This window comes from Perca fluviatilis, chromosome 10, assembly GCF_010015445.1.
Source record: "Perca fluviatilis chromosome 10, GENO_Pfluv_1.0, whole genome shotgun sequence".
NCBI classification, from domain to species: domain Eukaryota; kingdom Metazoa; phylum Chordata; class Actinopteri; order Perciformes; family Percidae; genus Perca; species Perca fluviatilis.
Window position 1 is genome coordinate 5,781,272 of NC_053121.1, and position 72,089 is coordinate 5,853,360.

Consider the following 72,089-nt stretch of genomic DNA (forward strand, 5'->3'; position numbering starts at 1 on the left):
TAAAACCTGGAGGACATTATACAACATCTGAAAACCTCACTCCTGTTGCCTTGATATTCTACACGGGGGTGTTTTCAAAAATGTTTTTGAATTGTTTGGCTTCTGATCTTCTACAGATTGTAAAACACATCTCTGCTCTCAGGTATCTTCCCACAGGCCCTGAAAACTGCAGTCATCCAAGCCACTCCTAAAAGAACAATCTAGACCACGACACTATGAGCAACTATAGGCCAATATCAAACCTTCCATTTTAAGTAAAATTTATAGAAAAGTGGTTTTCAACAACTCAACCTTTTCTCATCTCTAAACAACAGTTTGATGCCTTCCAGTCAGGTTTTCGACACACCACAGCACAGAGGCGGCTCTTGTTAAAGTCTTTAATGACATCCACTTTAAACACAGATAGTGGCAAAATTTCAGTCATAAGTCCTATTCGCCACGGGATAAGTATTACCTGGTGACCTCCAGTCATTTGTAATATCAGCGGAGGTTGTCTGTGATCTTAATCCCCGTGCTTGAATCGGTCATGTCTGTAATTTGTAAAGTAATAATTCCCCGCAAATGACCACTACCATATTTAGCCCGAAAGCGGAGGTCCTGTGATAATATTAGTCCCGTTGCGAATCGGCATCTCTGTGATTTGGGGTCTAACTGGCTGCGTTGTCAATTATAAATGAAAAGTTTTGACATCATATCCGGGGGATAATGTCATCGGTAATTTGAGTAAAATACAGACTTCAGTTATCCCGTGTTAGAGATACGCCGAGGCGAAATACAGGCGATGTGGGGGTAATTTATAAACTACAAAGAGGTCCCCAGGTAATACTTATCCCGTCGCGAATGGGGCTTTAGTATTACTTGATCTCAAGTGCTGCATTTGATCTGGTAGACCATGACATATTGCTTGACCGATTGGAAAACGGGTTGGTCTTTCTGGCTCAGTACTAAAGTGGTTTTGAATCCTATTTAAAGAATAGGGACTACTTTGTGTCTATAGTTAATTATACATCTGAGCATACAAATATGACGTACAGAGTTTCCCCAAGGCTCAGTTCTGGGGCCTCTTCTGTTCAACATCTACATGCTTCCACTAGCTCAGATTATGGGAAAACAACAAAAATAAGTTACCATAGTTATGCCTTATCGCAGCGAGGGAACTATGAGCCCAATACAACAATTAAATATGTGCATTGAACAGATTAATGATTGGATGTGCCAGAACTTTCTTAAATTAAATGAAGAAAAAACGGAGGTGGTTGTTTTGGAGCAAAAGAGGAGCGATTGAAAGTCAGCTCCAGCTTCCAAGCGACAATGTTAAAAACAACAGACAAAGCCAGAAATCTTGGTGTAGTCATGGACTCAGACCTAAATTTTAACAGCCACATTAACATAATTAAAAAATCAGCATATTATCACCTTAAAAATATATCAAGGGTTAAAAGGACTTATGTCTCAGCAGAATCTGGAAAAACTTGTCCATGCTTTTATCTTCAGTAGACTTGACTACTGGCGGCAGTGTCTTTACAGGTCTCCCCTAAAAATCAATCAGACAGCTGCAGCTGATTCAGAACGCTGCTGCTTTCGAGTCCTCCACTAAAACCAAGAAAGTGGATCACATCACTCCAGTACTGAAGTCTCTACACTGGCTTCCAGTGCCTCAAAAAATTGATTTCAAAATACTTTTACTGGTTTATAAATCACTAAACGGTTTAGGGCCAAAATACATTTCTGATCTGCTACTACACTGTGACCCACCCAGACCTCTCAGGTTACGTCTGGGACAGGTCTACTTGTTGTCCCCAGAGTCAGAACTAAACAGGGGAAGCAGCGTTCAGTTTTTATGCTCCACATATTTGGAACAAACTCCCAGAAACTGTAGGTCCGCTGCAACTCTCAGTTCTTTTAAATCTAAGCTAAAGACCTATCTTTTTGATGTTGCTTTTCTTTAAATAATCTATTAACTTTAATTTCTTATACTGCACTGTAACTTTTATTCTTATACTGCACTATCAATTTTATTCTTGTCTTTTAATGTTTTTAATTTGTTTATTAATGTTTTTTAATTGTTTTTAACTGCTCTTTAATGTTTTATGTAAAGCACTTTGAATTGCCCTGTTGCTGAAATGTGCTATACAAATAAAGCTGCCTTGCCTTGCCTTGCCTAATATTAGAGGAACGTATGTTGGTGGAGAATCATAGACGTGTGTATGTCAAAGTTTAGTCAGGTTTTTATTAGATTATTTTTGAGGGGCATTTTCAGCCTTTATTTTGATAGGACAGCAGAAGACATGAAAGGGGAGAGAGAGGGGGAATGACATGCAGCAAAGGGCTGCAGGGCAGAGTTGAACCTGCGGCCGCTGCGTTGAGGAGTAAACCTCTATATATGGGTGCCCTCTCTACCAACTGAGCTATCCGGGCACCCAGGTTTTGAAACCATTTCAATTTTTTTCAAATGCTATAAAATTGAATACCCACAATTCAATGAAAGTAGTAACCGAGTACTTGCAATTGTACTTATTTTTTTTCTGAGTAATTTGGTTAAAAAAGAAACCCATATTTCTGATATAGAAGTTTTGAGAATGGGTCAAATTTGACCCGAGCAACCATGAGGGTTAAGAGACAGCCATACATAAAGATATGAATGAATGATAAGAACACATAAGCACACACAAAAATAAAGCCAAGGAAAGATCTGAGGCTTAGAATTAAAATATTTCTGAAGTGTAAAAGCAACAAAGCAGCCTGACTGATTCTTTGCAGAGTACTTACACAGAGAAAGTGAGAGCAAGCTGCGATGACCATCAGTCCTGTAAGCAGCAGCAGTGAGCGCCCATCCTCCTCTAGTTTCAATAGCACAAAAGATAAATAAGTCGAAGAGAAGACTTCTAATCCTCAGAGTTTAGTTGTATCGAGAGTGTTCTAGATTTTCTAAAATATTCTCCACACACCTGGAGCCGAACAAAAGCTGTAATGCGAGGAGAAGGAGAAACTGGGCGAAATGCCTGATTCTCTACAGTCATAAACTACACAAAATATGCAGGGAGTGTCTAAAACAGATGCACACTTGCCAAAATGTAGACACACTTTCGGAAAAAATCTATTTTTTTCTCTTATGTAATAGAATAGAATGTGAAGGAATAGAGGTTTGGTATTTTAATATTAACAGAAGGTTTTGTCTGGAAAAAACACTATAACCATATTCCTCTACAAACATATGCATTTGATCCAGAGGAAACAAAGCCAAAAATCAGCTCAGCTCAACATCCACAAATCTCTCTGTACTTGTTGTGTAATCTGCCACGTGTTAGTCTTTTCCCACACTCCCTTCTGTTCCCCTCCTGGCCGGCTCTTTGATTTCCCCGCTCCCTCATGGCCACTGATCCAGCTCTCTGAGGTGGGGGGGGGGGGGGGGGGGGGGGGGGGGGGGGGGGGGGTTTAAATAGCCCGAGATGTTCGGGCTGTTTTACCATTTACAATCTTTGTGCGCTAAACAGCTAGATGGCGGGGCGTAAGTGAGTTACACTAATTACAGTGCCCGTTTGGAACGGGCTGTTTGTTTTATTGTGTTTCCTCTTAGCGTAACAAGAACGCACACACACACACACACACACACACACACATATACATAGATTCCCAGATTAATTGAGAGATTATACACAAGAGGGGCGTTGTTCTTATTAGGCTCAGCAAGAATCCAAATAAGCCTAATTCAAACAATGTTTAACACGCTCCTTTTGCAGGTGTCAATATCAAAACTATCCTTGGCTTTAAACTTAAATCCAGATGTGTAATTTTTAATTATGACACGATAACATCCAAATCCAGCACAATTAATATAGATTATTAATATAGATTAATAGAGACACTGGAAACCTGGAAGAAGATTGGCTGCAGGACTCTGGATTCCTGGTAAGCAGGCGCTGCTTTTTATGTTAAGATGGAGTCAATGTTTCTGGTTGTGGTCATTTAGCAGCGCCAGCGCAACCCGGCTCGGCACCTTTGAAAGTGTGGTAACACCTCTAGTCTGAATTAGAAAGAATAGCTTCATATCAATTACCAGGCTCTGAGCATTCCAGTTGAAAAGACTCACAGGGAAATGTTGCTTTTAAACAGATTTTTGCACAATTCTCTGCAACACACTATAGTTTATTTAGCTAATGCATTCACATATGTTCAGGCGTTCAGGCCTTTTTACAAGGCTAGTTTTCACTTGAGTGTCTTTTGACAAGAAAAAGTTGACTAGAGTGCCAGCACTATTGTAGTAAAATTAAAATAAAAAAATAAAAGCTGGCAGCATTTTAGTTGCAAAAAGCAGGCAAGAGCATCTTTTGTTGCTATAACAACAGCTACTGCTACAGTATCCTAGAGTGCAATGTGGAGCGGTGCTAACCTAAGTTAATACAAAGCGGTGGAGCGAGCTAGAGAAAGAACAGAGAGAGAGAGAGAGGGGAGAGGGCAGAGTGAGTGCTGATAACGTTACATAAAACAAAGCAGAGTTCCTGTACAGGAGCACCGCAGTCATACCGTATATAACTTCGCTGTGCTCCAACTCCATTTTTTCTTTCGTCATTTTTTTTTTACCAACATTCTTTTATTCTTTTCACAACATAATAGAGAAATACAAAGAAATACAGTTAAATGTCTTGAACAAACATGTCTACCCTCCCACCCCCACCCTCTCAAGTGATTCCAAATCTTGGTTGGGAATCAGGTCAATGAATTTGTCCATTTTGGTCCATTATATAGAAAATAAAATAAAACAAATAAAACATATTTCCGTAATCTTATGTACTGTAAAGTGCCCCTGTTTACTGTTTAGTCCCCAGGCTCTTCCATCACATTTGACAAATCTGTTCTCAATACATAGCAAATGAAGGGGTCCCAGATCTGGTGAAAATTATGTTGTTGATGTTTTATTGTATACAGTATGTAATTTTCTCCAAGGGGAGAGTTGTAGATAGCTCAGACAACCACCTACTTACACTCGGGCTTCTTGTGTTTCTCCATGAGAGGGCTACTACTCTCTTTGCCATTAACACACTTAAGTCTGCAAATGTCCGTTGATATTTCTTAATCTTCAAATTATCTGGGTATAGACCCAATATAAACAACTGTGGGCCTAAGGATATTTGAATCTTTAAAATATTTTGAATACATAGTTTTATTTCTTGCCAGAATTTTTCTATTTCTGTACATTGCCAAATAAAATGGAAAAAATGTGCCTTTTTCCTTCTCATACTTAATACAAACATCAGTTATAGCACTGTTATATCTGTTAAGTGTTTCTGGAGTGATATACGTTCGCATCAACCAGTTGTATTGTAGTAATTTCAGGCGAGTGTTAGTAGTTCTCGATTGTGCTTAGAGCCTGCCTCCCCCACTTTTCTATTGGGATTGCCTCCTGTAGATCCTCTCTCCATGCCTCCAGCTGTCCTGCAGATGTTTCTGTACTTCCATCTACTAGGAATCTGTAGATTTTGGATCTTAAACCCCTCCCTAAACAATTCCACGTTAATTCATTTTTCTATGGTAAACTATTTGGGGATGCATAATGTTTGATTTTAGTGTGTTCTGATGAAACTTTTCAACTGTAGGTATTTAAAAAAAAATGCGTGATCGTATTTTTTGAGATGGCGTAGTTCTCATAGGACAGCGACACTACAAACATATGATGATTCTTTAGATTATGATGCATTGCTGTAGATGTAAAACTTTTCACTGTAAATGTACCGTAATATATCGGCAGCAGCTACGCCTGTAAACTACTGTTCATTTACAGTAACCATACCGTTTTTAAATTTTAAGGTATTTTACTGTAAATAGACAGTTTCTTAATGTGGTATTTGAATTTACCGTATTACACCGACAACAGTGTAATTCCCAGCTTTTCCTTTATTTTCCCAAGATGCATTGGTATTAACAGTAAATTCCTGTAATCTGCAACATACGCAATAGTGCATAGATGTATTAAGAGAAAAAGGGTTATTGACTGTTGTAGAAAGAAGTGGCTGATCTTTAATGCAATATCTACATTATCAGAAACCATTCATCCAATGTTCCAAAGGCACATTCTGTTTACTAATCTGATATTATTTTAAAAGGCTAACTGAGAAAACAATTATTATGTAAGCCACGTAATGTAATCTGAAAACTGCTGCCCTGGTTAAAAAAAATGCAACTGATCTCAGCTGGAATTCTGTCTGAGTGGAATGGAAATTTCTAAGTGACCCCAAACTTTTGACCGTTAGTGTATAGGGTTGCTGGTTCAAGTCCCCCCATACGGACCAAAGTATGGTGGTGGACTGGTAGCTGGAGAGGTGCCAGTTCACCTCCTGTACACGGCCAAGGTGCTCTTGAGCAAGGCACCGAACCCCCAGTTGCTCGGGGTGCCTTTCCATGGGCAGCTCCCTCACTCCTGACATCTCTCTAGTGCATGTAGAGGTACTGTGCTTGTGTGTGTAATTCAGTCCTGTATGAAATGTGTGTAATAACAACAGAGTGAAAACAAACAAACAAAACTTCCCCTTGTGGGATTAATAAAAAGTATATATACAATACAGGCCAAAATTTTGGACACACCTTCTCATTTGCGTTTCCTTTTTATTTTCATGACTATTTACATTTGTAGATTCTCACTGAAGGCATCAAAGCTATGAATGAACACATATGGAATTATGTACTTAACAAAAAGTGTGAAATAACTGAAAACATGTCTTATATTTTTAGATTCTTCAAAGTAGCCACCCTTTGCTTTTTATTAATAAGGCAAAAATTCCACTAATTAACCCTGACAAAGCACACCTGTGAAGTGAAAACCATTTCAGGTGACTACCTCATGAAGCTCATTGAGAGAACACCAAGGGTTTGCAGAGTTATCAAAAAAAGCAAAGGGTGGCTACTTTGAAGAATCTAAAATATAAGACATGTTTTCAGTTATTTCACACTTTTTAGTTAAGTACATAATTCCATATGTGTTCATTCATAGTTTTGATGCCTTCAGTGAGAATCTACAATGTCAATAGTCATGAAAATAAAGAAACACATTGAATGAGAAGGTGTGACCAAACTTTTGGCCTGTACTGTATATATATATAAACTGTGTAAAACACTGACAGGGAAAACTTTACTGCATCATGAGTATAATACATAACTTTTACTTCAAGTAGATTTTGCTGAAAATTACTGAACATACTTTTACTTACTTTCAGGTTTCAATGCAGGACTTTTTACTTGTAGTGGAGTTTTTTTTACCTGCCTGAATATGCAACATGGAGTTAACATTTGAAAGACTCATAGTCACTGGGGAAGAAGTATTTAGATCCTTTTCTGTCTTTTTTTCCTTCTTCTTCTTCTTCTTCTCTTTTGAAAGATGGATGTCATTCCTCGACCAGAACTGTTTGATTTCCACGGAGTCTGCATGACTCACTATTTCACAGACAACTGGGAGAAGGTTCAAAACTTCCAGGCCAGGCCAGATGATATACTCATTGATTCCTACCCTAAAGCAGGTCAGAGTGCACACAGGAACAGGACGTGCTGTGCTTTAAACTGTAGCTCTGAATGAGATGTGTGTGTATGGAAGTTAGGGATTTGGATGATCTTATTTTATCTATATAAGCTTATCTTATTTTTAATCATTGTTTATATTATTGTATTATCTTTCTTTTAGGAAGCACCTGGGTCTCCTACATCCTTGACCTGCTGTGTTATGATCAGACATCCATCCCTTTGTTTAAAAGGGTGCCACACTTGGAGATCGCCATCCCTTTTCTGCAGCTAGGTTGAATTAACAATTAAAGACAGCACTTAGCATAGCATGTTTCATATGTCACCAACATGCAAACACTTCTATGCCGTGGTGGTAATTCTCAGTCATTTGCTTAAATTGGTAAACTAAACATTGAACACTGAATTACATAGTCATTGTGTTGTATTGTAAAGCTTGTGTGAGTGTATGATCATTGGTGCATTTATCGTTATAATCAGGATGTTAGTTGTAGATAGCTCAGACAACCACCTGCTTACACTCGGGCTTCTGGTGTTTCTCCATGAGAGGGCTACTACTCTCTTTGCCATTAACACACTTAAGTCTACAAATGTCCGTTGATATTTCTTAATCTTCAAATCATCTGGGTATAGACCCAATATAAACAACTGTGGGGCTAAGGGTATTTGAATCTGTAAAATATTTTGAATACATATTTCTTGCCAGAATTTTTTCTATTTCTGTACATTGCCAAATAAAATGGAAGAAATGTGCCTTTTCCTTCTCATACTTAATACAAACATCAGTTATAGCACTGTTATATCTGTTAAGTGTTTCTGGAGTGATATAACGTTCGCATCAACCAGTTGTATTGTAGTAATTTCAGGCAGTGTTAGTAGTTCTCGATTGTGCTTAGAGCCTGCCTCCCCCACTTTTCTATTGGGATTGCCTCCTGTAGATCCTCTCTCCATGCCTCCAGCTGTCCTGCAGATGTTTCTGTACTTCCATCTACTAGGAATCTGTAGATTTTGGATCTTAAACCCCTCCCTAAACAATTCACGTTAATTCATTTTTCTATGGTAAACATTTCGGGGATGCATAATGTTTGATTTTAGTGGGTTCTGATGAAACTTCTCAACTGTAGGTATTTAAAAAAAAAAATCGTGATCGTATTTTTGAGATAATTGGTTCTCACAGGACAGCGACACTACAAACATATGATGATTCTTTAGAGTATGATGCATTGCTGTAGATGTAAAACTTTTCACTGTAAATGTACCGTAATATGCGGCAGCAGCTTCGCCTGTAAACTACTGTTCATTTACAGTAACCATACCGTTTTAAATTTTTAAGGTATTTTACTGTAAATAGACAGTTTCTTAATGTGGTATTTGAATTTACCGTATACCGCCGACAACAGTGTAATTCCCAGCTTTTCCTTTATTTTCCCAAGATGCATTGGTATTAACAGTAAATTCCTGTAATCTGCAACATACGCCAATAGTGCATAGATGTATTAAGAGAAAAAGGGTTATTGACTGTTGTAGAAAGAAGTGGCTGATCTTTAATGCAATATCTACATTATCAGAAACCATTCATCCAATGTTCCAAAGGCACATTCTGTTTACTAATCTGATATCATTTTAAAAGGCTAACTGAGAAAACAATTATTATGTAAGCACGTAATGTAATCTGAAAACTGCTGCCCTGGTTAAAAAAAAATGCAACTGATCTCAGCTGGAATTCTGTCTGAGTGGAACGGAAATTTCTAAGTGACCCCAAACTTTTGACCGTTAGTGTATAGGGTTGCTGGTTCAAGTCCCCATACGGACCAAAGTATGGTGGTGGACTGGTAGCTGGAGAGGTGCCAGTTCACCTCCTGGACACTGCCAAGGTGCTCTTGAGCAAGGCACCGAACCCCCAGTTGCTCGGGGTGCCTTTCCATGGGCAGCTCCCTCACTCTGACATCTCTCTAGTGCATGTAGAGGTACTGTGCTTGTGTGTGTAATTCAGTCCTGTATGAAATGTGTGTAATAACAACAGAGTGAAAACAAACAAACAAAACTTCCCCTTGTGGGATTAATAAAGTATACATACAGTACAGGCCAAAATTTTGGACACACCTTCTCATTTTGCGTTTCCTTTTTATTTTCATGACTATTTACATTGTAGATTCTCACTGAAGGCATCAAAGCTATGAATGAACACATATGGAATTATGTACTTAACAAAAAAGTGTGAAATAACTGAAAACATGTCTTATATTTTAGATTCTTCAAAGTAGCCACCCTTTGCTTTTTTATTAATAAGGCAAAAAATTCCACTAATTAACCCTGACAAAGCACACCTGTGAAGTGAAAACCATTTCAGGTGACTACCTCATGAAGCTCATTGAGAGAACACCAAGGGTTTGCAGAGTTATCAAAAAAGCAAAGGGTGGCTACTTTGAAGAATCTAAAATATAAGACATGTTTTCAGTTATTCCACACTTTTAGTTAAGTACATAATTCCATATGTGTTCATTCATCAGATTTGATGCCTTCAGGAGAATACAATGTCAATAGTCATGAAAATAAAGAAACACATTGAATGAGAAGGTGTGTCCAAACTTTTGGCCTGTACGGCATATATTATATATCTAAACTGTAAAAACACTGACAGGGAAAACTTTACTGCATCATGAGTATAATACATAACTTTTACTTCAAGTAGATTTTGCTGAAAATTACTGAACATACTTTTACTTACTTTCAGGTTTCAATGCAGGACTTTTACTTGTAGTGGAGTTTTTTCACACTGTGAATATGCAACATGGAGTTAACATTTGAAAGACTCATAGTCACTGGGGGAAGAAGTATTTAGATCCTTTTCTGTCTTTTATTCCTTCTTCTTCTTCTTCTTCTCTTTTGAAAGATGGATGTCATTCCCCGACCAGAACTGTTTGATTTCCACGGAGTCTGCATGACTCACTATTTCACAGACAACTGGGAGAAGGTTCAAAACTTCCGGCCAGGCCAGATGATATACTCATTGATTCCTACCCTAAAGCAGGTCAGAGTGCACACAGGAACAGGACGTGCTGTGCTTTAAACTGTAGCTCTGAATGAGATGTGTGTGTATGGAAGTGAGGGATTTGGATGATCTTATTTTATCTATATAAGCTTATCTTATTTTTTAATCATTGTTTATATTATTGTATTATCTTTCTTTTAGGAAGCACCTGGGTCTCCTACATCCTTGACCTGCTGTGTTATGATCAGACATCCATCCCTTTGTTTAAAAGGGTGCCACACGCGGAGATCGCCATCCCTTCTCTGCAGCTAGGTTGAATTAACAATTAAAGACAGCACTTAGCATAGCATGTTTCATATGTCACCAACATGCAAACACTTCTATGCCGTGGTGGTAATTCTCAGTCATTTGCTTAAATTGGTAAACTAAACATTGAACACTGAATTACATAGTCATTGTGTTGTATTGTAAAGCTTGTGTGAGTGTATGATCATTGGTGCATTTATCGTTATAATCAGGATGTTAGTTGTAGATAGCTCAGACAACCACCTGCTTACACTCGGGCTTCTGGTGTTTCTCCATGAGAGGGCTACTACTCTCTTTGCCCATTAACACACTTAAGTCTACAAATGTCCGTTGATATTTCTTAATCTTCAAATCATCTGGGTATAGACCCAATATAAACAACTGTGGGGCTAAGGGTATTTGAATCTGTAAAATATTTTGAATACATATTTCTTGCCGAATTTTTCTATTTCTGTACATTGCCAAATAAAATGGAAGAAATGTGCCTTTTTCCTTCTCATACTTAATACAAACATCAGTTATAGCACTGTTATATCTGTTAAGTGTTTCGGAGTGATATACGTTCGCATCAACCAGTTGTATTGTAGTAATTTGCGCGCGTGTTAGTAGTTCTCGATTGTGCTTAGAGCCTGCCTCCCCCACTTTTCTATTGGGATTGCCTCCTGTAGATCCTCTCTCCATGCCTCCAGCTGTCCTGCAGATGTTTCTGTACTTCCATCTACTAGGAATCTGTAGATTTTGGATCTTAAACCCCTCCCCTAAACAATTCACACGTTAATTCATTTTCTACGGTAAACATTTCGGGGGATGCATAATGTTTGATTTTAGTGTGTTCTGATGAAACTTCTCAACTGTAGGTATTTAAAAAAAATCGTGATGTATTTTTTGAGATACGTGGTTCTCACAGGACAGCGACACTACAAACATATGATGATTCTTTAGAGTATGATGCATTGCTGTAGATGTAAAACTTTTCACTGTAAATGTACCGTAATATATCGGCAGCAGCTTCGCCTGTAAACTACTGTTCATTTACAGTAACCATACCGTTTTAAAATTTTAAGGTATTTTACCGTAAATAGACAGTGTGGTGTTGAATGTGGTATTTGAATTTACCGTAATACACCGGCAACAGTGTAATTCCCAGCTTTTCCTTTATTTTCCCAAGATGCATTGGTATTAACCAATTTAACCAAATTATTCCTGTAATCTGCAACATACCGATAGTGCATGGATGTATTAAGAGAAAAAGGGTTATTGACTGTTGTAGAAAGAAGTGGCGATCTTTAATGCAATATCTACATTATCAGCAACCATTCATCCAATGTTCCAAAGGCACATTCTGTTTACTAATCTGATATCATTTTAAAAGGCTGATTGAGAAAACATTGGAGAACCCTTTTGCAATTATGTAAGCACATAATGTAATCTGAAAACTGCTACCCTGGTTAAAAAAAATGCAACTGATCTCAGCTGGAATTCTGTCTGAGTGGAATGGAAATTTCTAAGTGACCCCAAACTTTTGACTGTTAGTGTATAGGGTTGCTGGTTCAAGTCCTCACACGGACCAAAGTATGGTGGTGGACTGGGTAGCTGGAGAGGTGCCAGTTCACCTCCTGGGCACTGCCAAGGTGCTCTTGAGCAAGGCACCGAACCCCCAGTTGCTCGGGGTGCCTTTCCATGGGCAGCTCCCTCACTCTGACATCTCTCTAGTGCATGTAGAGGTACTGTGCTTGTGTGTGTAATTCAGTCCTGTATGAAATGTGTGTAATAACAACAGAGTGAAAACAAACAAACAAAACTTCCCCTTGTGGGATTAATAAAGTATATATACAGTACAGGCCAAAATTTTGGCACACCTTCTCATTTCGTTTCCTTTTTATTTTCATGACTATTTACATTGTAGATTCTCACTGAAAGCATCAAAGCTATGAATGAACACATATGGAATTATGTACTTAACAAAAAGTGTGAAATAACTGAAAACATGTCTTATATTTTAGATTCTTCAAAGTAGCCACCCTTTGCCTTTTTATTAATAAGGCAAAAATTCCACTAATTAACCCTGACAAAGCACACCTGTGAAGGTAAAACCATTTCAGGTGACTACCTCATGAAGCTCATTGAGAGAACACCAAGGGTTTGCAGAGTTATCAAAAAAGCAAAAGGGTGGCTACTTTGAAGAATCTAAAATATAAGACATGTTTTCAGTTATTTCACTTTTTAGTTAAGTACATAATTCCATATGTGTTCATTCATAGTTTTGATGCCTTCAGTGATAATCTACAATGTCAATAGTCATGAAAATAAAGAAACACATTGAATGAGAAGGTGTGTCCAAACTTTTGGCCTGTACCATATATATATATATATAAACTGTGTAAAAACACTGACAGGGAAAACTTTACTGCATCATGAGTATAATACATAACTTTTACTTCAAGTAAATTTTGCTGAAAATTACTGAACATACTTTTACTTACTTTCAGGTTTCAATGCAGGACTTTTACTTGTAGTGGAGTTTTTTCACACTGTGAATATGCAACATGGAGTTAACATTTGAAAGACTCATAGTCACTGGGGAAGAAGTATTTAGATCCTTTTCTGTCTTTTATTCCTTCTTCTTCTTCTTCTTCTCTTTTGAAAGATGGATGTCATTCCTCGACCAGAACTGTTTGATTTCCACGGAGTCTGCATGACTCACTATTTCACAGACAACTGGGAGAAGGTTCAAAACTTCCAGGCCAGGCCAGATGATATACTCATTGATTCCTACCCTAAAGCAGGTCAGAGTGCACACAGGAACAGGACGTGCTGTGCTTTAAACTGTAGCTCTGAATGAGATGTGTGTGTATGGAAGTGAGGGATTTGGATGATCTTATTTTATCTATATAAGCATACTTTTTTTTAATCATTGTTTATATTATTGTATTATCTTTCTTTTAGGAAGCACCTGGGTCTCCTACATCCTTGACCTGCTGTGTTATGATCAGACATCCATCCCTTTGTTTAAAAGGGGTGCCAAACTTGGAGATCGCCATCCCTTCTCTGCAGCTAGGTTGAATTAACAATTAAAGACAGCACTTAGCATAGCATGTTTCATATGTCACCAACATGCAAACACTTCTATGCCGTGGTGGTAATTCTCAGTCGTTTGCTTAAATTGGTAAACTAAACATTGAACACTGAATTACATAGTCATTGTGTTGTATTGTAAAGCTTGTGTGAGTGTATGATCATTGGTGCATTTATCGTTATAATCAGGATGTTAGTTGTAGATAGCTCAGACAACCACCTGCTTACACTCAGGCTTCTGGTGTTTCTCCATGAGAGGGCTACTACTCTCTTTGCCATTAACACACTTAAGTCTACAAATGTCCGTTGATATTTCTTAATCTTCAAATTATCTGGGTATAGACCCAATATAAACAACTGTGGGGCTAAGGATATTTGAATCTGTAAAATATTTTGAACACATATTTCTTGCCAGAATTTTTCTATTTCTGTACATTGCCAAATAAAATGGAAAAAATGTGCCTTTTTCCTTCTCATACTTAATACAAACATCAGTTATAGCACTGTTATATCTGTTAAGTGTTTCTGGAGTGATATACGTTCGCATCAACCAGTTGTATTGTAGTAATTTCGCAAGTGTTAGTAGTTCTCCGATTGTGCTTAGAGCCTGCCTCCCCCACTTTTCATTGGGATTGCCTCCTGTAGATCCTCTCTCCATGCCTCCAGCTGTCCTGCAGATGTTTCTGTACTTCCATCTACTAGGAATCTGTAGATTTTGGATCTTAAACCCTCTCCCTAAACAATTCACGTTAATTCATTTTTCTATGGTAAACATTTCGGGGATGCATAATGTTTGATTTTAGTGTGTTCTGATGAAACTTTTCAACTGTAGGTATTTAAAAAAAAAATCATGATCGTATTTTTGAGATACGTGGTTCTCACAGGACAGCGACACTACAAACATATGATGATTCTTTAGAGTATGATGCATTGCTGTAGATGTAAAACTTTTCACTGTAAATGTACCGTAATATATCGGCAGCAGCTTCGCCTGTAAACTACTGTTCATTTACAGTAAGCATACCGTTTTTAAATTTTAAGGTATTTTACTGTAAATAGACAGTGTGGTGTTGAATGTGGTATTTGAATTTACCGTAATACACCGGCAACAGTGTAATTCCCAGCTTTTCCTTTATTTTCCCAAGATGCATTGGTATTAACCAATTTAACCAAATTATTCCTGTAATCTGCAACATACGCCGATAGTGCATGGATGTATTAAGAGAAAAAGGGTTATTGACTGTTGTAGAAAGAAGTGGCTGATCTTTAATGCAATATCTACATTATCAGCAACCATTCATCCAATGTTCCAAAGGCACATTCTGTTTACTAATCTGATATCATTTTAAAAGGCTGATTGAGAAAACATTGGAGAACCCTTTTGCAATTATGTAAGCACATAATGTAATCTGAAAACTGCTGCCCTGGTTAAAAAAAAATGCAACTGATCTCAGCTGGAATTCTGTCTGAGTGGAATGGAAATTTCTAAGTGACCCCAAACTTTTGACCGTTAGTGTATAGGGTTGCTGGTTCAAGTCCCCATACGGACCAAAATATGGTGGTGGACTGGTAGCTGGAGAGGTGCCAGTTCACCTCCTGGGCACTGCCAAGGTGCTCTTGAGCAAGGCACCGAACCCCCAGTTGCTCGGGGTGCCTTTCCATGGGCAGCTCCCTCACTCTGACATCTCTCTAGTGCATGTAGAGGTACTGTGCTTGTGTGTGTAATTCAGTCCTGTATGAAATGTGTGTAATAACAACAGAGTGAAAACAAACAAACAAAACTTCCCCTTGTGGGATTAATAAAGTATATATACAGTACAGGCCAAAATTTTGGACACACCTTCTCATTCAATGCGTTTCCTTTTTATTTTCATGACTATTTACATTGTAGATTCTCACTGAAGGCATCAAAACTATGAATGAACACATATGGAATTATGTACTTAACAAAAAAGTGTGAAATAACTGAAAACATGTCTTATATTTTAGATTCTTCAAAGTAGCCACCCTTTGCTTTTTTATTAATAAGGGAAAAAATTCCACTAATTAACCCTGACAAAGCACACCTGTGAAGTGAAAACCATTTCAGGTGACTACCTCATGAAGCTCATTGAGAGAACACCAAGGGTTTGCAGAGTTATCAAAAAAAGCAAAGGGTGGCTACTTTGAGGAATCTAAAATATAAGACATGTTTTCAGTTATTTCACACTTTTTTGTTAAGTACATAATTCCATATGTGTTCATTCATAGTTTTGATGCCTTCAGTGAGAATCTACAATGTAAATAGTCATGAAAATAAAGAAACACATTGAATGAGAAGGTGTGTCCAAACTTTTGGCCTGTACTGTATATATATATAAACTGTGTAAAACACTGACAGGGAAAACTTTACTGCATCATAAGTATAATACATAACTTTTACTTCAAGTAGATTTTGCTGATAATTACTGAACATACTTTTACTTACTTTCAGGTTTGAATGCAGGACTTTTACTTGTAGTGGAGTTTTTTCACACTGTGGTATTGTGTTAGGAGGATACACTTGTAGGCTAACTGCTGTTTACTTTGGGCCCGCTCACAGAAATCAAAAACCTGCCCACAAATGAATGTCTGCCGCCGGGTCTGGTCTTGTGGATTTGTTGGCCATGAGCCAGGTCCAAGGTTTTCTGGGTAATATTAAATATTGACTTTTAACACACTGGTAGAAACACACTATAATAGTAATCTTGAATCCTGAACTGGAAGAAAAGGAAAAGACAACCAGGAAAGAGCAGTCGGAGGACATCTTCAGTAATACGGACAAGGTATGTCTCCAGTTAATTGTATTTCTGTTTTTCAAAATATGCTTATACTTTCTAGTGGGGCGCAATACTTCACTGTAAGAAAGAAATCTGTAAAAACAACAAACAGATAATGTCCTGGCAGAAAATGACCAGTACCTTTTCCGTTAAGTTTACAGACACTACTGTTAACCCTCCTGTTGTCCTTTAAGTTGTTTTTATTTCAGAAATATGGGTTTCTTTCAACCAAATTGCCCAAAAATAACATGGATGGTTCCACACAATGTTCTTTAGGTGTTTTCTTCAATTTTTAAAGCATTTGAAAATAAATGTTTAAATGGTTTCAAAACAGCATCCTGACTAAACTTTAACATGCAGTCTGTGATCCACTCAACATCCTCTGAGCTTAACTATTAGTCACAATCATTCATCACTTCTGCTTCTTCTTTTATTAAAGTCAAAAATGAGATACAGAGAGCCGAAGTCATGCCCTTCTACTTCCAGCCAATGGGACCTATCTTTCGAAAAAATATGAACGAGAGTCAATGGAGAGATAATAATTATCATGGATTACAAACATTTTTGTCAATTTAAAAGATGATTTTTCAACCAAAGAAAGTTTCAGTTTATTGTTAAACTGTTGAAGTATAAGACTGTAAAAATACGTAATTAGAAAGACTACACACTTAAATGTCTCATGGATGACGTGTCGCTGAAGCTACGATGTCTGTGTGTATCGTAGCGGAGATGCAATGTTACTCTAATGAGCAGAGGATCTCGCTTGTTCTTTTGCTTCTCTGCTGAAAACACTTCACTGGATAAAACCCATCAGGCAAGATAACGTTACATGTGTTGTGGAACAGAGCTAAGCTAGCTAGCTAGCGAGCAAGTTAGATGATGTAAATTGTGTGAGACGAGCGATGTAGTTCACTGAGCAGTTTCACACAGAACTAAGTGGTACTACAACAAACCTATGGCTAACTGAGACTTTCTTCGGTTGAAAAGTTATCTTTTAAATTAAATTTTGAATTGTAATCCATGGCTCAATTCAACGTGATAAAAAAATTATTTGCCTCTCCCCATTCACTACCGTTCATATTTTTTCTGAGTTAAGGTCCCATGAGGTCTACCGGAAGGGACCTGACTTCGGTTCTCTATAGTTGAATTGCAAATGATGTGTGAAACTAGTGTTAACAAATTAGTGTTACTGGTGTATTTAGCCTAATGGTGGTACTGAAGAGAAAGCAACGGGGAAAAAGAGTGAGAAAAACATTTTATAAAAAGCAACGAAAGCACAGAAAAAGCCCAAGAAAAAGCGTTCACTTTCACCCGGGAGATAAGTTCACGGTCGAAGGGAAGACAACACAAGGGTCAATCCAAATACGGATAATTCTCTAAATTGAAAGTACATCCTCTGTACCTTTAACGGACATTTCTGTTAATCCCAAAACAATTTCAAAATAACGGAAAAACACCTGTGAAAAATCATTACAAAAAATGTCTTCATATTAACACAGTATAGGCTATACGTACACTACCGGTCAAAAGTTTGGGGTCACTTAGAAATTTCCATTCCACTCCATTATAGACAGAATGCCAGCTGAGATCAGTTGCATTCAGGACAGCAGTTTTCAGATGACATTATGTGCTTACATAATGGGAAAAGGGTTCTTGACTGTTGTAGAAAGAAGTGGCTGATCTTTAATGCAATATCTATATTGCCCATTATCAGCAACCATTCATCCAATGTTCCTAAGGCACATTCTGTTTACTAATCTGATATCATTTTAAAAGGCTAACTGAGAAAACATTGGAGAACCCTTTTGCAATTATGTAAGCACATAATGTAATCTGAAAACTGCTGCCCCTGGTTAAGAAAACAATACAACTGATCTCAGCTGGAATTCTATCTGAGGGAAGAGCGAAAATTTCTAAATGACCCCAAACTTTTGACCGGTGTAGTGTAATCCTACAGACTTTTTTTTTAAACAGTGTTAATTGCTCAATATGCAACATGGAGTTAACATTTGAAAGACTCATAGTCACTGGGGAAGAAGTATTTAGATCCTTTTCTGTCTTTTTCTTCTTCTTCTTCTTCTTCTTCTTCTTCTTCTTCTTCTCTTTTGAAAGATGGATGTCATTCCTCGACCAGAACTGTTTGATTTCCACGGAGTCTGCATGACTCACTATTTCTGAGACAACTGGGAGAAGGTTCAAAACTTCCAGGCCAGGCCAGATGATATACTCATTGATTCCTACCCTAAAGCAGGTCAGAGTGCACACAGGAACAGGACGTGCTGTGCTTTAAACTGTAGCTCTGAATGAGATGTGTGTGTATGGAAGTGAGGGATTTGGATGATCTTATTTTATCTATATAGGCTTATCTTATTTTTAATCATTGTTTATATTATTGTATTATCTTTCTTTTAGGAAGCACCTGGGTCTCCTACATCCTTGACCTGCTGTGTTATGATCAGACATCCATCCCTTTGTTTAAAAGGGTGCCAAACTTGGAGATCGCCATCCCTTCTCTGCAGCTAGGTTGAATTAACAATTAAAGACAGCACTTAGCATAGCATGTTTCATATGTCACCAACATGCAAACACTTCTATGCCGTGGTGGTAATTCTCAGTCGTTTGCTTAAATTGGTAAACTAAACATTGAACACTGAATTACATAGTCATTGTGTTGTATTGTAAAGCTTGTGTGAGTGTATGATCATTGGTGCATTTATCGTTACAATCAGGATGTGATTTTTGTCCTTTTAGGGGCCATGGTAGTGCAGTTTAGCCAGAAAAAGTGAGCGTCAAGTGGCGATGACAGTTAAGTTTAGGCACCAAAACAACTAGTTAAGTTTAGGAAAAATATCGTGGTTTGGATTAAGACATTATTATTAATGTCTCCCGTTTCCTGGGTGAAAGTATTTAGTCCATGGTATTGCAAGGGGGATTTTATTCTTGCATGTTTTCTTTTGTGTGCATGATCAAAAAACATCCATCCCCCAACCCCCTGACCCTTTTTCACAAATGGTCATAATTGTACTAAATGTTTGATGTGTTGTATTGTTTTTGCTAATGATGTCCAAATGAAGATTCATGAACCATTAGGCAGTGTTGGGAAAGTTCACTTTCTACATGAACTAGTTCAAAGTTCAGTTCACAAATTTTAAAATGAACTAGTTCAGTTCATAGTTCATACTTCAAAATTTTTAACTAAGTTGACAGCTCAAAAATGAACTAGTTCATAGTTCTTTTTTCCATATGTTGCTGCGCGAGCTATTATTTTTCAAAAGTATTGCTACAGCCCATATAGAACCACAGACAGCAATTATTTTATCAGTTTTAACACTGAAACTATGTGTCAGATTTCATCTTCATATCCAATCAGTTCAATGTGCCGTTTCAGGTTTGCTGTGGATGGGACTGAAGTGCAGATTTTCTTTTGAAAGTCGGCAGGCTAAGTTTGCACAGAAATGTAAGATTTGAAGATTTTTCGCATCCTCACCGACCTTGTCATAAAACTCGTTTAAATGATTATATGAACATAGACAGTATATGCTAGAAGCCTCCTTGCTGCGTTATCGCCTTCATGCTGCTTTTGTTTTTGATGACGCGCTGCGGTGCGGCACTGGTGGCTGGTGTTGCCAGATTGGGTGTTTTTTCCGCTACATATTAAGGCCTGTTTACGGTGTGTTTTAGCCAGGTTTTGGCCTGGAAGGCTCTATAGAAATCTGGCACCCTAGTGAACAAAGTTAAACTGAGGGGGCATGCCGTTCACAGACACCAGAATGAAGTTCATCAGGCAGTAATACGATGCGTTCAGTTCCCGTTACGCCCCAAATACGAATGAGTTGATGAACTATCGTTCAATGAACGCATTCAGGCAAGACACTGCCATTAGGTGTTTTTTTTGACCAAACTAGATGGCACTCTCAGTTTAAAGAAAAGCCTTGATGTTAGAAGACACACATATCAGGGGAGGGTGGGGTGTGTGGATGGGTTGGTCCGTCGGTTGGATAACAGCTATGGTCTGGGATGGGGAGAGCAGGAGTGGGGTGGTTCTGGCATCATGCGCCCTTGAATCAATTCCCATAGAAAAATACCCCTCCTACCAAGCTCCACCCCCATCCCACTCCTTTTTTCTTATTATTTCTCTCCCTCCCTTCTGGTGAGCCTCACCTAATCCAACATACTCAAAACTTCATACCCACCCACTTCTCATATCTATTAACACAGTACCACGACTCACAACATTTAATACTATAATCCACAAAACACAAATAGTCTTTGTATACTGTATGTTACATGTCTCTTACACTCATTTTGGGTTATGTAAGGTTTGTGGGTCTTTGTAATTATATTTATAACACCTATGGCAAAACAAAAATAAAACATAAATAAAGAAAAATCCTTTAAGGAATAGCAATCCAGTGTGCTTTTAACCCCTTTGTGGAACAGAGAGCGCCATCTAGTGGGCTCAAACAAAAAAGAAGAAAATGCTTCATGAAACTTCATTTGGACATCACAAGTTTTTACCGTACTGTAGGATTGACTGACATATAAACTGTTTTAATAATGTACAGGATTGGATTCTTCTCAAGTCATCAAAGGAACAGAAATGGTGGACAACTTCTCCATCTTTCCTCGACTCATTAGGACTCATCTTCCAGTCCAGTTTCTGCCAAAGTCCTTTTGGGAGCAAAACTGCAAGGTCACAAATGCCTTTAAAGTACAGTATCAATAGTAGGACAATTGCTAGGGAGATTCAAACTGCCCACACAACAGTTTTTTTCACACATCCCACCGCTTCACAAGTTAACAAGTTGGATTAACAAACCATGCTTTATGATCAGTTTTTACGTTACAGGAATTATAGGACTGACTACAGATCTTTACCAGGTTTATGTTTTTCCAGTCTTGCATGGTCTGGCCCCACACATAATTTTTGGATAGCAGAAGAAAAAAACCCCGCTCTGGATTGTTTCAATTTCTTTAAACCAATCACAATGGTCTTGAACGGTTGCTAAGCTCTAGCGGCGCGCGGTGGCTCTGCAAAATAGTCTCGGGAAGGAACTTGATTTGGTGGATCATTTGCACCCCACAAAAGAAAACAGCACATACAATAGTAAATTAAGTTAACTGTTCACACAACACAGTAACGTGGGCTATTTAAATTAGCTGGATACATGGTTAAACGTCATTTGCTCTTACCAGTGTATCGCCATGTGTACTTTGTCCATAGAAACCTCTCCAATCGGTCCCGAGTTAGATAGTAAATGTGGTAAACGTATTCTTTGTGAATCGTTACAACCATTCCCCCGAAAGAACCAAGCAGGCCTGCCTTGTTGCCGCACCAAATTGTCTTTGTCAAATCTGCCATTTTTCGAGTGTAGCTTGCTAGCTTTCGAAGTTTGTTTTGAGAACGGCAACACACAGAGAGCGGAAGGTGACAGCCAAAGCCCGAAATCCTGGAAATACTTCCATTGATACACACTAATGTCTCGCTAACTCTTACATTCTTGTCATTGTCATAAAAAAGAAATTTCAGCAGCATAGGATTTATTTTTCATGTAAAGGCTGAATGATGACAAGAGGAAACAGTGACATCTAATGCAGCTGATTCATGATCAGTTGTTAATAAACACTTATTTCCACGTTCCATGCAATTCATCTCTTCAGATAATAAAGTCTTTTCTTGTTGTGTAGATAATCTACGTGGCCCGCCAAATGCAAAGGACAGTGCGGCGTCTTATTTCCATCACGACCACATACCAAAATCCAACGGAGCCTGGAAACTGGAGCAGCTACCTCCAGAGATTCATGGAGGGAAAGAGTATGTATTAAAATGAAATACTGTAATAAAGGTGCTCCTCAAGTACATCATTCATTGTTCTGTTGCTTCAGTGGCGTTTGGATCCTGGTACGACCATGTGAACGGCTGGTGGGAGAAGAAACAGAGTTATCCAAAACTCCATTACATGTTCTAACGAAGATCTGATTGAGGTAATTTACTTGTTTTTCGGGTTGTTTTGTGTAGTTACTTTTCAAAAAGGAGTAGTGTAAATTCTGAAAGTAAAATTGCATGGAACATTGTTTTATCATTTATTTAAGTTTGATTACTCTTTTCACTCGGCTTATCTGTAAACAGAATACTACTGTAGTATGAAATTGTGCATAGTAAAGACTTGAAAATGGGTCCATCAGATCATGTGCTCTTCTTACATGATGTATATTCTATACTAAGTTGTCAGATGATGTACACATGACCTTATTATATCATATCTTACTTTCTTAAGACAATCGTGGTCTTTTTGCGGAAACTATTTCATTTTCTGTCACATTCTTTTCTCTTCTCCTTGACTTCTGGGTTTTTGACAGGGTCTGTCTTCCACATATTGTTGTTGCCAATAGTAATACTTCAACCATGAATCCATCACTGTTGTCGTGCATATTTTTATGCCTGTTTGAGTGCTTACAGATCAATGTCATGACACCATCCGCGTGACTAATCATGTCTCAAGTAAAATTAAGTTGTGCTAAAAATAAAAGGCTGCATGTGACGGTGAATGTTAGATGAGAAGATCGATAACACTCTCATATCTGTCCGTTGAAAAGGCTAGCCAGCAGCCAGTTAGTTCAGCACAAAGAGTGGAAGCAGCTAGCCTGGTTCTTGCCAACATTGCCTCCTACCAGCACCACTGAAGCTCACTAATTAACACATTATAATGTATCTTGTTTGTGTAATCTGTACAACAAAACCTAACCTAAATTAGTGAATTGCTGTTGAAATGCTTAGGTTTTTGTAAGGATTATACCACAGGATCCAGTTATATCTACCCAAAGCAAAGAGTCGTCCAAACCATACGAAGATATGGTACGATTTGTTATGAGAAACCGCCTAGGCCAAAAATACTTTACTTGCAAAAACACATATGCCATCGGTGTATATATAACACATCGATGGCGCAGCATTGGGAGAACATTCGGGTTCAGCGTCTTGCCCAAGGACACCGACATGTTACTGTAGGCCCAGGGATCAAACCACCGACCTGCCAATGAATTGACCTATTGAGTTATTTACATTGACTACTTCAATTACATAAACTTATTTTAACCCAAACCATGAACTTTTAATAAACCTATCCAAGTATTTTGCTTGAATTCCAACGGTTAACAACATGTGGCATTAACTTGAAGTTGCTACCACACCATGGAACACCAAAGGCCAATAACATAAATGAAGAGGTTGAAACAGGTGGGGCAAAACGCGATATGGCAGTCAATAATGCGGCTCAGGTCAAAGCTGTCTCTCTGCTTCAGAATCTGCTTACAACTCCTTCTGTTATCGATCCATTGCAACAGCTGTGGAAAACAATAGTGTTTGCAACCCTATAATACGACCCACAGGAGCGTTTCATAAAATAGCCCCTAGTCTTTAACGTTGTGAAATGATTGCAGTTTGGTTATGTGTTGGCAAAAAACTAGGCAACTTTGTTAAGTTTAGGAAAGATCGTGGTTTCAGTTTAAATCGGACGTTACTTCACTTCTGGTTACAAACGTGATGTGTGAATGTAACGTAAATTGTCATTTACTTTAGTCTTAAACGGACTCAAACCCTGCTTCTCGGGTAAAATTCCTGTGTTTGTTTGTTGTGTTATATTACGTCACCTAACTTCCTGCTTTGCTCTCGTCCTAATTATTACCCGCCACTAGAGGCGCCCCTAGAACGTCAATGTAGGTCGCAATCGCAATCGCTGTTGTCCGTGCATGTGTTTGTATGATTTAGAATCTCCCTGTTCAGGTTACTTTCCCAAAGCTCTGTGCTAGCTGATGATATTGTGGTGATAATATCTGACCATTGTGCTTCCAGGATACTGGGCGGAAATAGACAAACTCTGCTGCTTTCTTGGTTTGTCTCCTTCAGCTGAGGAGAAGGAAAGAATTACAGGCATTGTGCAGTTTAATGTTATGAAAAGAACAACATGGTCAACCATTCAACGGTTCCATTGATGGATTTCAAAAAGTCTTTCTTCATAAGGAAAGGTACAGTGAATAGTGATACACAATACATGTAACATGATTCCACCTTTAGCTAAAACACCCGTCTGATTTTCTGTGGTTCTGCAGGGAAGGTTGGTGACTGGAGGAACCTTTTCACCGTGGGCGCAGGATGAAAAGTTTGATGCGGACTACAAGCAAAAAATGAAGAATCCTACACTGCAGTTTTGTACTGAAGTTTAGAGACTGTGCATGTCCTGAACTGTGATTCCTTTGATAATGGTGATGTCAGAAGTAAAATTTGATTGACAAAGAGAGTGTGAGAGAATACTTATTGTGATGTTGGACTTATGTCATATGTTAAAGCCTTGTTAAATCTCCTTCTATTGTGTTTGGAAATCAGCAATATGTCACTCATATGTGGAAATGATATGGATAGAACTGTATTGAATTTACATTTGTGTTGTGTATACAGGGGTGCAGTGAGGAGGTGGCTTCTGGGACACCAGGCCCGAATGTTTTTCAAAAGCCCTTTTATGGTTTTATAATTAAACTTAACTTTAGATTAAACTTTGTGTAATTTCCCCTCAGTCTTTCTGATGCTGTTTATGCCAAATCCCTGCCCTACTTACTGTACTGGTAAGGTACTAGACGGCACTGGTGAAAATTACTAACGACCTTCTAATTGCTTCAGACAAAGGACTTGTACTTGTCTTATTAGATCTTAGTGCTGCATTCGATACTATTGACCATACCATCCTGTTACAGAGACTGGAACATTTAGTTGGCATTAAAGAAATTGCACTAAGCTGGTTTAAGTCCTATTTCTCTGATCGATCTCAATTTGTTAATATTAACAATAAATCCTCCAAGTATGCTGAAGTTAGCCATGACATTCCACAAGGCTCAGTGCTTGGACCAATTCTATTCTCCTTATATATGCTTCCTCTAGGCAATATTATTAGGAAACACTCAATTAACTTTCAATGTTATGCGGATGACACCCAATTATACTTATCAATCAAGCCAGACGACACCAGTCAGTTAGCTAAACTTCAAGTATGCATTAAAGATATAAAATCATGGATGACCTACAATTTTCTGATGTTAAACTCAGACAAAACTGAAGTTATTGTACTGGGCCCTAAACACCCGAACCTCATTATCCAAAGATATAGTTACTCTGGATGGTATTGCCCTGGCCTCCAGCACTACTGTCAGAAATCTAGGAGTTATTTTTGATCAAGATATATCCTTTAACGGCCACTTTAAACAAACCTCAAGAACATCCTTTTTTCATCTTCCTAACATTGCCAAAATTAGGCACATCCTGTCTCAAAAATCTTGCGAAAAACTAGTCCATGCATTCGTTACTTCCAGGCTGGACTACTGTAATTCCTTACTATCAGCCCAAATAAGTCCCTTAAGACTCTCCAGCTGATGCAGAATGCTGCAGCACGTGTTCTGACAAGAACTAAGAAAAGAGATCATATTTCTCCTGTATTAGCTTATCTGCATTGGCTTAACTTCCTGTAAAATCCAGGATTGAATTTAAAATCCTTCTCCTGACCTACCTAGCTCTAAATGGCCAAGCACCATCATATATTGAAGAGCTCATAGTACCTTATTGTCCCACTAGAGCACTTGGGCCTCCCAGAATGCAGAGTTACTTGTGGTTCCTAAAAGTAGAATGTGAGCCAGAGCCTTCAGCTATCAGGCTCCTCTCCTGTGGAACCAGCTCCCAGTCTGGGTCCGGGAGGCAGACACCGTCACCACATTTAAGAGTAAACTTAAAACTCTCCTCTTCGATAAAGCTTATATTTAGGGAGTGAGGAGTTGCAGCGTTCATCCAAACCCGCGGGGAGGGTGTGTGTCTGCATATGCAGCACCCTTTTTCTTCTCTGCTTTTCTTCATAGTCGTCAGATTAATCTACCATATAATCAATGATATAATCAAAGTAGAGGGAGGCAGGCCAGCACAGCCCGATCCGGCAGGGGAGAGTTCCAGCCCGACAAGGCTCCTCTCCTTAACTTGTCTCCCTTAATTATGCTGTTATAGTTTTAGACTGCTGGGGGACTTCCTTTAACACACTGAGCTTCTCTCTCTCCTCTCTCTTTCCATTTGTGTGCATCCTTGTCCCAGAAATGCTTGTTACTAACTTAGCTCTGGGGAGCTTATTCCCCGGAGTCCAGCATGTTTCCATGGCTTAGGGTGGCACCTAAATCATGGTTGCAGCTGTCCCGGTGGTCCTGCTCCACGCCCTGTTACACCCTGCTACGCTCTGCAGTGTCTTGCTGCGTCCTGCTGCGTCCTGCTATGCCCTGCTACGTCCTGTTATGCCCTGCTACGTCCTGCTATGCCCTGCTATGTCCTGTAACGCCCTGCAGTGCCCTGCCATGCGCGTGAACTACTATTTCTGGTCATTGTTCCATTATCTTTATTGTGACTATTATTGCCACTGTTCATCACACCCCCAACCATTGGATGGATGGAATTTATGTTAGATGTCTAGCTGGATAGTTATTCACTCAAGTGAAACTAACTAGTCGGCATCACGATGGCCACTGTAACATAGCGCCACCGCGACAGGAGCTGTGCGTCAGTAGATGCTTAGATGAATGGCCTTGAACTACAAGCAGTGCACTTAAATTCTCCAACTGTATCACGCCATATTGAGGAACGTTTTTGTATTACCGCGCAGGGCTTGCGTATATCCGGCATGGTGCCGGACTTCTAGCGATGACTATTTAAGAACATTTTTAATAAATTAATTAATTAAAAAGCCTGCATAGGATTTGTTTTTGATGCCCTGGGTTTAACCAATCACCATAGTTATACCTACCAATGGTACGAGTCCGACCAACGAGTTCTAGCCGATCAGAGGCAAAGTAGAGCGGTCTTTGCCAAGAAATGTGAGTGCGCGTGTGGTAACTGTGGTAACCTGTACGCCACGGCTAAAACATGGAATCAAAGTTTTTTTTATCTGGCAAAGATACAGCTTTAGTTGAGAAAGGAGTTGAAAACAAATGGCGCTGGACATGGGTAGAGGAAAAGGTTGGAGCTGGGAAGCTGTTCAGCACTTGGTGCCACAAACTGAAGGAGCCAGCTGCTTGCTACTGCAGCGTAGGTTCGAGGAAGATACCGTATGACAGCAGCGGTAAGAAAGTGCTTGCTCGTCATGACTTAGATGCTTGACACAAAGCTTCGGTCCGTGCACTCTATCATACGAGTACGTTACTGGGAACGACGGCTACCGGTGAACACCGCCTTCAATGACCGACCGTGTTTGTGACTTTAAAAATCATCGCGTTGTACGTTCATAGCAGAACACGATTTGTTATTCAAGATGGCCCAGCCACTGGTCGATGTGTAAAAGCTATCTGAAGACAACACTGCCTTGACAAAGCTGTCTGTTGCATACTGCAGTTAAAAGTAGCAAGGTGCTTTTGATCAAAATTTTTTAAATCCATATCGGTGGATTTTGTTATTCCTCTTTGATGTGGGAGCAAAATAGTGAACTGAAACATTTACACCTAAATTTTTTTGTACAATTTAAAGGAACACGCTGACTTATTTGGACTTTAGCTTATTTACCGTATCCCCAGATTTAGATAAGTCCATACATATCCTTCTCATCTCCGCGTGTTGTAACTCTGTCTGAGCGCACCCACCGCTAGCCTGGTTAGCACAGATCCTGGAGGTAACCGCCCCCATCTAGCCTACTGCTCCCAATAAATGACAAAATAATGCCATTTTCCTATTTATGTGTTGTGATTTGTATAGTCACAGCTTGTACAAATAACAAGGTCACATGAGACACAGCCATCTTCTAACTGTATACAAACTGGGAACTATATTCTCAGAAGGCGAAGCACTACTATAAGGGCGAGGGAGTGATTAGCGCAACACCTGAAAATCACCGTTACTCTCTGCTCCTCACCACAGGGCTTCTTGTGTGCTGCGAGCAAATCACTCCGCCCAAGTAGCAGAAGTTGCAGTGCTTCGCCTTTACTAAATGGACTTTCCACATTCCACCACTGTTCACCACCCACCCATGGTTATCAGATGAGCAAGTCGGTGATCTAGGCGTTGTACAATATCTTTACAGCACCAACATTTAAAATAAAAAAGGTACAGCGAAAGACCGTCAAAACATTTCAGACAGTCCTGCCAACCTGTATACATTGTAACATCAATGTACGCTGTAACGATTTTTCACTCTTAACTCTTAAGCAAGAAAGTTGCTGCTGTTTCATCTTGTCCGCTGTCTGCAGCGGGCGGGCTGTTGCTCCGTTTCCTCCGCGACTGACGCGGCCACAACACACACACAAACACACACAATCACACACAACCACACACACACACACACACACAAACACACACAATCACACGGGTGGATGCAGGAAAAACGCAGATGAGACCTACGGGATGACCTAAATTGAGGACAGCTACTTTATTGTAAGTGCAATGATAAGTTAAAGTCCAATATGAAACCATATGAATGTGTGTCCCAGCCCAGGATAGGAAATTAACTAACAATGTAAAGATCAACAAGCCACTGACAGATATGTTCATATTTGATTCATTCAATAAATTATTATTTTGTGTCTTAAATCCACCAGCCGTTTTGATATTGTACCAACATCATCATCCTGAGCCTTTTGGTAAGGTTCCTAGAAAATCTCAGCCCAGAGTAGTTAATTAATCGTACTCAATTATTATTCTCCCCAAAACAAGTTTCCTTTTATTTATTTTTTAATTTTTAAGAACTATACAAAAAAGTTGCAACTTTTTTGCAACAACTCATGTGTTATGGTCCACATTCACCAGTGTTTTGTTGTTGTTGTGGTGCGCGTAGGCTACTCCTGATTTTGTCAGTCCTCTCATCTCTTATATGCAGTGGCATATAAGAGCCAACACCGGACCCCTATGCAGTATTATCAAGGTTGGCCCCCTACTACAGCACGTGATGACGGCGCAATGTCCATGAATAGGCTACCATGAATAGGACAGGACAAGATCATAGAGACACAGCAAGTCCTGTTTTTCACCTTTTATCAGGCAAAAAAACTAAACTGGCTGATATAAAGTCACTTTGGCAGGTGGTCAAAAAGTTAACTTCATGCCCTGCTTGTGACAATGGTGAAATGGTGGTACGGCCATGGCTACTGCTAGTACTCTAAACTAGAGGCCTGCTTGTCTGCTGTGAAAAACTGGATGTCCCATGACTTACATTCTGATAAAACTGAGATGCTGCATTGGCACTGCTCGACAGAGACACCCCGGCTTTGAATTCTCAAAGTTTGACAGCCAATAATCTTGGTGTTACATTTCATCTAGTCTGGTGCAACGGAAGTATATTGCCAGGATAATGCCTGACAACACGCCAGATTGTGCAACAAAGCAGTAAGCAACCCGGGGTGTTTGCTCCCCCTTTTTTTATCTCTGCGTCGTGTTCTGGCGACAGATTAGGCAGGAGACAGTGCTGGATTTTCTGCTTTACTCTGTGATTCCAACTCCTCTCCGGTCATATCAGTAACGGCTCTGACCCGACGCGCGACGCATCGCCTTCGCCATGACGCTGATCACGCCCACAACACACAGTCGCACTTAAAACACACAGGCATGAGGTAAAATGTCCAAAATAAAAGATTTAATGGAAATAATAGTATATTTTGCTGAAAAACATAGGACTGTCTTCACCTGTTACACAGGCCTGCTTGGTTCTTTCAGTGAATGATGAATGGATGAATGATTTACAAAGAATCCAGTGTGTTTAATATACAACCTGTGTGTAGCCACTATTATAAACTTACAGCAATCGAACCCAGCCAGCACAAACTCTAGCACCTGTTGATAACGATGCTAACGGCAGTAACAGAAAGTTTTATGTTCCGGCGGGAAACAGACCATAATCGCCCCAGGTGTCCGAGTCTGGCTAGCCGCAGTGTTGTGCTGAAATTCAGCTGAGAACCTTGCCCACTCAAACTGTACTGGGTTCCTCAGGGATCAGTCCTGGGTCCCCTCCTCTTTTCTCTGTACACCAACTCTCTCGGGTCTGTCATTCACTCCGACGGCTTTTCTTATCACAGCTACGCAGATGACACCTAACTACTCTCCTTTCCTGAGTCTGAAACTCAAGTAGCAGCACGTATCTCGGCCTGTCTGACTGACATCTCTTCTTGGATGTCCACACAGCATCTGAAACTCAACCTCAACAAGACTGAGCTCCTTTTCCTTCCAGGGAAGGGCTCTCCTACCCAAGACCTGATTATAAAAATATAGACAACTCTGTGGTAGTCCCAACCCAGACTGCTAGAAACCTGGGTGTGACACTTGACGACCAACTCTCCTTCACTGCTAACATTGCTGCAACCACCCGATCGGTAGTATACATGCTGCATAACATCAGAAGGATACGTCCCCTTCTAACGCAGAAGGCGGCTCAGGTTCTAGTTCCGCGCCCGCCTTCACACTGGCAGTTGAAATCAGCTCCGATACGGCTTCAAAACCGGCCGGGAAGTCATTCATTTCCTATGGAGATTCGCAGACCCGCATGCGAATGGGTCCGAACCGGTCCGAATGAGTGCGGTGTGAAAAAAATCGTGTCAGTTGGTCATCCGCGTGCGTTCAAAAAATTGAACTCTTGCGAAAAGCTACGGGACGGTTCCTATCCGACAATTCCAGCGGAAGTTAAGCGTTGCTATGGTACTGATAAACAAACCTGAATTCTTAACTTTAACGATAAGTTGTCATGTCATTTTTTATTTTCACGATTTTTCTAACGTTATTAGGGCAGTAAATACAATTAAAATGTATAATTAAATATTAGTGGGCGTTTTCCTTCACCCTGCTCATTCACATAGTAACAGCCAAAATTAAAAATTCCATGATGGCAAATCGTCGGCTGGTCAATGCTCTTGCTGTTGCTCTCCTATAGACGCAAGCAGAAAAAGAAGAGATCAGTGTGGGTGAAATACTACCTGGCGGAGAGGAATCAATACGGGGAGTTTCACCGTCTGGTGCAGTGGTTCTCAAACTTTTCGGTCATTCCCCACTTTGGACAAGGGGGAATTTTCAAGCCCCACCTGCCCCCATCGCCCCAACACAATGCTAATGAAATACGCAACAAGCTTAAAATGTTCCAATTTATTGAAGTAACAAGTTGTATCGAAATGCAACTATCTACATCAAATAACAGCAAGTTCAAAAATAAAGAAAATAAAAGTGCAGCGGGTCGCAAAATTTGTATCAAGTTCAAAAATAGAAAAGAAATAAAAGGGCCACTTTGCAATCTGTTAAAAAAGGAACAGCAATCCATTTGGCAAGAAAGGTCTATTCTCCCTGTATTAATAGCTGCAATGAGCCTGTTTTGCATTGCACAATTTCGCGGGTGATCGGTCTAATAAGCTATAAGGACGGTTTGCTCTCACACGCTGCATTTATAGTCACACACACACACACACACACACACACACACACACTCTCTAGTCTAGTGGAGGCGGGTATGGCTGCAGCCTGCAGCGTGCTAAGCTGTCCCGTATCAGAGGCGTATCCAACGGTAAGTTCAGAGGGTCAAAAATACGAAATCCAATTATTTTCCAGATTGAGTCACGGGTAAATCCATGGGCGTCAGTTTGGTTTGAAATGTGCTGGGGACAGAGACGCATTTGGAAGTACATTTCCAGAAGTGCTGGGTACAATGACGACATTTGCTTCTTTTTTCTCTTTCGCGCAGGTCATGTTTGAAAGAACGTTGTCCGTAGCTTACTAATGAATAAAAACGTGGTTTAATGTAATGCGTAAACAATGATCAGTGATTACCAAATTTATCTCTCATATTGCTCCTCATAACCACTGAAAACTTTCAGGAAATCGAACCCAAAGTCCAATTATTATGGACGTTATCTGACATCTGAGGCGTTTCTGCTTCACATTTTCAGCAGGGCAGTGGAGCGGCTGTGGGTTGACTCCCAACGGTTCTCATGGGCTTTATAATGTGGTTTAATGTACCAAAACAACATCAATCAGCACATTTCTGGTTAAATTTTTTGACAGTTTTCAGTGGTTATGTAGCCTGGATGCCAGCCGAACTTAGCCCCGCCCACAAAATTCGAGGTCGGAAGTTTGGTCTGGACTTCGCTGCGTTGAAAGCAATTATTGCCCGAACAGGATCTGTTCGGACCAATCAGATTGTATGACAGATGATCAACAGTAACAGAATCAATCACGTCACCAAAGAACGCTTGGGTTGAATTTGTTTTTACATCAGGTGGCTGCCGCTGGAGAACTGAGATGTGTAGATTCCTCCGTAGCGTCTGTTACAGACGATATCGACAGCGCATTCATTTTAAAAATCCTCATCGGAGGAGCTCAACAACTGCCGAAGCATGGTGGCGTTATATGGTGGAGCGAGATAGAGAGAGACTGGAAAAAGAGAGCGTTATATGGTGGAGAGACATAGAGAGAGACTGAAAGAGAGAGCGTTATATGGTGGAGAGACATAGAGAGAGACTGGAAGGGAGGGGCCAGCGGCGCTAGAACAAAGCCGTGAATCAGAGAAATAAAACGTGTTTTCGCCGATTCATCTGTAGAAACGCCAACTGTAGCAAGCATGTCACTATCACTAACGTTATCCACATTTATATTTACACGCAACAAATGATATATCCAGCTTCTAAAAGTCAGAAGTTGGAACGAATGCATTGTGCAAAAAAAGGAAAATTTCCTCCTCGTTACGCCCACCTTTCCGTCTCTATTCCCCACCAGTGGGCCTACACTTTGAGAACCGCTGGTCTGGTGGGTGAGATGCGTCTGAACAACGGTGAGGATTTCAGGGAGTATTTCAGGGTTTCGCTGTCAGTTTGATGAAATCCTCCACCGGATTGGTCCACGGATCAAGAAAATCAACACCCGGCTTCGAGAATGTATTTGTCCAGCAAGACGCCTAGCAAAATGTCTCCGGTGAGTTTCTAGACTGTCTCCCCCTTGATATTACATATCACATAGATCACATCATTATAGATAATAGGCATATTGTCTCAGCGTTTTTTCTTTTTCTATGCATAGCCCAGTATTTCGTAGCCTACAAGACCAACGTTTTTTTTGCAACACAATAAAACCACACAGAACTGATTACATGATGGAATTGTATAAATGGGAAAATAATTTGACTTTTTCATCATCAAGTTATTTGGTTATTTCAATATTATTAGTCTATTTTGTTAACTGTATTTCTATGAAGCTAAAACCTACTGCATTTTCTTCTTTTCGCCCTTAAACATGTAAGATGTCCTTGTGTATCTAGAAAGGTGTCTGCCAAATAAATGTATCTATTATTAGTTATTGTTAATATTATAATTATTATTAATATTTTAATTATGTTCTTTCAGACACCTGGCGACTGGTGACTCCTACCACTCCCTCTCCTACCGCTTCCGAAGTGGGCTGGAGCACTGTGTCTGTCATTGTGCCTGAGGTGGCCAAGGCTATCTGGGAGGAGCTAGTGGATGTGTACATGCCTGTGCCAAAGGAGAGTGATTGGCAGGATATTGCAGAGCAGTTCGGGTTAACCGTGACTTCCCCAATTCGCGTAGGGGCCATTGATGGGAAGCATGTGAGGATTGTGGCACCACCCAATTCAGGCTCCTTTTTTTAATTATAAAGGGGACCTTCTCCATCGTGCTCCTTGCGGTTGTCGATGCCAACCTCTGCTTCCGCATTATTGATGTGGGTGCCTATGGTTGTGGGAGTGATGGAGGCACACTGAGGGAGTCTGCCTTTGGTCGCTCTCCAGGAAGGCACCTTGGGAGTCCCACCAGATGCCATCATCCCTGGAGCAGAGGATCTTGGGCCACTTCCTCACACCTTTGTGGGGACGAAGCCTTCCCGTTGGCGCCCGTAACCTGATGCGTCCATATCCTGGAAGGAACCTCTGCAGACGCCGTCGGATGTTCAACTACCGCATGTCTCAGGCAAGAATGGTGGTAGAGCAAGCCTTCGGTGTGCTGGCAGCCAGGTTCAGGATCTACCATTGTGTGATGTGGCAGCATCCACACAATGTGGAGGTGTGCGTGAAGGCAACCTGTGTCCTCCACAACCTTCTTCGCCGTGATGCTCCAACACGCCCCTCTAGACCAAGGGAGAATCGAGCGCCCAACCCACCCCCCAGTGTTGTCTTGCCCAGTGTCATCCAACAAGATGCCAATAATTCCTCCGCGGAGGCAGTTGCTGTCAGAGAGGCCTATACCACCTACTTTTCCTCTGAGGCGGGCGGTGTCCACCGACATGATCCTGTGTCATAATTACCAGACTGATCTCATGAATTGGTCTGTGGTAAACGCCAATTTGTAGTCCGTTTTTGCGTGTTATCAAGATGCATAATCGCATTTTTGCGTGTATATCAACGCGAAATCGGCCGCCATTGGCCTATATTATGGAGTCCATTTCCACCGTGAGCGAGTGGTATAAAGGAACGGGGGATTGGGTAAGGAGGTAGGTTGGGGTGTTGGATGGGTAAAAACACAGGACTTTCACCTGGGAGAGCCGGGTTCGCCCCGCGGGTGGCGATATTTCGGCCGTTTTTGCAGTTTTTTGTTTTAATTTTTATTTTTTTATTTTTTTTTAATAAGCTTTACCCAATGTTTCTTTCCTAAACCCAACCATTTGTTGTTGTCGTAGCGTGTTTTTGTCATTATTTTCCGGGTTTTTGTCACTGTTTTGTTACTAAAGCCTTTTCCCTGTGTTCTTTTCCTAAACTCAACCATTTTTTTTCTTAACAGGCGGGGACGTTGTTCTCGCGATAGTATCGTCGCGTTCTCGCGATAACGTAACGCATGAGGCCACGTGGTGGGTCTGTTTACATCAGCTGTATCCAGCGTGTATCATACACGTGGATAGCTGAAAATGGCGGTAAAATAACACGCCATTTGGCTTTATGAAAGTGGCTTATATATTTACGCAAAGTCATGATGCCATGTTGTAATTACAGACAATAACCAAAAAGCCCTTTTTAAGGGCCGACCAAAAGGCCCTTTAAGGGCCAACCACAATGTCATAAATTGCAATTCCATGTCAGTGTTGTGTCATTTCATTTGCTAACTAAATTTATTTAAAAAATTTCAAGTAGAAAACTCATGTCATTAATTGTATGTAACATAAGTGTAAAGTATGCAAAAATAAAACACAGTACTGAATAATAGTTAAAGTGAACTTTATTATACTAATGATACTACTGTATGTGTGTGTGTGTGTGTGTGTGTGTGTGTGTGTGTGTGTGTTCAGCTCCACCAGATGCACCAGATTCTGTAAAACAAAAACAAATAAATAAAAATGAAAAGGTGAGATGGCAGCATGTTACACATTATCAATGCCAGTGTGGAGAACATTCACAACAAAATACTTACACTCAAATTCAGCTTCATAGATCAGCTGGTGCATTTTCAGCTTTGTAGCAGCGTTTTTTGGATGGACATCCTTTTAGGGCGGGGAGCAGGCTGTCCAAGAAGGCCTGGTCTGGGTCTTTCTCCTGTGTTGGTGGTTGATTGGCAGATTCTATTGCAGTCACAATCATCTGCTCAAACGCTGAGGGGCTTGCAGAGACAACCCAGCGCCTTCGCTCCCCCTTGACAGGTCTGGGGTGCCCTCTATTTCGCGTGGGCGCACGCTCTCCTGTGTCTGATCTGTATCTGTGACTCTCTCTATTTCCTGGTTCTTTCCCTCTCTCTCCTGATTCTCTCCCTCTCTCTCCTGGGTCTCTCCCTCCTGGGCTCTCCCTCTCCCCTCCCTCCTGGGTCTCTCCCTCTGTCTCAGTGAGGTTGGAGGTTGTCCTCCGTGGTGTAATAAATGGAAGGAGGAAGGACATAATCTGGGCATAGCGCCAGGGCCTCTTCTGAGAGGCAGCAGCCCCGCTTACCCGCCTGGACTGGTCCTCCCTCTTATACCGCACATACAGCCCAGTCTCATGGAAGTTCGTGTAAATGTGACGTTATTTGAATCTATTGATACGTGTTCACGGAGACGTTTTTGTCGTTTTTTACGTGGTGGACAACACGGAAATGTGAAGTAATGTATTTCAATGGGAAGCATATTTTGTGGCCACAGCACGAAATTGTAGGGAGTAATATAAAAAGCCGAAAACTCCGTGTAGGGAGGTTGGTCGGGGTGGTAGATGGGAACAACACAGGACTTTCACCCCGCCGAAGGGATCGCATCCCGCTTATCGCGCTTTGTTCCCAGGGATGGCGCGTCCCTGCGTGTGGCGTTTTGTCCCGCGTGTTACTGTGGCGCTGCCTCCGCGTTTAAGGCCCCTTTCCCCGGGCGTAGAGAAGCCCTTTCCCGTAAGTTTTTTCCTAAACCCAACCTCTGCCATCCTGTTATTGTGGGGCGTCCCCAGCCCCATTAATTAATTAATTAATTAATTAATCCATCCGTGTGAACTGAACTTTGAACTAGTTCATGAGAAGTATGAACTTGCACAACACTGCCCCTATTTACACTTTTGTGTGTATAGATATATAGATATATAGATAGATAGATAGATAGATAGATAGATAGATAGATAGATAGATAGATAGATAGATAGATAGATAGAAACCAAACGGGAAATTCAAACTTCTAGTCACACAGGAACACAATGGTAATGATAATGGAACACTAACTAGCTAGCTACAACATAGTGTATAGAAAGGGGTACAAGATTGATTCATTTTGGAGTATGAGAAAAGTTCTTCTCAGGGATGGGATGGTTTGGGCTCTTTTAGTTTTCAATCAACAATGCATAGGATACCTGCTAATGCTAATTGGTTAGCAACAGACATCGAACTATTGACATTATACCACTGTATCACACTTAGCCGACCTGACATGTCAACGTCCTGAGCAACTTTCCTCCACGCAGCAGCCTTCCGATTTATGTCTCTGTAACCCTCATCAGATAGATCATACAAAATTGTACATTCTGACACTGACAGAATCAACCGTTCTAATCTCTCCGCCATTTTGTTCCCCCTCGCCTCAACCCTTCCGACACTTTACGGACGTGTAGTAACGACGTCCGCTGGGGCGAGTATTAGCATGGAGCTGATTTCAACTGCCAGTGTGAAGGCGGCGTCAGGCTCTAGTCATCTCACATCTAGACTACTGCAACTCCCTCCTGATTGGCCTGCCTGCATGTGCCATCCAGCCCCTGAAACTCATTCAGAACGCAGCAGCTTGACTTGTCTTCAACCTCCCCATGTTCTCTCACACTACACCGATCCTCCGCTCTCTTCACTGGTTACCACTTGCGCCGCGCATCCGCTTGCAAGGCACTAGTACTTACATACAGGGCCACGAACGGATCAGCCACAGTTTACATCCAGGACATGGTCAAACCATACACCCCAACCCCCCACTTCGGCTCTGCATCAGCCAAACTGCTTGCTGCCCCCCACAGCGAGGGAGAACTAATCAATCAACAAAATCCCGACTGTTCACTGTCCTGGTTCCCAAATGGTGGAATGAGCTCCCCATCGACATCAGGATGGCAGAAAGCCTACACATCTTCCGCCGAGGGCTAAAACACATCTCTTCCAACTACACCTCGGATAAAATAAAAAAATAAAAACCTGAACCTGCACTTTCATATGTCTCTTTGTAGCTTTGTTTTGTAATGTAATGTAATGAAATTCTCCCCCTTTAGCAATCTTCTTTACAGTTACATTTGACCCACAAATGGTGACTTGGCAACACCTGATGTAGCTAGGTGTTGAGTAACATTATAACAAACCCTTTTCCCCCTGGTGCTGAAAACATCCAAAAAGTTACACTGAGGTGAAATATATTGTGATATTGTTAGCTGCTGGCTAATGTTAGCTTGCTTGCTCGCTAACTGGTCAACTAGCTCGCTAACGTTAGCTACCATTACAAATCGATCGTAATTATGTGGGGAAACTGCAGCAATTTTATCAGAATGACATGAATGTACGTTACTAAACGTAACAAGGATAAAAGTGTAATGGATAAACCTATCCATGAACAGATCTACTTAATAGGCAATTGTATTAAACTACAACTCCCATAATGCAACTACATTCATCATTTTTCTTCTTTCATCTTCAAAAGTCAATTTTCAGTCTTCAAAACTCTGCTGCATTATTTTTTTATGTTAAAATGATTGGCAAATGTATTGTCAATAATTGGCAGTATTGGCAAATGCATTTAAATGTGTTTTGAATCATTTGAAATGTGTTTCACAAAGTAAAACTAATAACAGCCCCCAGCCTCACAGGAGCAGGCAAAAGCCACTCAAAACAATACAGGACAGTGTATAAAACACGATGCATACATGTTTATCATATCACAGTGTAATAATGTGCCTACTTTTACTTTTTGGTGTGTATATAAATATGAATAATGTATAGCCACACTTTTGGTCTAGATCAAGGGTCTTCAACATTTTTTAAGCCAAGGACCCCTAAGTAAAATAGAGACGGAGCAGGGACCCCCTACTACATGCGATATTGTATAAATTGAAGTTACATAATAAACTGGGCCTACAATAATGTGTAGGGGAGCTAAAGTCTTTTATACATAATTTTTTTTATAGAACGTTAAGCAACTAATAATTGTATGCATGATTTTATAAATCATGTTCTAATGTTAAACATACATGTGGTACAGTGAATCCTTATGATTAACTGTATATGTGGATGGCCTTAGTGACTACCTTACCTATAGGCCAGTAAGCAGTGGATTATATTTGGTCAAATATGTTGGATTCATGTTAAGACTTTTAAAAAGAACTTTCAACAATTAACAATAATTGGAGGCCCTCCTGCATTGACTCTGGGGGCCCCCTAGGAGTCCCCGGACCCCTGTTGAAGATCCCAGGTCTAGATGAAGTTAAATATGTATGTATAAAGCAATGTTATTTAACTGTTAGGAATGCTAACAACACTAATAAAAATACTGATTATGAATTAATATTATAGTAATATTAATATCAACGTAACTGCTATTAATATACAAACTAATATTATAAAATAATAAAACCATGGTTGCTAATTAATAAAATAAATAAGTTAGTATAATGTATGAGAGAAAAAGAGAGACATTTTGTTTCCCTTTTTCTTGACAATGTTCTGATGTAAACTAATGTAAGTATCCATGCAGTGGTCATGCAGGGAGCCATTTTAATTTGAAAAGAAATTGAGTGACTGGAGAGCGAGATAGTGGTGGGCGAGAGAGAGAGGGAGTGAGGGGAGAGCAAAGAGAGAGAGAGAGAGAGAGAGAGAGAAAAAACACATTTAGAATTTAGAATGCTGTGATGTTGTCTATGATGCCTATGATCTTTTGAAGCTTATGATCTTATAATGATGTAATGAAGGTTCCACATTCCAACTCCCTAAGGGATAGACTGCAGATAGAGAGTCTGGTCATTTACCCTTGGTTTACATTAAGAGTAAGAAGACAAAATCTACTCAAACTTTACTCAGCTTGAAAAGTGTTTGGAAACATTGACAACAAAAATGTCTTTCCTAACCTCAGATAGTGACAGTGAAAACAACATGGAGTCAGCGCCTGCACCATTTCAGGTAAAAAGCTTGACGCGTGCCCTGCAGCAAGTCAGTACGCTACCTTGTACTAGATTTTAATGGCGAAGGATGTTTCGGGCAAGTGGTCAAATGTCTTAACTTAAAACATCTGAGACTACTGCCATCAAGATCCACAAAATGAGTGAAAACCACACGATTCAAAAAGAAGTGGAAATGCTGACAAAGATCAGGGCTCTTGACCCAGAGAAGAAGAACTTGGTGAGATTCATCGACAATTTCACGTTTCAAGACACGTCCTGCCCCGCCGCCCGAGATGTTGGACAGGAGCCTTTGGGACTTACTGAACCAGAGCCAGGATCAATTATCTCTTCATGAAATCCGCCCGATCACACAACAGCTGCTTGTAGCCTTTGAAGCCTTGAAGAGTATCGGCATTATCCACACAGACCTGAAACCTGACAACGTTATGCTTGTCAACCACACGTGAGGAGCCCTACAGGGTAAAATTAATAGACTTTGGTTTGGCGCTTCCAGCATCCCAAGTAAAGGTTGGAATGACAGTCCAACCCTGTGCCTACAGAGCCCCAGAGGTGACACTGGGCCTCCCCATATCTGAAGCCATCGACATGTGGGCACTGGGATGTCTCATGGCATTCCTCTATTTTGGCGACAATCTCTTCCCTGATCAATCACCTACCATATGATGAAAGCTGTTTGCCAACTGCTGGGTCAGCCAAAAGACCACCTGCTGAGTGCTGGGATGAACACCTGGCAGTATTTCAGCAGGAACAGGAACGTCCGCCCAATCCCGGATGGAGACTAAATACACCAAGGGAGTACACAAAGGCAACTGGTGTCCAGCCCGGAAATCCAGGGTGGATTTTTGCCGCTGGTGGGAATTTGGATGAATCAGTAGAGTGCTTCGCAGAAGTAGAAGACTATACTGAGTATGAAGACCGGATGGCATTTTTACATCTCCTAAAACGGTTGCTTGATACAGACGCTCAGACGAGAGTCGCCTGCGAGGCAAGCCCAAAGACATTGTTTTGTTACAATGGTTCACCTGCACCATGAGGACATGGGCACCAACTCTTATGCAGAAGACGCCTTAGAGTTGATGACTGTCTGCCACCTGGATGATTCAGAGAAATCGCATGATTCTCCCAGCAACTTTGAGACTGAGAGAGAGTCAACTGTCTTAATCAATGGAGTCACGAGCACCAATAGCTCCAGTCATGAAGAGGCAGACACTGCTGCATACAACTATATTCGCCAATATGCAGCTTTAAGGGCTCATTTACAGAGACAGCCATCTTGGACTTCAAGTGCTAAAGATTCTTACTGTATCAGTTCCAGTTACAAAGAACAGGATCCACAAGAATACTCTATGGAACCAGACACCTCTTACCTTTCTGAGGGAGAGTACATTCCAATTACTGGTGATGCCAACTTCTCTGATGGAGAGTGTATTCCAGTTATCGATGGTGAAGATGGTTCCGATAATGAGATAGTGGCCATGAAAATTAAACAATTTCACAGCAATGGAACCACTTCAACACATTTTGATGGACCTCCACCCCAGACTGGCATCAAGACAGAGTCACACACTGCAATAAAGAAAGATTCACCCCCGGAAAGTTCCAGTGATGGATATTTACACACCGACATCTCCAGTGATGAAGATGAGTTGATGACAGTCTCCCCCCTGGATGATTCAGAGAAATCGCATGATTCTCCCAGCAACTTTGAGACTGAGAGAGAGTCAACTGTCTTAATCAATGGAGTCACGAGCACCAATAGCTCCAGTCATGAAGACGCAGACCCTGCTGCATACCGCTATATTCGTCAATATGCAGCTTTAAGGGCTCATTTACAGAGACAGCCATCTTGGACTTCAAGTGCTGAAGATTCTAACTGTATCAGTTCCAGTTACAAAGAACAGGACCCACAAGAATACTCTATGGAACCAGACACCTCTTACCTTTCTGAGGGAGAGTACATTCCAATTACTGGTGATGCCAACTTCTCTGATGGAGAGTGTATTCCAGTTATCGATGGTGAAGATGGTTCTGATAATGAGATAGTGGCCATGAATATTAAACAATTTCAGCGCGTTACTGTATCAGTTCCAGTTACAAAGAACAGGATCCACAAGAATACTCTATGGAACCAGACACCTCTTACCTTTCAGAGGTTAAGTACATTCCAATTACTGGTGATGCCAACTTCTCTGATGGAGAGTGTATTCCAGTTATCGATGGTGTAAGATGGTTCTGATGGTTCTGATAATGAGATAGTGGCCATGAATATTAAACAATTTCACAACAACGGAACCACTTCAACACATTCTGATGGACCTCCACCCCAGACTGGCATCAAGACAGAGTCACACACTGCAATAAAGAAAGATTCACCCCCGGAAAGTTCCAGTGATGGATATTTACACACCGACATCTCCAGTGATGAAGACGCCGACGCTGATCGAGACTGGGACGAAGCTTTCTTCATTCCTGAGACCTTCGACAGATCTGCGGTCACGTGAGGCCTCCGGAATAAAGACACTGCTGTAGCTCCGCTGATGTGACATCAGCGGGGCGCGCTGTGGGTTTCCGGTGCTCCGGTTTCCTCCCACAACTCTAAATTTGTCCCTGTGTATCAGCCATGTGATATACTGATATTTTTAAAAAAAAAATGGGAAATTATGATTTGTTATTGTTATTGAGAATTTTGAAAAAAATAAGAATGCTTATACTATACTGTGTTTAAACTGTAATGTGAGTGAGACTCAAGATCTGCAGCGAACGTTAAAATCAATGGTCACTTGAGTACAGTAGCAAGGTTTAACATGCACCCAAAGCCCTTCAGCAAGGTCCAGCATTATGAAAATAACGATGATAGTGCTCAAGTTCTGTGACCAACTATCACGTGATTCTCAGATGCCCTATAAAGCTCAGCTGGGTCATATTTAACAAATATTTGGGAGATGTTACGAGAAGAAAGGCCATTTGGCTTCATATATTTCAAAACCTGATATGCTATGCATGTAATGTGTAACCCTTATTACAATGTAGTAAGAATGTATCTTTATGAAATAGCTTGTTGTAGTGATATGTAGCTGATATCAGTGTGAATTTGGACCAGAATCAGAAGAAAACTAGATTGTTAAGAGTCAGAGAGTTGAACGTCAATAAAGAAACTAAGAGACCAGGATAAAGTTGAGAAGTGTATTACACAAACATTTGGCATACATACAGATAAAACACAGGTATGAAAAATAACAAACTAAAATAATAAAGTGCGCACATAAAAGAAACCCTTTCCATTTCTATGAGCTTGATTGTTCTTTGATGACGTGAGTTCAGAGATGTTCAACGTTGGGGCCCTTATGAGTTTTGGTTCCCTTTGTCCTACCACCATGAAGAAGGAATCCAGAGCAATCTGTCTATGTTCAGAGTCTCAATCCTGTAGCTCGCCACCCAGCCGACTGGACTGGGAATCTTTAAACTCTGGAAATCTCTGGGATCTCAGGAGTCGATGTGGTTCAATATTCTTCTGTGGACTGGACCTCCCCTGCGTAGCGTTTCTTAAATCTCCACCAAAAACCTGACCTATAGATAAGGCCAAATCATTTCTCTCAATTACAATTAAGTAATAAAATTAATTTATTAGGTTACGATGAAAATAGAATGAGGTAATATTTCAGCTAACCCATATTGAAATATCTAAATCTCTATTCAGTTGTACAACAGTTCTTACATTTCTTCTTAGATATTAAAAGCATATAAGTCCCTTTCAGGTCTCAAAAGTACATTCATTTCATTTTTTTTTTATTTCTTATTTAACAGGAAAAGATTAAAGACAATCGGGCCTGACTCAGTGTAAAACTGATTTTCAGCAGGTTCCTGCTCTGCAGAACATAAACACCACATACACAACAAAAACTCCTAGACATAATAGTAACAAACACACAGACCAAGAGAATGAGCAACAGGGCAAAGCCATAAAGCTGACTCAATGGTCACAGGTATACCTCTCCATACATTAATATTAATAGGCAACCTATACAAAAAATACATTTCTAATTTAAGTTGTATGGAACCTTAGTAACATTAAAGGTGCTGTAGGTAGGATTGTGAAGATCCAGGACTTAGCCAAAGAATTTGAACATCAACAACTTCTCAGTCCCTTCTCCCTTTCAGGTAAAGCCCAAAACTGTCTCTTAAGCCCCTCCCACCACAAGGGAGAATGAATGCGTGTGCATGAGCACAGAGTGATTGACATGCAGTTAGACACAACCCCTGGCCCTGATTGGTGCCTCTGAACAGGGAGCTGTGGATTTTTGCAAATCGCACTACAGGCTGTAGGTGGTGCCAGAGGAGCCAGATCTCTCAAATTGTATTATTTTCCCATAACTTAAGTGTTGTAATTTAGAGGCATTAAGACATGCATGCTTATTTATCCCTCCCTGCACCGGTAACAGTAGAAAGAATGCACTAAAAATTAGCCTCTTTAAGTTACTTCACCATAAACTCCAGTCAAACAATTAAACTCACAATTTGTACTAACATTCATTCAACAAAAAATACCCACAACTAGCAATAGTGTTGAAAAGAAACATTACTCTTCATAACCAATAGATAGAATAATTAGCCCTTTTCACAGGCAATATACAGTAGCTAGTCCGCTAGTCTTTTGTGGCTAATTACCCTAGCATATGAATGCAGCACCTTAGCTAACCTGTTAGCTTTGCGCTATTAGCACCAATTAGCATAAATGCTTCACAGTGACTCAGCATCCAGGTTAAATACAGTGAATGAAATAGTAACTCAAGGCCTAGTGAATGACTCACCATTTTAACGGAATTCACTGTCTTTAACTCCGTGACGACAGTGGATTCAGGCACAGCTCTTCCGCTCTATTCACAACAAGGCATAGTCAGTATTAGATAGTATTTAGTATATCGAATTTATTTAATTCACAAAATTTCGTTATTTTCCTCTTACCGGGTGAATAACGACAGCCTCCTACGTCCCGATGCAGGCACCAAAAGGGACGTGAGGAGACGTAAATCTAGTGAACCCAAGTTCACCCGTTGGCTTATTCACAAGCCCATCAAAGCCAACAAAAGAATAAATGAAAGTTAAATAATTTTCCACTATTTCCTCCCATAGCTTTTACCAACTACTTTTGATCACATTTAAATAACTTAAAAATAAAAGGAATAATAAAATATAGGGGTGTCATTATCAAGCCTGGGCTACACTTGCCAATACATCAACAGGCATTACAGTCAGTGGCAGCGTCAGAGATGTTCTTTTGCTGGTGCTTTGGGGTTGCTGGACGTTTCAGTGAGGGTGCTCTGAAATTTTGAGTTTCCCTCGACACAAATAGGCTAACGTTACACACACTCTATCGCACAGATGCCCACCCACCTCCGAAATATTGTAGTCATATCTGTAGTGACTTAATATATCTAAATAAGCAACTGAGGGCGAACACGTTTTCTGGGCTAAAAATAAACCGATGTCCAGTGCGCTGTATAACTTTAGATTCGAAAACTATCCATTGCTAGCGTTAGCGTTAGCGTCCATTGCTCACTTCTCTAATCCTAACGGCTCCAAGTATTGAGCTCGGTTTGTTTTATTAATGCATTTATTCATTTTTCAAATATAAATTATACTATTTACTAGGGCTGTCAAATGATTAAAATTTTTAATCAAATTAATCAGAATTTTCAGTGGATTAATCAGGATTAATCACTATTTGCAATTACACCTGAATCCTAACCATTTTTTTTCTGAAATGCATACCAAAAGATAAATAACAGGACACAGATACATAATTTTCATATTATGTCTGTTTATTAACACAGCCAAATAATGGTGGTTTAAATCAAGCTGAAACATACTACACACCATAATATTTGTCTTTGTAATGTCCCATCGCTTCCTCTTTGGCATTCCTCTTAACCAGGATGTACAATTTACAGTATTCAATTGAACAGAAAGCAATAAATGTTGTCAAATCATAACAGTGGCCTACCACATTTTTGCACAATTTGAGTCATCTGTTGCATTTTTATGTGGAAAAAAACATTTTCAATAAAACTTTTAAATCAAACCAAAGAACAATCTTTTACCTTTTCCTCCATTCTTTAATCCAGTTGCTCAAAAATCCAGTTGCTAACTACTATAACATGTTGCACTGAAACTGGTCTTTTTGTTTGAACATCACCTTTCAAATCTACTGAGCTTCATCATCTTTCAGCCAGTTGCTGAGGCAAACTAACTTGTTCACATTTTCTGAAAGTAAAGCTGACCTTTTCTTGTTCACAATGTGACCTGCAACTGAGAAAAGTCGTTCACAGGGAACAGTGGTTGCAGGAGTGGCTAGATATTTGTGAGCTAGTGAGGCCAGCTTCTCATGGGCTCCTGAATGAGATGCCCACCACCTCAAGGGGCAGTCCTCCAATTTAATGGTGGGCTCTGCTCTGTACCTCTGTATGGCAGGTTGGACCTCTTCATCTTCTGATTCTGAGCCCATTTGCAGAAGGCTGATTTTCTTCCTGGGTGGCCCATCATCATGTGTCTGTGAAGACCTTCTGGGTGATTCTTGTTGCAGCATCCCTTCAAGTGTGGTCCACACCTCTTCCCTGTCTGTCTTGGGCATGCATTTCAAGTCTTTGAAACGAGGATCCAAAACTGTAGCAATCTGGAGCCATGCATTGTTGAGCTGTTCTTGACGGGATGCTAGGTCCTCCTTGAACTTGGTCTTGAATCTCACCACATATGCAGGGTCCTCATCACAGGCTTCACTTGAGCGCACAAGTGGCAGAGAGAAGGTAGTACCACAGAACAGGAGACATAGGCCTCTCCACCCAGGAGCTCAGTTACATACCTACGCACACAAACACACACATGCACACAGAGACAGTGTATTATTAGAACAGTGGTTATCAACATATTATTATTATTATTATTATTTTTTACATACATACATGTTATTGATATTTGACTTTATTCATTCCAGAAAATAATCAAAGCAATGTTATTTGATAAGTTACAGACGATTTACCTGCATGGCTCTAGAAGTGTCTCCAGCCTCTGCAGTTTATCCCACTCTGCTGCGGGGTCGGCAAGGCGAGTTTGTGCTCCTGATTGTCCAGGGCGCGATGACAGCCTCTTTATTTCTGCTCACGCGCTTGACCATTTCCAGCGTCGAATCGATGTTGGAACATCCTGGATCAATGGCTCTTGCTTCTTTCCCAGGCTGACTTGTTGTGCCGGAAGCTCCGCGGCATTTGCTGGGCTGTGCTTAAAATGACCGACAACTTTGCGAGCCTTGGCCAAAGCATTTACAAAGCCGCTGTCAGCAAGACTCACTGTGACACTTCTCTGCACCATGTGGCGACACAGTTCATGTGTTCATAGCGTGTAAGTCGAATTGCGGCAACCATGTTGCGTGCACTGTCAGTCCCAATGGTTGTCGTCTTGCCCTCGATGTCCCACTTCGTTACGCAACAGACAGGAACTGTTCTTTACAAGCCTCCGCAAAATGACGCTCCTCAGTTTTTCATATAGTCGAGCGCAAAGACTTCCAGTTCCCACGTGTCACTGATGAAATGTGCAGTTACTCCGAGGTAATTGTTGTTACTCACTGATGTCCAATGGTCTCCTGTCAGGGCGATATGATTTACTTGAGCCAAGACCTCTTTCCTTTTTCTTTTCGTTTTCATAGAGGTTCGTGGATTTTCGTCATAACTGTGGCTCTTGACGGTGGCTTATAGGATGAGTCTTGAGACGCCACTTGCAAAACATCAAGGAAACCTGAGTCTTCTACAATGCTAATGGGTCTACAATCCTTTGCAATCCATTTTGCTATTGTGTTGGTCAAATTATCTGAGGTTGATTTTGTTAATGGCCTGCGAACATTCAGCGTGGTCTGGCGCAAACCACTTGCTGAACCTGACGGCCCAGCAAACGCATGTTTGGCGTTGACATGGTACCTCAAGCTTGAACAGCTCCGGTGAAATTGAAACTCCTTGTTACAAATCTTGCAAATAACCTTGTACTTGTTAACTGTACCATCATCATTCTTTTTATATTTGAATCCGTCAATAGGCCCACTTTGCTCACCTTGCTCCATCTCGCCTCTAGCTCCCAACCACTTTCCTGACTTGAATAATTTGTCACACTGCGCATGCGTGAAATGCGTTAAAAAAATTGACGTAATTAACAACAAACAACTAATTAACGTCGTTAACGCGCTATTTTTGACAGCCCTACTATTTACACATTAACGATTTTTTATTTCTTTATAAATCAACCACAGCAATTTCTTGGGGGTGCTAAGGGGGTGCTATGGCAAACCTAGGGGTAGCTACAGCAACCCCTAGCCCCTCCCTGGCGCCACCGCTGATTACAGTAGATGCATTCTAAGATCACTTATGGCATTTACTATCTAACAGTTCAGTTCAATTTTATTTATATAGCATGTTTAAAAACAACCATAGTTGACCAAAGTGCTTAACAGGCTCCAAAAAGCAAAGAGATAATAAACACAAACAAAGCAAAATATACAATACAAAATAAGGCAAGGCAAGGCAATTTTATTTGTATAGCACAATTCAGCAGCAATGCGATTCAAAGTGCTTTACACAAGACATAAAGACACAGTTAAAAATATCATACAAATTGCTAACAGATGAAGAAACAGTTATAAAAAATTAATGAATAAAAAATAATAGCAGATTCGAAAGGATTCGAAAGCATTCCTCGAGTGTTTGTGTGATAGACTACAGACTCTGTACTACATTTAACAATTATTTAACACTAAATATTACATTTAAATAATATATAATTAATAAATTAAATCTATCTATATGGCTATCTGCCACATGGCGAGTAAAATAGTTCTGTTTTTCAGTCTTCATTTTGGCGAAGGTGCGGCTTCTGCTCCTCTGCAGGTCGGAGCTTTGTGGGGGCGGGCCGACACACACACACACACACACACACACACACACACACACACACACACACACTGGCGCAACTCTGACATACTTTCCACACTCCGTGTCCGCGGACAGCTGTAAGCTTGTACCGGTTAATGTTCTGTGCATTGTCGGACACATGCAGCCACTTTCCTGAAACCATGTATGTCCGAGCCTAGTACCCTATATTTATCCGAGCCTGTCCCCCCCTGCCCACCTCCACCTGCAGGTTGTCAGCTGTGTGGTTTGGAATGAAAGGGAGAAAACGGGACGCCAAGTAACACGGTTGATATCGCTCACATACTTTTATTTTTTTTCTCTCTCCGTCCGGAGTCCCGCCCACACAAAGACCATGCACCTGACAAAGAGGGTTGACAACTCGTTACGCTAAGGAACCGAGAGTGGTCCTCCAGTCTCTCTGGTATAGAGAGAGAGAGAGAGAGATAGAGAGAAGGAAAACAAACAAGCATGCAAATGAAAATTATCAGGCCATTTTTGTTATCGTGCGATTAATTGATTTATTGACTATCGTGACAGGCCTACGCTCAGATGCATAGTTACCTATTGACACATAGTAATTTCTATTCATAAAAATAGGATTCAAACCACTGTAGTACTGTTCCAGAAAGGCCTACCCAGTTTTCCAGTCTGTTTAATAATATGTCGTGGTCAACGGTGTCAAATGCAGCGCTGAGATCTAGTAAAACTAAGACTGTAGTTCCACTATCTGTGCTTAAGTGGATATCATTAAAGATTTTCAGAAGAGCTGTCTCAGTGCTATGATGTGGCCGAAAACCCGACTGTAAGGGATCCAAAATATTCTTTTGGGACAATAAAAGGTTTATTTGTTGAAAAAACGCTTTTGAAGAGACATGTTTACAATCTGTAAAAGATCTAAGACCAAACAATTCGAAAAATTTTTGAAAAAGCCAGTTGGTAAAATATAAACAGGAAGAGGTTTTCAGATTTTGTATAATCTCCGCCAGTTGACCTTGGTGAATCGTTTGAAATTGTGTCATATGAGGACTTGTTTTGCTTAAACACTGAGACAGCACATATCCTGTACCTGATATGGATGCACTGACTGTAAGTCAAATTTTCTGAATTTTTTCACTAAAGAAGATGGCAAAGTTATTGCAAGCTTCGGTGGACAAAAGGTCAGATGTTACTGGTACTGGAGGGTTTGATAACCTATCGTCAGTAGCAAATAGAGCACGTGAATTATTAGAGTTTTTTGCAATAATTTCAGAGAAGAACGTCCGACTTGCATTTCTCAGTATCACATTAAAATTACAAAGTCTGTCTTTATAGATTTCATAATGGACCTGTAGGTTTGTTTTTCGCCACCTGCGTTCCGATTTTCGACACTCTTTTTTCTAATCTTTCAGGTGCGACATTTCTCCATGGAGATTTTTTCTTGCTAGAGATGGTTTTGACCTTAACGGGAGCAATGGTGTCAATAATAGTTGATATTCTACAGTTGAAATGATCTACAAGTTCGGTTGCTGAGGCTCCAGAGGGGGCGGTTGTGGACGAGAAAAGCTGAATGAATTTTTCACTGATGCTTTCAGTGATGTATCGTTTTCTGATTACCTCTGTATGAAAAATTTTTTTCACAGTTATAGAGCTATTAAAAAACACACAGGAATGATCAGAGAGAGCAATATCATTCACCACAACTTTGGAAATGTTCAAGCCTTTAGAAATAATTAAGTCCAAGATGTGACCTTTGTTGTGTGTGGCTGTAGTCACATGTTGAGTGAGTCCATAAAATTATCAAAGATACAATACAGTTCCTTTGTACCTCTATCCTCAGGGTTGTCGACATGAATGTTGAAATCACCCATAACAATTATACAGTCAAAGTCAACACAGATCATAGACAGTAGTTCAGCAAAATCATCAAAAAAAGGCTGCACAGTACTTAGGTGGTCTGTAGATATTTATAAATATAGCTCTATTACTAGACCTTAGCTGAAGAGCCACATACTCAAAGGAAGCGAAATTTCCAACGAATAATTGCGTACATATGAATGAGTTTTTAAACAAAATAGCGACCCCGCCTCCACTCTTATGAACTCTACTCTCATTCATAAAACTGAAGCCAGGGGGCTGACTCGATAAGGAGCTGTTATTCTGATCCAACCAGGTTTCAGTTAAAAACATAAAATCAAGATTATGTTGAATAATAAAATCATTGATAAAAAATGATTTTCCTGCTAAGGATCTGACGTTTAATAAAGCTATTGTTAGTGTGTTGAGGCAAATATCTGCCTCGTGTTATGGTTTCAGTGTTTTGCTTTGCATTTTGTTCCATTTGTTGCCTGTTGGTTCATTTCTGTTGTCTGTATCCTGTTTTGTTGATTTCTGTTTAGTTATCTCCCTGCTCATTGTGTTTATCCTGTCTTGACTGTGTTCTGTGTTGTGTCAAGTTTCTGTGTTTAGTTGATGTCATGTTTTCCGTCTGTTTTTCCTGTTTTATTTTGATAGTCTGGTTTTCTGTCTTGTCTTGTCCGGTTTACTTCCTGTGTTTTCCCGCCTTTGTTGATTGTCCTGCCCCGCCCTGATGTGTTTCACCTGTCGTATCACCTGTACCTCATTCGTTCGTTACCTCATGTATTTAACCTCTGTGAATCCCTTTGTCTTGTGTCAGATCGTTTTGTGGCCATGCCCTTGTGTTTCCTTGCATGTGCCTGCATGTGCCTGCATGTGCCTGCATGTGCCTGTTTGCTCCTGCTTGCTCCTGCCTATGTTTTGCCTGTCGGTTTGTTATTTTGTGAGTGTTCCAGTCCTTGTACTGCTGTTTTTTGTTATATTGAATCTCGGAGTTCCACCATCTCCTGCCTGCCTGCCTGACTCTCTCTGCATTTGGGTCCTCACTCTCCCGCTACACACCACAACAGAACGATCTGACCAGCATGGACCCAGCGGATAGGTATGAGGCTAAGAAGAAGGTGTTGGAGTTCGGCTGGACTGTACAGTGTCTGCTTTGCTCCGACCCTGACCAGCACCCTCCTCTCCTGGAGAAGCTCACTAGTCAGCGGCAGTGGATATCTGAGAGACCATGGGTGAGCCATGTCGTTCCCCAACTGGAGGCATTCGAAAACTGGCTGGATTATTTTTTCCAAGCCACACACAGTGACTCACCCACCGGCCTGCCTCCTCCCAAGTCGGCAAACACGGTCGACCTGCCTTCCCCGGAACCTACCGGCACCCATAGAGGTCGAAGACGAGGAAAAAGACGTGGCTCCCGTCGCTGTGCCCCGCTCTTCACCCCAGAGTCCTCGCTCCCTTCTGTTCCTGAGCTGACGTGCAACCCTTCTGTTCCTGAGCTGACGTGCAACCCTTCTGTTCCTGAGCTGACGTGCAACCCTTCTGTCCCCGGGCTGACGTGCAGCTCTCCTACCCCTGGGCTGGCGTGCAGTCCTCCTGACCCCGGGCTGACGTGTGGCTTTCCTGACCCTGAGCTGACTGGTAGCTCTCCTGACCCCGGGCTGACGTGTGGTTCTCCTGACCCCGGGCTGACGTGTGGTTCTCCTGACCCCGGGCTGACGTGTGGTTCTCCTGACCCCGAGCTGACGTGTGGTTCTCCTGACCCCGAGCTGCTGACGGGCAGCTCTCCTGACCCCGAGCTGACGGGCAGCTCTCCTGACTCTGGGCTGACGTGCAGCCTCTCCCCAGACTCCCGGCCTGCTAGCGGCCTCTCCCCAGACTCCCGGCCTGCTAGCGGCCTCTCTGAACCCCAGCTAGCTGACAGCTCCCCCGAGCTAGCATTCCCCCTGACTCCAGACTAGCCAGCAACCTCGCTGACTCCCCACTAGCTAGCAGCCCCCCTGACTCCAGGCTAGCTAGCAACCTCCCAGATCCCAGGCTAGTTAGCAGCCTCCCAGATCCCAGGCTAGTTAGCAGCCTCCCAGAACCCAGGCTAGTTAGCAGCCTCCCTAATCCCTGGCTGGCTAGCAGCCTCCCTGGTTTCCCGCTAGCCAGCAGGCCCCCTGACTCCAGCCTAGCTAGCAGCCTCTCTAAGCCCTGGATAGCTAGCAGTTCCCCAGAGTCCCGGCCGTGTAGCGGCCGTTGAATCGCGGGGAACCGCAGCAGCCACCGGGAGGGCCGATCCGCGACCACGGGGAACCGCAGCATCCGAGACCGGGAGGGTCGTACAGACCGCGACAGCAACTCCACCAGCTGCTGACCGCGCAGAGGCTCCAGCAGCCCCAGTCCTCTGGCATGATCCCAGACCACCAGCCGCCAGCTCCGACAAAAACGCCGAAGCGATTCAAAAGGCTGACGGCGGGAGGCGATGCAGAAGGCGATGGAGCCCTATTTGAGGCCCTCTTACGGCCCCAAACCACCTCAGTCCAAGACGCCTTGATGTTGGGCGTAGAACAGGATGATGTGCGCTGGTGGTAGGCAGATGGATCCCAGTGTTCCGTGTCCTGGAGGGCCGCCGTGAGAGACGAAATCCGGAGCGACTGTTCGTGAGCCACGTTCAGGCAGGTTGTTAGTAAAGCATCCTTGTTTTTTTGGTCTTCTGAAAGCCTACGAATCTCTTCCTTGAGATCTGCAATTTCTTTCTGAGTGTCTCTGAATAAAGATGAAATCCTGCGAGGGAGTGGGGACTCGCTTAGTGTGGGAGTAGCCATGGAGCTATTGAGTTAGCGTTAACTCTTTTGCCACGTAGTTGGCACTCAGCAGTGCAGTCTTCTGCCAGGGCATGACTGACAGCGGATTACAGAGAGATCTCCTGCAGAGCTCTGACCCCACACTGACTCAACTCAAGGAAATGCAGAAAAAGATAGGACCCAAAATGCAGACAGCCGAGGCAGCGGTATGATTTCAGTGTGTGGAATGGGAATCGCAGAGCAAGCTGGGGCAGCGCTGGCGTCTTTGCAGGAGCTAAGTCACACAGTACTAACAGTTTCTAACAGTAGAAAAAGAATAAGGTCAAGAAAAAGGTCAAGATGTCAAAGCTCAACCTGAATTGAAAGCCAATGAATAATAGTAGGTCTTAAGCATGGACTTGAACGTTTCAACGGTCCAAGCTGTTCTTACATGAATAGGTAAACTATTCCAGAGGTTTGGAGCAGCCACTGAAAAGGCTCTGTCACCTTTGGTTTTTAACCTGGATCTGGGCACATGGAGGAGCATCTGATTGGACGACCTCAGTGCTCTGACAGGTGTGTGACAGGCTCCGATAAATAAGAAGGCGACAACCCATTTAAGATCTTAAAGACAATTAATACAATTTTAAATTCAATCCTGAAACAAACTGGAAGCCAGTGGAGAGTGGCCAAAACCGGTGTAATGTGGTCGCTTTTTGGTCCCGGTTAAAAGTCGAACTGCTGCGTTCTGGACTAACTGTAAGCGACGAAGGGATGACTGATCCAATCCAACATACAATGAGTTCCAGCAGTCTAAGCGGGACGTAACAAATGCATGTATGACTCTTTCGAAGTCTTTGCGTAGCCAAGAGTCTCAGCTGGAAGAAGCTGGTTTTAACAGCAGAACTAATCTGTTTGTCAAATTTAAAAGCACTGTCAAAAATCACTCCCAGATTTCTGGTGAAAGGACAAATTTGGGAGCCTAAAGTACCAAGAGCATCTACATAGGCACTAAAATGTTCAGCACGACCAAACACAACAATTTCAGTCTTATCATTAAGACAGAGAAAATTCTGATCCAACCATATTTTGAGATCACTCAAGCAGTTCAACAAAGGCTGGATAGTCTCCTTATCGTTGTTTTTTACAGGCAAATAGATTTGTACATCATCTGCAAAACAATGGAAAGAAATGTTATGTTTTTTTAAAATGGACTCTAAGGGCAGCATGTACAGAGAAAAGAGCATGGGTGCCAAAATGGAACCTTGGGGGACCCCACAAGAAAGAGGGGCAGCAGATGAAGAGAAATTCCCAAGGTGGACGGCAAAACTCCTATCTGTCAAGTAAGATTCAAACCATTTTAAGGCTATGCCCGTAATGCCAACACTTTGTTTGAGTCAGATAAAAGGATGGAGTGGTTGGCAGTGTCAAAGGCAGCAGTCAAATCTAAGAGCACTAAAACAGCGGAGTTTCCTGAGTCGACCGCTAATTGAAGGTCATTGTAGACTCTTAGAAGGGCAGTTTCAGTACTGTGACGGGGCTTAAAACCAGACTGGAACTTTTCATAAATACTAAAATCATCTAAATATGATTGAATTTGATTAAAAACAACCTTCTCCAAGACTTTAGATAAAAAGGGAAGTTTAGAAATAGGTCTAAAATTAGACAAAACTAACGGATCCAGATTTTCCTTTTTTAAAAGTGGTTGCACAACAGCATGTTCAAAAGCAGCTGGAACACACCCTGAGCTGAGAGATGAGTTAACCAAGGATAAAATACTGGACCCAACAGTGTTAAAAACATCTTTGAGTAAGCGGGCAGGGATACTTTCCAGGAGGCAATTAGCCGGACGAAGCTGCTTAACTATGTCAGAGAGAAGGTGGAGTGAAACTGGCTCAAACTGCTGGAAGACAGCTGGGAATAAAGGAGGAACAGAGGGGTCACTGGTAAAAACAGGGGATGAAAAGCTCAGGCCAGCAATTTTATCTATGAAGTGTTTCAGGAAGTTTTCACACAACAATGTGGATGGCACAGCACAGTCAGTTTCACAAGGGTTAATAAGAGAGTTAAACACTTTAAAAAGAACCTGAGGCCTCTGGGTGGTATTAGCAACCAGGTGAGATAAAAAATGAGTTTTAGCAGATTTAACTGCTCCCTGGTATTTAAGTAATAAGTCTTTTAAAATTTGAAATGACACTTGGAGTCTGTCCTTTTTCCACTTTCTCTCAGCTTTTCTGCAGTCACGTCTGAGAGAGCGGGTACTGTCATTCAGCCAAGGTTCTGTAAGAGTTTTATTGCGTTTTTCCCTCAGTGGGGCAACAGAGTCCAGTATCTCAGTACAAGTAGAGTCAAAGATGTTGGCGAGTTCCTCCACATTAAGAAAATCACCGAGATTGTACAGCACTGAGTTTTTAAAGGGGTGATAGAATGATTATATAGGGTATTTCACACGGTTCCTTAAGGTCTCCTAATGGGGTATGTAACATTGGTTGGGCTGAAAATGGCCTGGTTGATATTTTATTGTCCTTTATGTATCCCTGTGTTTTGGCCCTATTTGTAACAAGAGCTTTTCTTCCAAATATGGTATGCTCATGAATATTTAGATGAGCTGCGCGCTGATTGGTTGAGCGAATCCCCCATACACACACATTAGAGAAGCGACAGAATCTCATATTCCAAACACTGCAATGTTTCATTACCAAATTCACTTCTGAGACTTTTTTATGCGAGAAATAATTGCAAATTTGGTAAGACGTGTCGGACTTTAGGACCTCCACACAGTCTGACGAGAAAGCGGCAGCCTGCTGGGCTCTATACCCAGGGCAAAGTCACCCTTTGTGGATTACTGCACTACGGGGCTCCGTGGCCGGTTGCCGGCATAACTAGAATATATTTACAGTTTGAATTTCGTCACGGCACTTACATCACAGCTACCCCAAGGTCTTACAAAGCTAACGTGTCCATTTTCAATGTAAGGCATTTTTAGGAACGTCAGGTGTTTTGTTTTGTTGTTCACGAGGAGCAGCAAGCTAGCTTTATGTCCCATTCAATACAATGGGAAAAGATCGCTGCTAGCTAGCTACACTTTCGGCATAACTATATTTACAGTTTGAATTTCGTCGTTAATGGTAAAATAGCAGATGAACAGTGTATAGACCCTTTGCACGTGACGTCACACTCTACTCCCGCGAATTATGAACGCCATGACGGACGGCGGAAGAGCTATTCTGTAGACGGACGGCAAGTCAAACGAGAACATGTTCGCTGCTTATATACTGTCTATGGTTCGCTGTTCTTGTTCTCACATACACAATCTGCAGAGTAATCCTCACCAACACAAGCATGTGTATTAAGGCATGGATACCCGGCCCGAGCCCGACAGGTCCCGACAGGTCCCGACGGTACCCGACGGGCCGAGCCGGGTTCGGACAGATATTTAGAAATGAGGGTCGGCTTCGGGTCGGGCTCGGTCACATCAGCGCGATAGCCTAAGGCATTGAAATTTTTTTTAAATTTAAAACAGCTTATTAAATTATTAAAATACATTTTAAATATTAACCTAACATCCGTCTTCCTGTGTGTGGATTTGTGGACAGCTTTGAAAACGAAACCCGTGCATATCAGACAGGCTACATGCTGCAGCGCATTGAGCACTCGGAGCGCAATAATGGAAGACGTTAAAAAGAAGTTGGCCTCAGGAGATTTTAAAACCACTAAAAATGAAGGAAAGTCTACTGTGTGGAAGTATTTCTACATAGTTGTCAAGGCCGATAGTGATGAACCTGTTGGTTATGTTCAATGTAGGGGTTGCGGAGTTGTCATGAAATATGACAGCAAGAGGACCGGGAATTCCCCCGTAGCCAACACACTCTTTGCTGCAAGTCAAGAAAAACCCTCAGCAACCAAACAAAACTACTGAAAATGCGAAGTACTGCTGAAAGACAAAGGCCTTCACATTGAGGGGCATGTGGCCCAGCAGCATATGCGGTGCTACATATGGCAGTGGCAGCGCAGGCGGCTGACCCCACCACTGTGTCAAAACGGTGCCTGAGCTGGCAACAAGACGCAGTGGTTGGCTAAACATGACAGGTGAAGACAAACACGAAGACGAGGACAAATTAAGCTACATGACCATCACTTGCCATTTTGTGACACAAACATTTAAAATGATAAGCACCGTATTGACAACAGCTGCATTCCCACTGGAAGAGGCTAAGACGGGGGAGAATATTAGGAGAGAAATCATCAGACTTCTAACGGAATATGGCCTGGATATGAGTCTGCTGAATAAAGTGGTGTGGGTGACAGACCAAGGCGCAAACATCATCAGTGCCCTCAGACCATATCGAAGACTTGACTGCCCAGATCACCTTTACAATATAGTGATGCGACACGCGCTGGACCCCACAGAACTGGCCCAAGAAGCTCCGTCTGTTGCAGAGACACTGCAAGCAACCAAGGTGCTGGTCAAATACCTAAAAAAGACTGGCTTGGCAGCTTTGCTGTCAAAAAACGTCATCCAAATGGCAGACACAAGGTTTAGCACGGTATATCTGACCTCGGTTTATGAAGAAATATGTGAAAAACTGGATGACCGTGCAGAGAGCTGGCGGATCGATGCCATATCTCCAGATGTCCTCGACTTTCTAATCGAATTCCTGCAACCATTTTATGATGCCCAGCGTGAACTTGAAGGGGACCAGTACCCAACCATAAACCTGGTGTTTCTGTGGTTTGAGTGACTGAAACATCACTGCAACAGAAAGACGACTGACAGCCCCTATCAAGCCATCATCCGCGAGCGGCATCTCATTTGGATTTTGCGTAAAGTGCAGATCCAAGAGCTCCAAAAAATTGCAACTTTCCTTTGGCCTAAATATAGCCAGCTCCGAATGTTGTCCCCCTCAGAGAGAGACAACCTTCACCTGGATGTTCGGAGACAGCTCAGTGAACTCCCGCACCGAGGAGGCCGCCACTGAAGGAGAAGGACCTGTGCCCAAGAAAGCTGCAGTTGACTTTGAGGAGTGGGAAAATGTACCTGTGGCACTGGCAGATGCCGGGGACGAAGTCGAGATGTACTCGACTCAAAATCATGCAATGCAGGACGACAGAGATGTTTTGGGCTGGTGGAGAGATTAGCAACTCAACTACCCGAAGCTTAGTGTCCTTGCCCGCGGCATCCTTGCCATTCCAGCCAGCAGCAGTAGCAGTGAGCGCAACTTCAGCGCTGCTGGCAGGACGATTGAGCAGAGGAGGACAGCCTTGAAGCCATCCACCGTTGGTGCAATCCTTTTTCTGCATAAGAACATGGATTAGCCTAAACTTTGATGGATCTATATGTAAATAGATCCCATGTTACAGTTTAGTAGCCTATACAGTTTGAGGAAAATGGTAAGGGTGATTTTCATTTAAATAAGCTGCTTTTGTGTTAACGTTAATTTTACATTGCTGGGGACACTCGTGTTGATTTGAATTTCATTAAGAGACATATAGGTCCACAGAACCTCTTGTGTGAATTTTTTTGATTTTGTTCTGTTAGCTTGGGCCATTTTTTGTAGGCCTATGTTGTTCATTTTATTTCAATTATATGATTGGGCCTCTTGTGCGCGCCTGTGTTAACTTGTGCTTGTTGCCCGTGTGCGCTCACTGCGCTGATGCGCTCATCTGTTGACATTTCTGAGTGCTTTACAGTTGCTTAATAAAAGCGGGCTTTCCATACAAACAAACGTACATGTCTCTGTGTCATTAGTATGAGAACAAAAATGAGATTTAAACTGTGTTGGGCTCGGTTCGGGCTCGGACTCAAATTTCTTAATGCCTGTCGGGCTCGGGCCAGGTTCGGTGTGTATGTATTGCCTTTCTGTTTTAAATGACTGGTAAATAATAATAATAAAACTTACTCACCCAGCTAGCTGCCGTGCTAACCAGCTGTTCCTGCTAACAGGTCCCACATAACTATCATCGGTTATTCACTGACCTACATATCCCAAAAAGTAAGCCGTTCCCTTGATAATTTAACTTAACAGGCATACAAAAAATATTGGTTAAATTAAAGATGACATGGCCGGAAACTAACTTCAAAAGACCAAACAACTGAATTAAATCCTGGTCTCGCGGATGTTAGCCAACCAGCTATTCGAAATATCCACCGGTCAACAGCGAATATAATCACAGATAAGACGATGGCTAGATGTTACATGTGTGGTTAATAGTGATCATAGACACTCTGTGATTTACTGCATGGATTAACGTGTGATGAATTATTTCCCAGAGCTGGGGTGTGTTCAGGCATCCATTAGAGAGTTGCATCGGCTCATCCAGTGAACAACGGTACGTGCCTGTAGCTAGCTTGCCCTGCTAGCTGATAGCCGTTAGCTGCTAGCTGCCATCCTGTGAGTGTATTCAGACAGGCTTCTGTAATAATCATCCCAATAACAATCCACGGTGGTGTGGCTATGTCCTCCAGAGGACATGTCATGTCACGTATTGAAGTGTATTCCCCCCTTAAAAAAAAAACAGTAGTGCGGTAGTAGCTGCTAGTTGTAGCAAGAAAAGGTAAACAGTAGTGTGATCGGAGCGTAGTGTGTGAAGAGTGAAGGGCAGATTTGTTTACAAGGGAAGACACACAGAAGAGCCTTTTGAGTTATATGGTCGTCCTTATTTATTCGAATCCGAGTATACAGACGAAGAACTAGCCTCACAAGAGTTGGAAAGAACGAGACAGACAGAGGGGCAATAGGCAGATGAATTTGCTGCTCCAAGCGTAAGCTAAAGCTAGCCTTTGGTAACTGGAAGACATAGCCACACCACCACCGCTCCATGGATTGTTATTGGGATGATTATCACAGAAGCCTGGCTGACTACACTCACCGGACAGCAGCTAACGGCTAACGGGGCAAGCTAGCTACCGGCAGGATCGAGACAGGGACCAGGGTAGGTGAATTTAAACAATGTCTGAAGAAGCCATAAAGAAGAAGATAGTAGTATTATTATTATTACAGTTTATTTAGTGTTATTTATTTGAAACTAATGAAACTTTCCGCTCGTCTACTACACAGTTTAGCTTGTGCTTCCGGTGATTCTGCCGTCTGTCATGGCGTCGTCACGTGGTCGTGGTCACGTGTTTGTAAAGGGTCTATACAATTTCTGAGATCTGCCCGACCTAGATTCAGAAGACTAACTGATCTCAGGTCAGTTGTGTAGCCTATGCAAATGTTGGGGTGTGACAAAGAGAGAGACTAGAGCCAAATGAGGAGGAGCTGCAGAGTTGACGTCAACTAGGCGGCTTGTTGAGATTTGCCCGTTTTCAGAGGCAGTTTCAAATTGTGAGATTTGCAGAGGAAAGAGGTGTCAATGGGATTTAGAGGTTCTATGTATGTCCTAGTTACCCACTAAACTGTCATTATTCAACTATGACAGGGTAACATCAGTTTTGCATTCTATCACCCCTTTAAAAGCAGCAGAAAACTGTGAGGCAGTTTGAGGGTTAATTGCACGCACACAGCGTGCGGGGGCAACAGTTGAAGTGTCCGAGCAGGGGACAACCATAGTAAATAAAACAGGCAGATGATCTGAAATACATGACAGCACAAGGTCCAAAGTATGTCCTTTTTCGTGCGTCGGGCCAGTGACAGACTGCGTGAGATTAAAAGAGTCAATAAGATTAAGAAAATCCTTAGACATAGGTCTGGATTCGCAGCACACATGTATATTAAAATCACCCACCATTAAAAAGCGATCATATTTCAAAGCAATCCCAGCCACAAAGTCTGCAAAGTCCTGAATGAAATCCTTGTTAAACTTTGGAGGTCGATAAACCCCTGCACATAAAAGCGTCACTGGAAGATTTGTCTCAAACAGCTGCATCTCAAAGCTAGAGCAGCTGTCAAACGGAATCTGCCAACACTGAAAGGCACACTTAAACATAGACCTCCACCTCTACCTGTGGTCCGAGGGGAGCTGAGGAAGCCACATCGGGGAGAAAGAAATTCGGGGAGGAAGAAGTTCGGAGAAAAGCGTGAGCTCACCATCATGAAGCCAGGTTTCTGTTAAGAACATAAAATCCAACTCACAAGAACTGAACAAGTCATTGAGGAGAAAAGTATTGTTGGCTAGCGATCTAGCATTAAACAAAGCCAGGCGAAGAGTTTGATCCTCACTGGCTGGAGGCGCCGCACGATCTAGCAGGTTCGCAAAATCCACACCACCTCGGCGGATCCGAGCCCGCATAGGGGAAGATGGTGCCGCCAGCAGGTGGGCCTCGGAGATAACCCGTGAGCCAGGGACAATGGAACGGAGCCAGCGGTCTCTCATCCCCAGCAAGCGCCCGGCAGCAGGAACGTAGCGTCCATCAGGACACGTCACACAGGTGAACGCCAGGTAAGCCTTGAATCTGGCCAGCACACCTCCGCGCTTTCCCCGTCGCCTGGAAGAATAGCAGGTGAACGGCGAAGGTACTCAGGTATATCCGACAGCAAAGGAGGAAGCCTCGAGGTCCAGCGGTCTCCCAAATCATGTCTTTCAGACAATAAATCAGCAGATATTCGAATGTTGAAAAGTGTTTGGCGATCATAAACGAGCAAAGCAGAGACATCTTGACAGTATGTACAGATAAATAGAGCGATAGCAAACAACAAACTAAGCAGACCAGACGGAGACAGGTCAGTGTCGATGTCAGATGATAATACTTTTTTACGACCTGCCCGATCTGTTCCACGCTAGCCTCCACCGTTGACATATATAAAATGGACCAATAGAGCTCAACAGTCCCGCCCACAGCAGGTTCCGGAAGTAAAAATACAATGCAATTTCTCCATTGACAATTTGGCGTATAAGCCATGAAATGATAACCGTCGATGGTAGACTTAAAACCAGCATGCCGACGTGACTAAGCGATTCTATATAATCATATAGACGCTAAAAATTATGGGGCACCAACCTTGTTTTGAAATAAACGTCTTTTATTCGCAATGTCTTGGATAAGTACTTCATTACCTACAATCCTGAACAATCCCACAATCCCACAGTGACGCCTCTGATTGGTGGAACTCATGCTGGTGAGGAGGGGGAGCTGCCTGCACGAACCGTCACGAGGATTTACGACACTGCACGAATCACGATCTGTTCCACGCTTCTGCCGTTAGCCTCCGCTGGGAAGCTAATGTTAGTTTAGCTAACAGCTATTTCGGCTAACCGCTAGCTGACAACTTGATTCAGTCTAAAATAACATTAACTCAAACTAAACACTGGGGAAAGCAGGCTACAGCTGATCTAACAGCCGTTATATATTTTAACGGTTATTTTCAGGTTTTATTTTGAGGGTCTGTTAGTTATTACATGCTGTCTCAGCTAGCGGTTAGCCGAATTAGCCGTTAGCTAAACTAACGTAGCTTCCTTTATTCAGTGGTGTGCGGTTGTTTATGGGATGAATAGTCCCTTCGCTTTGAAATGACGATATGTACATGTCTTGTACCTTTGACTTTTTGGGGATTTTGTGTTCGTTTTTTCACTCGAAATGGTACGTTGTATGCATATGAGTCACGTACCATCTGGTTAGCCTAATGCATGGTCTAAAACTCTTTTATGTATGGATTTTTCCAGACGTCAATGGGAGAAATGAATGGGAAATTTACTTCCGGAACCCAAGGTCTCTCAGAGGAGGGGCGGGACTGTTGAGCTCTATAGACCCCGTTGCTCTGGACGGAGACCAGTGAAGGCTATTAGAAGCACTTTTCCAGTGATCTCTTGCTTTACTGCGCAGCCTCCAACTGAGAGAGACAACGTAAATGTGACGTGAGCAACGTGTCTGAAAGTTGTAAGTCTTCTAGTAGCTGTGCCAAGAGAAGTCTCAGTCATTACGAATCTCGCAGAGACTGTGATGGATCACGAGAAGCAACTTTTGGTAAGTATTATGATTAATTATTTGGTCATTTTGCATAGTATTTATTTAATTTAAAATATAACGCCAGTACGCCAGATTAAGTTAATGCATATATCATTTAAGCTAACTGAGGCATTGGTAAAGATATGATTGCTTGCACATGTTGTATAACGTTAATTTTAACAAAACATTTTATAATTATTTGGTCGTTTTGCATAGTATTTATTTATTTTAAAATATAACGCCCTACCCAATTAAGTTAATTATATATCATCTATCTGAGGCATTGGTAAAGATATGATTGCTTGCACATGTTGTATAACGTTAATTTTAGACAAGCAACTTTTGCTAAGTATTATGATTAATTATTTGGTCGTTTTGCATAGTATTTATTTATTTTAAAATATAACGCCCGTACGCCAGATTAAGTTAATGTATATATCATCTATCTGAGGCATTGGTAAAGATAACATGCTTGCTTGTACATGTTGTATAACGTTAATTTTAGACAAGCAACTTTTGTTAAGTATTATGATTAATTATTTGGTCATTTTGCATAGCATTTATTTATTTTAAAATATAACGCCAGTACGCCAGATTAAGTTGCATATCATTTAAGATAGCTGAGGCATCGGTAAAGATAACATGCTTGCTTGCAAATGTTGTATAACGTTAATTTTGGCCGAATATAACCACAAAATGGCGTCAACTGTTATCTAGCTACATCGCAAAAGAAAATGGACAAATCAGTCATATAAAAAAGTTAATCAGTAAATCGCTTTGGACAAAAGCGTTTGCTTTGGCCTGTTGAATAACAGATAGGTAATAGATGGACAATAATGTCACCAATAACTAGGGCTGCAACTAACGTTATTTTAATAATCGATTAATCTGTTGATTATTTTTTCGATTAATCGATGAATCTGATAAAAAAAAACAAAAAAGCATTAATTTACATCAACTCAATACATACATACTTGTTGTTTTAGTTAATAGTTGTGTAAAGGTAAGTAACCCAAATAGCAGATACAGACAAGACACACACACACACACACACACAGACAGACAGACAGACACGCAGAGACACACACACACACACACACACACACATATTCATTAAATTATTACCATCATTGTAGTAAGTGCAAGTTTATACACCACACACTAATATATTTGTCAACAATAACTGATATGGGACAAAGCTGTGGAAGTTTTTCTCAAAGCAGCAGAGTTTAGTAAATATCAATGATCAAAATGAAAACGAATAACGACTGTTTGCGAATTAAACCAAAGTTTGGTCTTTTAGTATTTATTTACATTTGCAAATGGAGAAATACAGTTTCACAAGTACTGCAGCACGTCTGAAAAGTCTTCTAACCTAAAGTCTAAACATCCACACATCATATAGTGAAAACCTCTGTTAAGCCACCCCTCTAAATGTATCTTCTAGCATGGCCATAGTTGATCACCTTCCCCTTTGCTCCTGTTCTTTTCATTAGCCTAAACAACAGTTTTATCTCAGGAGACAGAAGGAGACACGGTTTCAGACAGTTCTATGGCCTTCTTCACTTTATCTGCTAAAAGTTAAAACAAATGAGTAGCTGGAGTTCCTCAATAAAAACTCTACTAGGCTGAAAGTTCACGGTTGCCAACTATTTCACTTGGAGCCTTTTGAATCTACACATGAAGAAGCTAAATCTTGTGGCGTTATAAAACAATCATTAAAGGTCCAATATGTAATATATTTACTGTAATAAATCCAAAAATGACACCAATGCCTCATCAGATATTAAGGAAACATGTCAAGCTGAAATACAATGTTTTCTGAAAACAATGCTAATGTCAGTATTTTTTCTTTTTTAAATTTACGTTCCGTGACGGAATGTCTGTTTATGTTTTGGTCTGTGTGTTGTTATCAACGGCCCAGTTTGACAGCCAGGCCGGGTTGCCAGATATACCTGTAAAAACGTAAACCCAGCATGCTACTGTTGTAGTACAACCATGGAAGCAGCACATAAACGAATGGGATCAACGGAGATGGCTTCTACACGACCTAAAAAACCTTGGCATGTTACAAAACAGTTGCATGACCAGAGGCGTAATAAAACACGGGTAAATATTGGAGATGCATTTGAAAGATGGAGACAGCTTAGAGACCAAAAGGACTTTAAGACCGATACCGAGTTGGCTAATTTCCTTCTGAACAGGTAAGCATCTAGCTTCACTTTTAACGTATACCAAAGTTTGTAGGGGATTGCATTTTAAGTAATTTAAACATTCGAGTACTCTCGTTAAATTAATATAGAGTAGCGTTACTCGTGTTAGTTACTGGCAAAACATTGACACACAGCCGGTGAAGTTATACCGATTGGAGCTGGCTAAAGCCGCCATGCTAACACACGCTAACTGCTAACGTTACCGACCAGAGGACGGGCTACATCGGTTGACTCTCCCGGCAACAACCACCGTGACAGGTAGCTAGCTATACATTATGACAAACCGCAAGTTTGACTCTAAATTGACTGAATTTACGAATGCGATTAGTCTTTCGCTAGCGTGACTGCTAAAGTTTAATTTGCGTTTTCTAACGTTAGCATTTCCTTGTGAAACAATGTAACGTTAACGTTAGCAAACATTAACATAGCTAGCTAGTTATCTAGCTAGAGTAGCTAACGTTACACATAACGTGAGGATTTATGCTGTCTTGTCGAAAAATGTTCCCTTATTTTTGTTTGTGTATTACAGTCAGGGTTATGACATAGTGTATTTATTCATGTTTTAGAATACAACCGGGTAGGTGTAAAGTTAGGGTGAGAATATGCGGATCCTACTTTGAAACTATATTATAATGTCTTGATTATGGATTTTTTTTTTTTTTTTTAGCTATGAAGGACCAAGCACCTCTACCCCTAGTAAGAGGCAGAGGAAGAAGCTTCACTTGATTGCCCCTGCGCTGTCCAGTATTGGATGTCCATCAAGTGGAACACTTTCAGACCGGTCTGTATTCTGTATCTGAAGCGATTTTAATTTTCAACCCACATTGTGAAATGTATAACCTAATATGAATACAAAATATGTAACTCAGCGCAAACAAAGTAATTTGATGTCATGCGATGCATAGATGTTGTATTACCCTTGGCCTACATTTCAAAAAAGCCAATTTATAATATTAAAAAAATAACATTTAGAAGAAGCCATTGGATTTTTGGAGAGCACCATGGATGCCTCTGAAGGTCTAGAGAACAGGTAAATATGGTTTGTCACAACATAAACATGAAACAGTGAAATAGTAGCTGTAATCAACATTTTGCTAATGGTGTCTGTCTATACTTTTTCATTCAGTCTTCAAAATATGAGTGTCCAAGACAACGCAATAATAGATGAACATGAGTTTAATGACCTCAGGAACAGTGTGTAAGTTGAAATCCTTTTATCTATTTATATTGTTGCATAAATAAATTTAGGTGTATAATTCCTTTTGGTTTACTATTTTCAAATATGACAGTATTGATTGGGGAACAGATGACGATGAGGAAGAAGAAGAAAATAAAACTGAAGGAGATGACAACTCAGATGAGGAATATGTTCCTCGTCTTTGTATTCGCTATGTTATAATTCGAATTCTATAGCTACTATAGTGCCACCACCATTACATTATTGCATGCGTGCATGCATGCAATAATGTAATATGTACAATGGGGAAAGTAAAAGTCACATTAGCTATTTTTTTCCTTGCAATGTACACATTCAATCCTTACACAACATTATTTTCAATTACACCACTTAAAACAGGAGAAAAGGGCAGCAACTTGAGTTTGACTGTGTGTGTTGGGCACTTAGTTGCTCTACCAGCATGATAACTTTTAAAGGTTATAATTTTTTGTTTATATTTCGTATTTTGACAGGATGGGTGGGGCGCTGCACCAACCCACATGCATTGACAGTATGCCAATAATCTCAGCGAATGAGACGGTTCATGACATCCCTGACATAGACCCTCCATCAATTGACCCAACACCCCCCACTCAAACACCCATCTTTCCTACTCCACTCGAGGTCATCACTGAGGATGACCTAATAGGAAAACGGGCATCCATCACCTATGAGGACAGTCTAAAGCAGCTAGCAACATTCCTCATGCTGCCAGTGCAGAGTTGTCCATACAGGTGCAATATAACCAATGTGGACTGCCTATGCCTTTCCCCCTTTGAGGTCTCCATCACTTCCAGGGGTACAGCAAGCATCCTCAAATGGGTGAGTTTTTATAACTATAAAACACTGCAACCAAGTTGTAGACCTATGTTATTGTATGTTAATTTTTGGAGACTTTATATCATGTTCCCCAAACTGTATGTAGAATGAAAAACACTTGTCATTCATTTTGGATTGTTAATCATAGAGAGAATTTTTACTGCTGTTTACTTTCAGACCTGTCCCATTGGTCATATTGTTTGGAGGTGGAGCTCACAGCCTACAGTGAAATACGGGATGCTAGCAGGGGATTTCATGTTGGCCACCAACATCTTACTGTCTGGGAGCAACTATTCCAAAGTTGCTCTTCTTTTAAAATTCATGAACATGGGGATGGTCGACCACAGCTCTTTCTTCACTATCCAGGACACCTATTGCGTGGACACCATAAAGGAGTACTGGACTGATAAACAACAAGTAATAGTACAGCGCCTAAAAACAAAGATGTGGTGATCATCGGTAATGTGCACTTTTGTTTTTTTATTTAAAACTTCAGTAGTGTGTTGATATGTAAATTCAGTCCTCAATGAATACTTATCGTTAATATTATATATTTCAATAGCGGATGGAAGAATGGACAGCCCTGGGCACTGTGCCCAATACTGCACCTACACCGCCATGGAAAACGAGTCCAGAGAAATACTCTCCATCATCAACATAGACAAAAGGGAAACGCAGAGAAATTCTGTTATCATGGAGAAAGAGGCATTCATCCGAACGGTGGACAGACTTATGACTGAGCTGAAGCTCGTCGAAGTTTGTACAGATGCCCATGTTCAGATCTCTGCTCTCATGAGTAAGTAGCCATCAGAATTTAATAATTAAAAATATTATGAAATTTATACTTTAGTCAGTTTTTGATGGGAAAATGACACTTTTCACATAATGTACATTACTTTTCAGACAAAGGAAAGTACAAAGACTTGGGGCTGCGGCACAGCCTAGACATGTGGCATGGGGCCAAGAACTTGGCCAAAAAGATCCACACTGTAAGTGTTATGTTCAATGCAAAGCGTTGCCGTTTTGTCAGAAAAATGGTTTATCATGATTGACAATTTTTCTATAACCCGAGGAATATCTTGTCCTTGATATTTCTATACATCTTTTACAGGCAGCACAGATCAAAGGCCAGTCTAGCCTGATCCATTGGTTGAAGGACATTGTTAACCACTTTTGGTGGTGCGGCAAAATGGCTGACTCGTCCCACGACTTCCTTGTAAGTGTTTTTATGCAGTCACACATTGATCTGTAGCTACTAAACACACAATGGTTTGGATGAATGCTTGATTATGTTTGGCTGCTATATTCTCTATGTAAATACAGCAGTGATTGCACAACATTCTAAAAATGATATACTGAACATGTAAAACTTGTTAACTTTTGCAAAACAATGCTGTAGCCAAAATAACATTTTCTACAGGTTGCTTTGCAATGTATGGTGTGTTATGGAATATTATTATGGGCACATTGCCAGCTTCACTTACAGGTAGGCAAACTTGTCATCTTAATTGAAGAAAGGATGTAAGTTTATTTGAATTTTTCCAGGTGCTGTGGATGGGACTATTGCACCATGTGACCAATGAACACAGGTGGGTGCAGGGGAACTGCCAACATGAGCCCATGGAACACGACGGGACAAAGCAGTGGTTCGTAAGAGGCTCAATGGCTCATGAGGCTCTAAAGGGCATTATGAGAAACAAGCGGTGGCTTAATGAAGTTCACAAGTACCTGAACTTCAGGTAATTTGTGTGTATGTTTTTGAATAATGAATATACCAAGCTAAATACATGAACTACTGAATCTTTGCCTGTGACTACATTTTTCCACAGAACGACAGCTGAACTGGAGTCTTTTCAAAATCACATACTAATGTATGCCAGTAAGCGTTCTGCATTTAGCCCACCTGCATTCGAGGCCAGAACCCTGCTGGCAGCCCTGGACTATAACTACCACAAAGACCGACCGGACAGGATGAAACCTGATGGAAGCAAACAGTAAGTTTGATAATTTTAGGCCATATTAGTATGCATGTTGCATAATATATTATTTATTATTCTCTCCATCTTATCTATGTAATGGATCAAATCCCCATAAATTTGCCCAAGGCTGTAGATCTTTAGGTCTACATGAGACCTGAAGAGGAGAGCAGAGAAAAGTCATATCCTTTCTCTGAATGACTGGAGAGCAAAGAAGAGTTTTTTTCTGCTCTATAGTCATCTCCTCACAAAATACAATTCATGTCTTATTGATATGTAAACCTATGTTTCATACTTTTATCAGGTTCAGGAGACTGTACAAGAAGAATGCCAGAAGATACAGTCTTTATACACTGAAAACAGAGAAGACGTATGGCTACATCCCAGATCTGCAGGCTCGGATTCTCCTGAAGAGACTGACTGGCAGGGGAATGCCAAGGCTAAGGTCCCTACGCCCTGATGACCCCAGGAGGTTTGGCCTGCTTCGTTCATCAACTTGTAACCATCACCCTAACGGATTAATGTGATTTTTAAAGAAATGATTATTACAACAGTATATTCATAAGTAAGTCAACTTTATTTACAAGAAACACTGTAATAAACATCAATCACGTTAATAATAATAATAATAATATGAAATTTTTGTATAACAATTAAAAGAAATTGAGGTAGCTGAGTGAGGTGTTATTCAAATGTGGAAGTGAAATACATGGGAATGCCAACAGAAGGAGAGGTTGTTTTGTTTTTTTAGAGGCGAGGGATAAAACCAACATAATGGCCGTGAGGATCTGGGTACTTGTCCCTGATCCGCCAGACACAACAGCTAGGGATTACACGCCGGTTTTCCTGACCCAATGCCCCATGTTGCCAGAAAATGTACTGCCGATAGGCAGCATATCGGAACTCTCTGTTTTCATCTCCAGGCTCCCTTGCTTCGCCAATCACCAACACATCATTCCTGTACTGTCTGTGAATCCGCAAATAACCATCTTCAAGACAATACAGGGTGAAGTGTGGCAGCAGGCTAATGCAGTGGTTGGGCCCTTGGCCACAGCATTTTCTTTCCCTGTCTGTTGGCATCTCCCTACAGTTCCCACACATACACCAGGTTAAAACAGAGGACGGTGGGGCAGCAACCTGGTTCATCATCAGGGCATCAAAAATTAGTCCTGGTTCCATGGAAAAGAGCCGACTGGCCAACTCCTGGAGATGCACATCACTCATCTGTTGAATGAGTACCTAAGTAAACGGATCATAGATGCAACCACATTAGGATAATAACATACAACATAAATTATTTTCACAGAAAAAGATTCACATTTCCATCTCTAACCCAACTTTGTGGTTGAATTTGTGTTTATGATACTTCAATATTCAAGATACATGGACTGTACTGTGTCTGTCTGCATGATGTAGCCACTGTCATGTATTAGTGTTTATTATGTTGCATACATTGCTAAGATCTATGAAAATAGAAACCTCTGTCTGAACCCTTCTTTCATTTTGGAGGACCTGGATTCTCTCCTCCTCCTCTGCATCTCTGGCACCTGTTCTCCTGCCTCTTCTGCCTCGTCTCCCCTCTTTGGTTCCTCCACCCCCTCGTCCGGTCCCATCTCTCTCACTAGGACCTGCACTCTCTTCTCTCTCCGTCGTTCTTTCTCTGGTTCTTCCTCTACCTCTTCGACTTGGACCTTTAGCACTCGCTCCCCTCTCTGTAGCTCTTCCTCTAGATCCTCTGCCTGTTGCACCACTGGGGCCTGCACTTTCTCCTCCTCTCTGTGTCACTCTTCCCCTAGCTCGTCCTCTCCGCCCTCTGCCTGTTGTACCACTGGCACCTAACCAGCCCTCACTGGCCTCACTCGATACAGGTGAGGGCACTTCATAACTCAGGTCTGCATCGGGCTGCAACAAGGAACAACAGTAGGCTATATACAACCCCGAAATGAATGTGAAATTATTGCTAACGTGGTCTGGAAACTAGTAAAGACGGCATACCGGCAGTGTATTTTCGGAGCAGTGGGCTCTTTTTTTCAGAATAACGGGCTAAGCTTAGGCTAACGTAACCGTGAACATAGCAAGCCAGGCATCTAGCTAATGTTAGCTCTCATTGACAGAGTTATAAATAATCCACGAGCTGGTTTAGAATTTTAAAACAATACATACATTGCAAACGTGTACTTTAGTTGATAAATGTATAA

At 41.3% G+C, this 72,089-nt stretch overlaps 2 protein-coding genes, 1 long non-coding RNA gene and 1 pseudogene across 3 annotated transcripts in view; 3 read left to right on the forward strand and 1 right to left on the reverse strand.

Annotated features, from left to right (window-relative positions):
• Positions 1-18,858: 18,858 nt before the first annotated feature.
• LOC120567380 lies at positions 18,859-22,646 on the forward strand (annotated as a pseudogene).
• Positions 22,647-24,571: 1,925 nt separating this feature from the next.
• LOC120566355 lies at positions 24,572-24,970 on the forward strand. The gene is made up of 2 exons (XR_005640386.1): positions 24,572-24,702; positions 24,787-24,970. It is a non-coding gene; the product is annotated as an uncharacterized LOC120566355 (long non-coding RNA).
• Positions 24,971-66,519: 41,549 nt separating this feature from the next.
• LOC120567381 lies at positions 66,520-70,418 on the forward strand. The gene is made up of 11 exons (XM_039814339.1): positions 66,520-66,661; positions 66,853-66,910; positions 67,007-67,078; positions 67,570-67,918; positions 68,093-68,374; positions 68,478-68,711; positions 68,819-68,904; positions 69,027-69,131; positions 69,461-69,654; positions 69,745-69,909; positions 70,196-70,418. The coding sequence occupies exons 6-11, from the start codon at positions 68,489-68,491 to the stop codon at positions 70,416-70,418; spliced, it is 996 nt and encodes a 331-aa protein (XP_039670273.1). The 5' UTR covers positions 66,520-66,661; positions 66,853-66,910; positions 67,007-67,078; positions 67,570-67,918; positions 68,093-68,374; positions 68,478-68,488.
• Positions 70,419-70,511: 93 nt separating this feature from the next.
• LOC120567274 (P2X purinoceptor 7-like) overlaps positions 70,512-72,089 on the reverse strand; it is a 1,764-nt gene continuing 186 nt past the window's right edge. Inside the window, exon 2 of the mRNA XM_039814181.1 lies at positions 70,512-71,130. Within this exon, the coding sequence (XP_039670115.1) occupies positions 70,639-71,130 (492 nt within the window). The 3' untranslated portion in view covers positions 70,512-70,638. The remainder of the gene's footprint in view (positions 71,131-72,089) is intronic.

Excerpts from the sequence above, each read along its gene's own strand:
- LOC120567381 (XM_039814339.1), top strand. The coding sequence starts at position 68,489 with ATGGACAGCCCTGGGCACTGTGCCCAATACTGCACCTACACCGCCATG. Across the intron at positions 69,655-69,744 it reads CACAAGTACCTGAACTTCAG|AACGACAGCTGAACTGGAGT; the intron begins GTAATTTGTGTG and ends ATTTTTCCACAG. Across the intron at positions 69,910-70,195 it reads AAACCTGATGGAAGCAAACA|GTTCAGGAGACTGTACAAGA; the intron begins GTAAGTTTGATA and ends TACTTTTATCAG.